A 60,948-nucleotide genomic window follows, 5' to 3' on the forward strand; every position below is an offset into this window, starting at 1 on the left:
GGGAGAAAGGAGAAAGGAGAGGGTTTACATTCCATTGAGACTGTAAACAAGGGGAGCGCAAAGGCTGCAACTCAGCAGCTGGATACCTTGTGGTGCTCTGGTGGGAAGGGTGAATCCCCAGGAGCAGAGTGGGGTCCGGGAGGTTCTCAGCCCACACGGGGAAAAGCGGTTCCACTGCTGTAAGGACATTTGGTAGAGACTGTTGAAGCCACATGGTCCCAGCAGACCCCAGAAAACGGCCACATTCGCTGGTGCTGGAACAAGGTCGTTAAGGGTGAAGCCCGGTGCCAGATGTGTGTTGTGATTTTCCATAATCCCTGAAAAGCTGCCGCTATACTATCTCGCAAACATCTTCCGGGGCGGGCTGGCACCTGGCCGCAGTCTCAGGGCACTGGCAGCAGCAGGGTCCGGCAAGCGGTCCTGGGTGCCGCCGACATTCAGCCATTGCTCATTCGGCCATTGCTCGGTGAGACCCTCCCGCAGAGGGGCGGAGCGGGCCAAAGCCACAGTCCTTCAGAAGTAAGGGGCCGGGGAAAATAGCCACATCTGAGACAAAGCTCGAGAGAGAGGTACTGCCTGGGACTTGGTCATGGACAGTGAAGAAGTGGGGAGTGAACAAAAGCTGAAGACAGAGGACAGGTGCGTGACTGCTGATCATTAAGAGTTCCCATACTAGAGATTGGGTATCTAGGTGACTCCATGGAAACCTCTCCCGCGCATGCGCATAGGCACCTACAGGCGCTGCAACAATCCAACCCAGTAGGCTAGCAGCGCCATCTAGTGGAGAACGGAGCCATTACACTGAGCCCTGCCCAAGTGGGCCAACCTTGCTCTTGAAGAACACAAGTCTCACCGCCTGCTTAGTTTATGGACTATAAAGCATTTCCTACTCGGACTTCTAGGGAAAAATGAAGTAATTTCAGCCATATTTCAATCAGTTAGCAGGTCCATCTATTCAATTTTCTTTTTTTATCTCTTTTTCACTTCTTTTCTTGAATACAGAAAAGGAAAAGTTTTAGTTTTATTTCAATTTTTATTAAAAAAATTTCCTTCAATTTTTTACTATATTTTTTACTTTTATGTATATTTTTTCAAATTCTATTTTACTTCCATCATTTTATTTTAGTCTACTACAGTGTATTCACTTTTTCAAAATTTCAAATGATTTTCCCTATTTTGTCTCTTTTTTGTTTCTTTTTTGTTTTTCTTTTTTTGTTTCTTTTCTTTTTCTTAAATACAGAAAGTGAAAAAATTCATTTTTATTTTTAATTTTTATTAAAAATATTTTTCTTTAATTTTTTTACTATATTCTTTACTTTTGTGTAATTTTCTTCAAATTCTATTTTACTTCCATCATTTCATTTTAGTCTACATCAGTGTATTCATTTTTTTCAAATTCTCAAACGATTTCCTTTTCTTTTTTTTCCCCTTTTTCCTCTAATCAATCAAACCACTTTCAACACCCAGAACCAAAACACACCTAGGATCCAGCATCATTTATTCAATTTTTTGTGTGTGTGTTTTTAATTTTTTAATTTTCAAATGTTTTTAATTTTAAGTTTTATAATTTTAATTTTTCTACCCCATTAATTCCTTTTCTCCCTTCAAAATGATGAAACGAAGGAATTCACCCCAAAAGAAAGAGCATGAAGAAACGACAGCCAGGGATTTAACCAACACAGATACAAGCAAGATGTCTGAACCAGAATTTAGAATCATGAGAATAAGAATACTAGCTGGAGTCAAAAATAGACTAGAATCCCTTTCTGCGGAGATAAAAGAAGTAAAAACTAGTCAGGATGAAATTAAAAGTGCTATAACTGAGCTGCAATCATGGATGGATGCCGCAGCAACAAGCATAGATGAGGCAGAACAGAAAATCAGCGATACAGAGGACAAACTTATGGAGAATAATGAAGCAGAAAAAAAGAGGGAGATTAAGGCAAAAGAGCATGATTTAGGAATTAGAGAAATCAGTGACTCATTAAAAAGGAACAACGTCAGAATCACAGGGGGTCCCAGAAGAGGAAGAGAGAGAAATAGGGAAGGGTTATGTGAGCAAATCATAGCAGAAAAATTTTCTAACCTGGGGAAAGACACGGACATCAAAATTCAGGAAGCATAGAGGACTCCCATTAGATTCAACAAAAACCGACCATGAACAAGGCATATCATAGTCAAACTCACAAAATACTCAGGCAAGGAGAGAATCATGAAAGCAGCAAGGGAAAAAAAAGTCCTTAACCTACAAGGGAAGACAGATCAGTTTTGCAGCAGACCTATCCACAGAAACTTGGCAGGCCAGAAAGGAGTGGCAGGATATATTCAATGTGCCAAATCAGAAAAATATGCAGCCAAGAATTCTCTACCCAGCAAGGCTGTCCTTCAAAATAGAAGGAGAGATAAAAAGTTTCCCAGACAAATGAAAATTAAAGGAGTTTGTGACCACTGAACCAGCCCTGCAAGAAATTTTAAGGGGGTCTCTCTGAGGGGAGAAAAGATGAAAATATACATACATACATACATACATACATACATAACAAAAGCAACCAAGATTAGAAAGGACCAGAGAACACAACCAGAAACTCCAACTCTACAGGCATCATAATGGCTATAAATTCATATTTTTCAGTACTCCCTCTAAATGTCAATGGACTCAATGCTCCAATTAAAAGACATGGGGCGGGGCGCCTGGGTGGCTCAGTCAGTTGAGCGGCTGACTTCACCTCAGGTCATGATCTTGCAGTCCGTGAGTTCGAGCCCCGCATTGGACTCTGTGCTGACAGCTCAGAGCCTGGAGCCTGTTTCAGATTCGGTGTCTCCCTCTCTCTGACCCTCCCTGTTCATGCTCTGTCTCTCCCTGTCTCAAAAATAAATAAAACGTCAAGAAAAAAAAATTTTTTTTAAAGACATGGGGTAACACAATGGATAAGAAAACAAGATCCATCTATATGCTGTTTACAAGAGACCCACTTTACACCTAAAGACACCTTCAGATTGAAAGTAAGGGGATGGAGAACCATCTATCATGCTAATGGTCAACAAAAGAAAGCTGGAGTAGCCATACTTATATCAGACAATCTAGACGTTAAAATAAAGACTGTATCAAGAGATGCAGAAGGGCATTATATCATAATCAAGGGGTCTATCCACCAAGAAGACCTAACAGTTGTAACCATTTATATGCCAAATGTGAAAGCACACAGATATATAAATCAATGAATCACAAACGTAAAGAAACTCATCAGTAGTAATACCATAATCGTAGGGGACTTCAACACCCCACTCACAGCAATGGAAAAATCATCTCATCAAAAAATCAACAAGGAAACAACGGCTTTGAATGACACACTGGGCCAGATGGACTTAACAGAGATATATTCAGAACATTTCCTCCTAAAGCAGCAGAATATACATTCTTCTCCAGTGCACATGGAACGTTCTCCAAAATAGACCCTATACTGGGACACAAATCAGCCCTAAGTAAGTACAAAAAGATCGAGATAATACCATGCATATTTTCAGACCACAACACTATGAAACTCAAAATCAACCACAAGAAAAAAATTGGAAAGGTAACAAATACTTGGAGACTGAAGAACATCCTACTAAAGAATGAATGGGCTAACCAAGAAGTTAAAGAGGAAATTAAAAAGTATATGGAAGCCAATGAAAATGATCACACCACAACCCAAAACCTCTGGGATACAACAAAGGAGGTCATAAGAGGAAAGTATATAGCAATCCAGGCCTTCCTACAGAAGGAAGAAAGATCTCAGATACACAACCTAACCTCATGCCTTAAAGAGCTGGAAAAAGAACAGCAAATAAAACCCAAAACGAGCAGAAGACAGGAAATAATAAAGATTAGAGCAGAAATTAATGCTATCGAAACCAAAAAACTGTAGAAGAGATCAATGAAACCAAAAGATGGTTCTTTGAAAGAATTAACAAAATTGATAAATCACTAGCCAATTTGATCAAAAAGAAAAAGGAAAGGACCCAGATACATAAAATCAAGAATGAAAGAGGAGAGATCACAACCAACACAGAAGAAATAAAAACAATAATAAGAGAATATTATGAGCAATTATATGCCAATAAAATGGGCAATCTGGAAGAAATGGACAAATTCCTAGAAACATAAACTATCAAAACTGAACAAGAAGAAATAGAAAATTTGAACAGGCCCATAACCAGTAAAGAAATAGAATTAGTAATCAAAAGTTTCCCAAAAAACAAGAGTCCAGAGCCAGATGGCTTTCCAGGGGAAATCTACCAAACATTTAAGGAAGAGTTAACACCTATTCTCTTGAAGCTGTTCCAAAAAATAGAAATGGAAGGAAATCTTCCAAAGCCTTTCTATGAAGCCGGCATTACCTTGATTACAAAACCAGACAGAGACCCCACTAAAAAGCAGAACTATAGACCAACTATAGACCATGTTTTCCCTGATAAACATGGATGCAAAAATCCTCAACAAGATATTAGCCAACCGGATCCAAAAATACATTAAATAAATTTATTCACCACAACCAAGCGGGATTTATACTTGGGATGCAGGGCTGGTTCAATATCCACAAAAACAATTAACGTGATTCATCACATCAATAAAAGAAAGGACAAGAACCATATGATCCTCTCAATAGATGCAGAGAAAGCATTTGACAAAATACAGCATCCTTTCTTGATAAAAACCCTCAAGAAAGTAGGGATAGAAGGAGCATACCTCAAGATCACAAACGCCATATATGAACGACCCAATGCTAATATCACCCTTAATGGGGAAAAACTGACAGCTTTCCCCCTAAGATCAGGAACAAGACAGGGATATCCATTCTCACCACTGTTATTCAACATAGTATTGGAAGTTTTAGCCTCTACAATAAGACAACACAAAGAAATAAAAGGTATCCAAATCAGCCAGGAGGAGGTCAAACTTTCACTCTTCGCAGTTGACATGATATTCTATATGGAAAAGCCAAAAGATTCCACCAAAAAAACTGCTAGAATTGATTCATGAATTCAGCAAAGTTGCAGGATATAAAATCAACACACAGAAATCGGTTTCATTCCTATACACCAACAATGAAGCAACAGAAAGAGAAATCAAGGAATTGACCCCATTTACAGTTGCACAAAAAACCATAAAATACCTAGGAATAAATCTAACCAAAGAGGTGAAAAATCTATACACTGAAAACTATAGAAAGCTTATGAAATAAATTGAAGAAGACACAATAAAATGGAAAAGGATTCCCCGCTCCTGTATAGGAAGAACAAATATTGTTAAAATGTCGATACTACCCAAGGCAATCTACATGGTCAATGCAATCCCTATCAAAGCAACACCAGCATTCTTCAAAGAGCTAGAACAAATAATCCTAAAATTTATATGGAAGGAGAAAAGGCCCCAAAGAGCCAAAGTAATCTTGAAAAAGAAAACCAAAGCATTAGGCATCACAATCCCAGACTTCAAGCTATCCTACAAAGCTGTAATCATCCAGATAGTATGGTAATGGCACAAGAACAGACACTCAGATCAATGGAACAGAATAGAGAAACCAGAAATGGACCCACAAACGTATGGCCAACTAATCTTTGACAAAGCAGGAAAGAATATCCAATGGAATAAAGACAGTCTCTTCAGCAAGTGGTGCTGGAAAAACTGGACAGCGACATGCAGAAGAATGAACCTGGACCACTTTCTTACACCATACACAAAAATAAACTCAAAATGGATGAAAGACCTCAATGTAAGATAGGAAGCCATCAAAATCCTCGAGGAGAAAGCAGGCAAAAACCTCTTTGATCTTAGCTGCAGCAACTTCTTAACACGTCTCCAGAGGCAAGGGAAACAAAAGCAAAAATAAACTGCTGGGACCCCATCAAAATAAAAAGCTTCTGCACAGTGAAGGAAACCATCTGCAAAACTAAAAGGCAACCGACAGAATGGGAGAAGATATTTGCAAATGATATATCAGATAAAGGGATAGTGTCCAAAATCTACAAAGAACTTATCAAACTCAACACCCAAAAAACAAATCATCCAGTGAAGAAATGGGCAAAAGACATGAATAGACACTTCTCCAAAGAAGACATCCAGATGGCCAACTGACACATGAAAAAATGCTCAACATCACTCATCATCAGGGAAATACAAATCAAAACTACAATGAGATACCACCTTTCACCCGTCAGAATGGCTAACATGAACAACTCAGGCAACAACAGATGTTGGCGAGGATGCGGAGAAAGAGGATCTCTTTTGCATTGTTGGTGGGGATGCAAGCTGGTGCAGCCACTCTGGAAAAGAGTAGAGAGTTTCCTCAGAAAACTAAAAATAGAACTACCCTACAACCCAGCAATTGCACTACTAGGTATTTATCCACGGGATACAGGTGTGCTGTTTCGAAGGGACACATGCACCCCAATGTTTATAGCAGGATTATCAACAATAGCCAAAGTATGGAAAGAGCCAAATGTCCATAGATGGATGAATGGATAAAGAAGAGGTGGTATATATATACAATGGAGTATTACTCGACAATCGAAAAGAATGAACTCTTGCCATTTGCAACTATGTGGATGGAATTGGAGGGTATTATGCTAAGTGAAATTAGTCAGTCAGAGAAAGACAAATATCACATGACTTCACTCATATGAGGACTTTAAGAGACAAAACAGATGAACATAAGGGAAGGGAAACAAAAATAATATAAAAACAAGGAGGGGGACAAAACAGAAGAGACTCATAAATATGGAGAACAAACTGAGGGTTACTGGAGGGGTTCTGGGAGGGGGGATGGGCTAAATGGGTAAGGGGCACTAAGGAATCTACTCCTGAAATCATTGTTGCACTATATGCTAACTAATTTGGATGTAAATTATATATATAAAAAAAGTTAAAATAATAGAAAAAATAAAAGAAAAAAAACTTAAAGCCTAATATAGAAACGGACATATAAACAAACAATGTGCTAACTATGGTAAATATTGTGGAACAGGAAGATAAGGAAGGACTAAATTTGCCTAGGAAATAGGAGTTTGCCAGCAGAGTATGGGGACAGAGCATTCCAGAAAGAGTATAGTGGAAAATTACAAAGGTAGGGACTAACATAGAAGGCTGGTAAATTTTGTATGTTTTGCTGGGGGTGTAGAGACAATGAATAGCTATTAAGTGATTGTAGGCAGGAGAGTAATTTGGATTTGAGAGAGACCACTCTGGCAGCAATTTGGGAGTGTGCAATGCAGAGGGAGAACGATGGGAAGTAGAAAAACTTATAAAGAAGATCTTGTAACTGTTTCGATTAGAGATGATGACTGCCTGAAGTAGGATAATGTAGGCAGAATAAAGAAGACTTTAAAAAATATTCAAGATGCAAAAACTGGAATTTAAGCGGTTCAAACACAGAGATGGTTGTTCACTGATGCATTCCAAACATCATACCTAGAAGAGTGCCTGCCACAATTAGATGTTCAATAAATATATGTTGGATTCTGGGAAGATGGCAGTGCCACGGTAGTTTTTGAGTCTTCCTGAATCTTCCTTACAAACAGGCATAGCAATTAAAATTGCAAAGCCAAAAACCCACAGGTGCCTAAGCCAAAACAAAAGCACTTACTTGCAACCCAAATGTACCCAAAACCTATGGATTGGGAAACACTGATAACTAAAATCATCAGATGGTGTTATTATCTAGGAAATAGGAGGAAGAAACTGGGTGCTAAAAATCAGAGGATCCAGATATCTCACATACTAGAAAGCTCAGTCAACTAATCTGAGACTTTAGCAACCAAAATGGGGAAGACCAACCGACAGAAACCAATCACTGAGTAAGCATAAGGAGCCCAAGGGAAGGTCTGATGAGGATGGGATGGCATGGGATCCATGATATCTGAAAATAATCAACAAACTCTCCTTGCCAGAACAAACACCTGTACAGAGAAGAAGGAGCTAGGAATAAAACGCATACTGAACAGGACAGCAGAGTTGGGACAAAGAAAAGTGGAGATACAGGGGGGAAAAAAGGGAAAATTAAGAACACATGATTAAACAAGTCCTGGAACAAAAGAATACCACGCAAAACTGGACAATTCAAAAATAATAATGATAGCAAAACATGATGTATCAGAATACTTGGTCCAAATGTTTTTTATCAGAAGAAATTGTACAGCATTCAATTCTTTGTTTTTGTTTTTAAGTTTATTTATTTTGAGAAAGGGGAGAGGCAGGAAGAGGGAGAGAGAGAATCCCAAGCAGGCTCCACGCTGTCAGTGCAGAGCCTGACACAGGGCTCGACTCCATCAACCAAACAGTGAGATCATGAGCTGAGCCAAAATCAACATGAGTTGCACACTTAACTGACTGAGTGATGCAGGTGCCCCATATAGCGTTCAATTCTTAAGACAAACATATAACTCGAAATCGTGGGACAAAGAAAAACTGAATTAAATAAATAGAAGGAAGAAATTAATGATTAAAGCAGAAATTTAAAAGTTGGAAAATAGAAAAATAGTAAAACTAACCAATCCAAAACCCAGTTCTCTGAAAATGGAAAAAAGTCGCTAATTAACAGGATTAAGAGATAAATGAAGAAAACAAACACTATTTCAGGCAAAATAATCTTCAAAAGTGGGAAAAAAATTAAGTATCATAAAGGTTTATTTTGTGTGCCTATTAAAATACTTTTAAAAATCTGAATGAAATGGATAGTTTTCTTTTAAAAAACTAATATTGTTAAGTCTAATAAATTGAAAAGGTAAAGAGATCAGTTCCCAGAGAAGCAACAAAGAATACAATTAGAGAGCTATTCCACAAACAAAACAAAACAAAGGCACTAAATCTGGACAACTTCACTGGAATTTTTTTCCAAACTGTTAACTATCCCCCCAAAATATTAGGCAAACTTTCACATCTGTTATGAGGAAATGTATGATTAATTCCCCAAACCTGACAAAACATACACAACTACAAACCATTCCTTTTTTATAAAAATGGACGTAACCATCAGAGTGAAATGTTAGCAAACAAAATACAGTAACGTATTAAAAGATAAAACATACTTATTTAGGTTGTTAGGATGTGGATACAATAAGCCATCTAAAGTGGCAAGGAGAAAACCTTGCACAAAGTAGATGTGCAACTCCTGTTAGTCAAGATTATTGGTAGTCACAGATTTGACAAGTGAGATTATTCAAGGATATGAGAAGAAATCTTGAGAAACATCAGTGCCTAAAGGAGCTGTTGGGGAACAAAGTTAGAGGGTTCATATTTCCCAATCTCAAAACTCACCGCAAAGCTACAGTAAACAGGACTGAGTGGTACTGGCACCGGGATAGACATAAATCTAGGGAGAGAACTGAGAGTCCAAAAATACACCCTTACATTTACGGTCAATTTACTTTCAAGAAGAGTGCACAGATAATTCAATGAGGAAAGAATAGGCTTTTCAACAGAGGCTGCTGGGATGAGTGGACTTCCACAAGCAGAAGAACGAATTTGGACTCCCAGGGTCATCATATACCAAAGCTAACTCAAGATGCACCAAACACCTATGTAAGAGCTAAAACTATGAACAAAACTATGAAGCTCTTGGTAGAAAATACAGGTGTAAATCTTTGTGACCTTGGATTAGGCAATGATTTCTTAGGTATGCTATCTAAAGCATAAGCAGCCTAAGAAAAATGTGCACAAGTTTAACCATACCAAAATTTAAACCTTTTGAGCCTCAAAGTGCACTACAAAGAAAGTGAAAAAACCGACATATTAGGTGAAAAAAAAGTATTTCTAAATCATGGTCTTATTAAGTCTAGTGTCCAGAATATAAGAACTCCTAAAACTCAACAATTAAAAACCAAATAACTCAGGGCGCCTGGGTGGCTCAGTTGGTTAAGCCTCCAACTCAGCTGAGGTCATGATTTTTTTTTTTTAATGTTTACTTAGTTTTGAGAGACACAGAGTGTGAGTGGGGAAGGATTCAGAGAGAGGGAGACACAGAATCCAAAGGAGGCTCCAGGCTCTGAGCTGTCAGCACAGAGCCCGACACAGGGCTCGAACTCATAAGAGATCATGACCAGAGCCACAGTCCAACGCTTAACTGACTGAGCCACCCAGGCATCCCATAGCTGAGGTCATTATTTCATGAGGTCATGATTTCACAGTTGGTGAGATCCAGCCCCCTTCGGCTCTGCGCTGACATGGCTCCTGCTTGGAATTTTCTCTCTCCTCTCTCTCTGCCCCTCCCCCACTGTGCTCGCTCTCAAAATAAATAAACATTCTAAAAAAAGCAAATAACTCCATTTACAAAGGGGCAAATAATTTGTGTGTTTTTCAACTTTTCAGTACCTAAATGCCTTTTATGGATAATGTTAACAATAACATTTTGCAGAATAAACGCAGGGATAGGAAAAATGTCCACAAAATGGTGAGAGAAAACAAAATACCAGGAGTCTCCCAACGAATCCCTCCCATGAGGAGAAAATGATCATTCCTGTATTACAGATAATGATACCCCGAGGTTCAGAAATGTTAACAGGCCTTCTGACTAGCCCCTGCCAAGTTCCTCCCCCTCGTGATGTAGTAATCATCCACATTTTCCTGCCTCAACAGTCAAAGATAAATTGTCGCACCTCACCAAAGCCCAGCGCAGCTCAGCATGGCTTCGCACACCATCACCACCGCCCCTGGGCCTCTGTGGGGCCTCATGGGGTCTCCAGTCCCCAGCGCCAGAGAGCTGCCTGGGTTCCTTTCCGGAGCTGTGAGAGGCCGACCCTGGGCGCCAGCGCCCAAAGAGAAGCGCAGGGGGGGAGAGGGCGCTGGGAGTGCAGGGATGGGGGGGGGGGGGGGCGGGAGGGGGGAGAAAGGTTGGGGGGACGTTGCAGATCCCCTGGATCCTCCACAGTGCTGCCGGGTGGCTCCTTCTCCAGCTCCGGAGCAGCACCTCCACTCACGCCTTCAAGACAGAGCCCAGCCTGAGGGCAGAGGCCAGTCTGAGGGCAGAGGCCAGCCGGCAGGCGGCCAATGGAGACCCCAAGGGCAGGCTGGTGCCATCCACCCACCCAAAGAGCAGATAATTTGAATAGGAATTTCTCAAAAGAAGATATACAAATGACTAACCAGCACTTGAAAAGATGTTCAACATAAGCAGTCATGAGGGAAATACAAATCAAAACCGCAGTGCGATGGCACTTCACGCCCACTGGAATGGCTTGAATCAGAGAAATGGACAATAGCAAGTGTTGTCAAGGATGTAGAGAAATTGCAACTTTCATACACTGCCAGTGGGAAAGAAAACTGGTGCAGCCACCTTGGAAAACAGTTTAGCAGCTTGCCACAGTTAAACCTAGAGTTCCATATGACCTAGAAATGAAACTCCTACGTTTAATACCAGAGAACTGGGAATATATATGGACACAAAAGCTTGTACAGATGATCATAAGTGTGATTCATATTAACCAAAAGTGGAAACAACTCAAATGTCCATGGTTTATGAAGGAATAAACAAAATGTGGCGAATCCATGCAATAGAATATTACTGAACCATTAACAAGTAACGGAATACTGATTTATGTTACCACATGGACAAACCTTGAAAACTGTATGCTAAGCGCCGGATACAAAATGCCACATATTGTACAATTCTGCTACATGGAATGCTCAGAATGGGTAAATCTTTAGAAACAGGAAATAGGTTAGTGTTGCCAGGGGCTGGGGGAAGGGGTTAATTGGGATTTACTGCTAATGATTACAGGATTTGGGGGGGGGGCGGTCATGAAAATATTTTGGAATTAGTTGGTTGTACAACCTTGTGAATACACTTCTAAAAAGTGAACTGTACACTTCTAAAAAGTGAATTTTATAGTATGTGGGTGAGCGCTCAACAAAAGAAATAAAACCCAGCAGACTACAAAAAGCCAGAATATGAATTAAAAGGGAGTCGCCAAACAGTAAATTTTTAAGAAGTGTAGAATCCAGGTGCTTGGTGAATGGTTGTGCCTTATAGGAGTCCTTTAACCTTTTCTTCATGTTTTAAAACTCTTACCAAAAAAAATGTTTGTGAAATAACTGAACAGAAACGATAAAAAGAGGATGAAAACAAACAAACGTGAAGGGCTCATCAGGGTCAGTGCAACAGAGACACGTCAAGGAATTGTAGAAATTCGGAAGATATGCAGAACAAAGTGAATGCACAGAACGTGTGCTGTGCAGGAGGATTAGGCAGGGGAGAATCTGGAGACACTTCCTGAGCATCTGCTGCTGGAAGAGGTCTAGAGTCTCGCTCCTGTGGCATTGATTCATCTTTAAGTGAGACCCTCATAAAACCCTGCCTGGTCTCCCTGCTGCCCCCTGTCCCCGTCTTACCTTGATCCCCTCCTTTCTCATTCTCTACGTATTCTCTCAGTTCCTTAAATTGGATGAACACTACAAATATCACATATTGTAATTATTTGTACATGTGTCTTTCACTCCTGAAAGACTGAGATCCTCAAGGAATGATGTCATTTCCTGTCGATCCATGGATCTGTCCCCCCAGGTCTCGTCTTGCTTCTGCATTTAGTTGGTACTGAAGAAAAAGAGCATCTGAGACTAAGCCTATCTAAGAGCAGCCATTCAACTTCATAACAACACTGAATCAAAATTAAAGTGCAAAACAGGGAAAATTATAAAATGTATGTATAAAAATGGCATTAATAACATGGCCAATAATGACATTAATATCATTTTTGGTGAAATAAAAACTGTCTAGAGACAAGTGGAAAAAATAATTTATTGCAGATTTTCTTACACAGGAACATGGAACATTTATACATGTATCATTGTGCTGATACGAAATACTAAATTTAAAGACAAACACTCTTAAATAAATGTAGTTTCACTGTATTTTATAAAGGTAGATATTAATAAATTATTTAAGAACAACAGGCCAATTATTCCAATAGGGATGCATTCTATGTCAAAATTAAAGTTAACTTTTCTGAACCTGATGGCCTGGATATAACCACATTCTTCCAAGCTAAGAAAAAGAAGCTCATTTCTGGAAATAAATGGCCAGAAATGGCTCTTACAGGAGTATCCCAGTAGTACTCCCAATTTTATTCTCAGATGTGGTTAGAGCCCTGACATTTATCTCAAGCTAAAGTAATAGCTCACTGTGAAACAGTGCAACTTTTTATAACATGTTGTTAAAGGGATTTAATACAAGGGATATAGTACAAACTACAGAATTTTAGAGGAATTATAATGCCACATGATTTGGGTGAGCAACCAAATATTTTAAGAACAGAAATGTGCATCCTATATTTTTGATGAAAAATTAGCACAGTTCAAAATACTCATTATTTTCTTAGCATGGTATATTAATTCTTATTTTGGGAATCTGAAAATAAATTGCATTTTTTCCCCTAAAAGTTAGAATTCACTCTTTTAGAAAATGGTTTCTATGATGATGTACACCAACACGATATAAACTTTGTTATATGTTATTATAGTCATTAAAATATACATATACATATACATGGAACACTAAACAGATTTGGCAAACCATGATATGATATGTACACATGACCAAATACTGTTCAGTGTCATTTAATTAAATTCAACAACTACTTATTGGGTGCCTACCACTTGCAAATTACCATGTTAAGTAATGCTTGTAGTAGATCTTAAGACACATGAAATTCACATTATCCACATCTAAAGCCAAACTTTAGGTAATATACTAAACCTTGAAAATTACCAAAAGCAGAGCAAAGGTTGAATAACGAATAATGAAAGCTATGCCTAAGAGAAAGGCTTGGGGTCATTGCAAAGGACAAAGCGAAATCTGTATCCACAGGGAATAATTGCTTGGTGTGTGACAGGGGACAACTGGAGCCCATTCTGCAGTCCCCGTCATCCCACAGTCTGAAATTCAGTTATCATCCTGTGCTGGTTCCTTTAAAGAGTGGAATAAATAAGGGTTCATTTTCAGTGATAATAAAGCTTGTAGTATCCCCCAAAGATTTTCTTTTCTTTTTTTTTTTTTTTTAATATATGCATGCACATCTGTTTTTCTAAGTCTTCCCATCATAATTCTGGGTGAAACAAGGACCACCCACCTAAAATGAGCAACACTTGAGGTAGGGCTTAATTTATCAGAAGAGCCTCAGTAAGCATGCCAAAACCACAAGTAAATTATCTAAAGTAAAAACAGCAGAAAGAAGATAAAGATAAATATTTTAAAACTTGGCATTCCATTCCTTTTAGGACTTATGCTCTACCAGCATTTTTAGGGGATGTATACGTTCGGAAAAGGAAATATAATCAAGTAGTCTCACCCTCTCTAAAGAACCTGTACATCAACAGGGAACAAAGTATCAACTTTACTTCTGTGTGTGGGAGTGTACGAGCCCAGCATGAATCAGAATTCCAGTTTGGAGGGCTAGTGTCTAAAGTCAACTCTAGCACATAGAAGTACAACCGGAGTATAACCACAGCACTAGCACGGACCTGAGGTTCCCCTATGCAATCATTTAGATTCTGGGAAAGTATAAATCGCTCTGCTTTCTGGGAAAAATGCCCGAGGGCCTAGGATGTCTAAAGATCCCCTAACATTCCACAGGGAGATAGATTGGCCCTTAGAAGGATCTGAAGCTTCGTGATTAAGAAACCTCCCATAACTTGCATTCCTGACTCTGGCCAGATGGTGATCTCAGAACCCCTTATGGAGCTAAGCAAAGAGGCCAGGGAGTCCCTCATTGTCCTCTCACCTCAGCCAGATTATGGAGGAAGAACCAAAAACTGGTCTTCCCCGTCTGGTACTTTTAAGTTTAATTTCATTAGAGGTAAAAAGCCGGCAACAATAAAGTATCCCCTAAGAAGTTTTTATTGTTCTGACTGGCTCATTAATGTTTCAGTACTTACAGTGCTTTACCTGAGAGTTCATTTCAGCAAGTAAGAATTCTTTTCAAAGGAGACATATTTTCAGTGATTATAATTTAGCTCCTTGTATTTATATTCTGTCTTTAAAAAACGTAACTGCATGCTGATTAGTCATACCTCTGTTCCTGTATTTTTTCTGGATAGAAACCAAACTTGCATTGGCTCTTTTTTACCCTTCATGGACACTGGGCCTCTGTGCTCCAAATGGAATTGTGGATCTGAGTTTTCTGGTGTCATAAGACATCTAAAAGATAGGGGACAGGGAATAGGAAAAGACGTCTTGACTATGGTTGTATGGAGAAAGGGACATGAACTGAAGTTTGAAATCAAGACAGTAATGACACATGTTAAAACTGTATTTAAAAGTAACACAGGATTTTAGTAATGGTGGTCATGCAAGGAATTCCTAAGGTGGTGTAGATTCATTGAAAGTGGGAGTGATGATCCGTTCTCAAATAAAAAATAAACAATCCTAAGAGCATAAGTGATGACTGTTTAAAAGTAACAAAATCATGCAGAGAGTTAAACCACATGCAAAGAGACATTTTTCTTGCAAATCAGTAAATACCAAGACCTGTTCTCTTACCTGTATGTGTATTCAGACACATTTATTTTTCCCTTTTCTCCAGTGGTTTCTGTTCTGCTTGTGAGGTTAACAGTATTTCCAAAAAGACAGTATCGAGGCATCCTCTGCCCTATGACACCAGTAACTACTTCTCCAGTGTGTATCCCTATGGTTATCTGCAGAAATCAAAGGTTTGTTTCAATAAGCTCGATCACCAAAACACTAATTTTTGATTACTTTACGTCATAGAATAACGTAAAGTCATCATAAAGAAATCATAAGAATTCTCTGGAAGAACTCCAAGTGTATTACAGACAAAATAAAAAACTCTCGGGGCGCCTGGGTGGCTCAGTCGGTTTAGCGACCGACTTCGGCTCAGGTCATGATCTCACAGTTTGTGAGTTCAAGCCCCACGTCGAGCTCTTTGCTGACAGCTCAGAGCCTGGAGTCTGCTTCAGATTCTATGTCTCATTCTCTCTCTGCCCCTCCCCCACCTGTGCTGTGTCTCTCTCTGTCTCTCAAAAATAAATAAATGAAAAAAAATTTTTTTAAAAAGAGATTAAAGGAAAGGTAAAAAAAAAAAAATCAAGCATTAATATTAAAAAAAAAACTCTCACAAAATCTGTCTTCCAAGAGAAATATTCTTTTTCTAAAGTCAGAAGATTCCAAAGATATGAATCTGGCAACTTATATGAGATGCAGGAAAGAGATTTTTAAAAAATAAACCAGAAAGGATAGGAAGTTTGGTCTCATCCTCTTGATTTCAGTACATGGAACAGACTAGGTAGTTTCAAAAAGGTGGACAGATTTCCCATCTCTGTGAAAAAATGTAATACAATGGGTTCAAAAATATTATAGTCTGTTGTCATGATGATGTCTTCCCTTATACGTAATGACTGCCTGCCAAAGAATGTGAGTCAGTTGACCACAAAGGTCTGCTACTGCTATTATAGTATCTATTTTATTTACTAACCTGAACAGATTCTCCATCTACTTGAACCTGGCCAGCAATTTCCATCATATCCAAGGCCAGGTGGCAAATGGATCGTGCATGGTGGATGCATGGCTCTGGTAAACCACTCACTGTCATATACTTATCACCAACTGTCTCCACCTAACACAGCACATATATTTATACGGTCATTGGTTACAATAAACATTACTGTTTCATTTGCTACCCTTCTATATAAACAACATTTCCCCAAGGCTACCAGTAACTTTAAACTTTCCTCCCATGAATTCGTTTAAAATTATAATACATTCAGTTCCAGCAAGATGAAACCTTGTAATTATTTGAAACTTGCACACAGCACTTGAGGTCTTTGATTACAGCCAGGCACGGACACAGCATTATTTCCCCCCTAGTAATTCCTGGTTTCTCATCTCAGATACGCTTATAATTCACTAGAACAATTTATTACTAGTATCTCCCTAAAATAATGATGGTTTATGACACAAGAGCCACTGCCCAACGTCCAATGGTTTATCATGTTCAATAACCATTTACATTTATGATGTGCTCACAAAATGTCACGCTGTACCTCAGAAAACCACTATAAAATAAATAGTCCTTGTGGCACTCCTATTACTCCAGATGCCTGGAGATGGTCCGGTTAACATTCTTGCTTTTATGAAGCAATAATCCCCTGACTTCATTTTTTCCAATATTATATTTGTTTTTAATTGAAACAAAGCACATAAATGCCTTATAAATGTTTATCTTCAGGTCGGTGTAATCTAAAAGCAAACCCGAGTCCCCAGTCCCCTTCTCATGCTCTAAGACTTCTTTACTATGCAAAGCATTTATGTATTTCAGTAAAAATGTCTCCGACAGAGCACTAAAACAAATGCTATGTTTACATGATGGGTGAGAAACAACCTGTGCAGATTCATTAATGTAAGTGCAAAAAGCTGCTGAACATTTCATTTGAACCAGGGAACTATCAGCTCTATTCATTTTGGTTACAGGGAAGAGAAAGGTTTACAACAAGAGGTAAATTATTTGAGAAAATGGTAAACAGTGGATACATGGAGGCCTACTGCACCAAGGCTGTAGGGCTATAGTCAGAGAATGGTGCCTCGGAACATAGGGTCTCAAAATTCAGACTCTGAAGGGCACTGCATTAGGATGTGGTCCGGACTTGCCTTATAAACAAATGGATTTTTCCGGGAGTCAGTCAGTGTGTCAAATCTGGTGTAGAGGTCATTGAGCAGGTTTACAATCTTCATGGCCCCTTCTCCAGATGCATGCTTGCTACAGAAGGCATTGAAGCCCACAATGCCACTGAAGAGGATGGTCACGTTGTCATATCTCTTGGCAGGCACTGGACGCTTGTGTCTCAGTTCATTGGCAACGGATGGAGGGAGGACAGAATACAACAGCCTATTCAGCGGGATGGGGAAAAAGCCGCAGGAAGAAATGCTGGGAATCACAGAGTTTTGATGTCGTTTGTACCGTAAAAACCTGGAGTCTTATAAGACACCCATTATTAGCCATCTATGTAAGTTTTCAAAAATACCATAATTTATTTGTTTTAATCACATGCAACACCTCCAAATCCAAACCAATTCAAACTAAATGGAAATAAGGCAACCAAATAGGCAAAGCAGGACCCTGGCAATAGAAGTCAGAGTTTTCATCCGTGGTACTGAATTTTGAACTGTTATTACAGCATTCACAGTAGGAAAGTTGTCATTACCAGCACTTAGAACACTGTCTGAGTAGTATAATACCAGGACCGTGTTTATCTCTCAGGAATAAGAAGTTTACCTGAATTTGTGTAAATACCATTAAACCAAGTAGATCTCCTCCCAGTCTCATCCATGCCTCTTTCTTCCGTCGAAGAAACGGAAAAAACAGGTGGAGCCTGGGCTCGGCAAGAAAAGACTGTACTTCTATAGGCAATCCTGTGATTTTTCGATGGCATCAGGTACCACGCAGAGGGACAAGTGTGGTAAGCACAACGGGAGGAGGGTGAGAGCCGAGGGACTGATAGGACAGAAGCAGAAACTGGGGTAACCGATGGCTCTTGGCATGAGGACCCAGAGGAAGAAATGATGCCTCTCTACCTTTTTCTTCCCTAAAGCCAGAGGACGTACTGTGCTAAGTTGAATCTCACAAGCCTCATACAATGTGTTATTTTCAAGGATGAAGTTGTACCACATACAATAAAACCTACAGTTTGAATTTTTTTTTTTAAGCAGTGGGAGGAATTTGAGCCGCCTGTCCCATATTCTTTTTGAAATCTGCAAAATATCTGGAGGGATTCAGGGATCTGTTGAGGGCCACAAGGAAAGTAAAGAGGCATCAAAGAAACCAGATATAGCTTTCAGCTTCTCTATACAAAGGTCAAGACAAGTGAATTAAGAAGCTATGTATAGACAGACATTAAATGTCATTCTCTATTTCATCCATGTTATTAATAAATAGTTAACTGGCGTGTTTATGTGCGGGCACAGCATTCATTTCAGGGCAACCACACACATATCAACGCAAAGAAAAGTACAGAAAGTGATGCTGTTATCAATATTCTGGGTGTTCAAGTAGAATGAAATAGTTCTTAGGAGAAGGCAGACAGATCACTTCAATTCTCCGACAAGCCATCAAAAATGAATACCCAAGACCCTGGGTAAAATCTCTCATCAATGTCCAGTGATTTAGTGCCTTTAACAAATACATACAAGCAAGGCCAAGTAGTATGCACAGTGCATATCTGAATGAATTATTTGAAAATGAAGGCCAATTCTAAGTACAGTGTTCACTGCAACCCCGAGAACCCAGCCAGCCCTTGGCACACAGAGGATGCTTCGAATATATCTCTCATATGAAGGAAGGAATAAATGGATACTTCACATTTAAATACACACTTGGATTATTGTATTGATTTTCAGGGAGGTATTATGGCATTTATTCTTTCAACTTAGTTTCTAAAACTAGAAGACACATTTCCACTACCATTAAGACTGATGTATTTCTGTATGCATAATTTCTTTCTAAGCGATATGGAAGATTCTTACCTACTACTCCAGAGTACAACAGGTTCCATGCCTTTCTAGTTTGGTTACCAAACTTAACCAAAGTAGGGTCACAATACACAACGCCCTTCCTTACCCACAAGGTTACATTCTTACGTGTCTGTCTTTTTCTTTTCATCTTCCAAGGCTCTTAACGTGAGCTGCAGCCTATCTGTGAGGATTTCCAGTTCTTGGGTCAGTTTGTATTCCTCTCTGAATTGTTCTCCCAAGAGAACGAGATCGCGCGTGGCATCATGCAGAGGGATGTCACTTAGGTACAGACCTCTCCTTGTCAGATCGTCCAGGTTCATCACACTGGTAGATAGGGAAATGAGGAGAAGTCAGTGCCAACTTGTGTACATGCTAACATCAAGCCTGACTACTGTCAAGGAGTAAAATCTGGTCATCTCCTACCATTCAATAGGTCAGGCTAAAGACAGAAAAAAAAAAAATGGAGAGTTGCATGAAGACTATAACTTCATTCTTTCATATATTTAAAAATCTATCAAGGAGCAGGGGCGCCTGGGTGGCTCAGTCGGTTGGGTGACCGACGTCGGCTCAGGTCATGATCTTGGGGTCGCGAGTTTGAGCCCCGCGTCAGGCTTTGTGCTGACCGCTCAGAGCCTGGAGCCTGTTTCGGATTGTGTCTCCCTCTCTCTGACCCTCCCCCCGTTCATGCTCTGTTTCTCTCTGCCTGAAAAATAAACATTAAAAAAAAATCTATCAAGGAGCAGTGAACTTGACATACATTTTTGCCAAATCTCACTTTTTGATTCCATCAGCCTAAACTGAAAAATAAAGGAGAAAACTATCCTGTGAAAATTAACCTGGTATTTAACACGTGGCCGTTATGGACTGCAATCACATTTTCCCCTCATTATAAAGAGATGGAGAAAACTTTCTTTTTGCCCTCTGTAACAGGGATGATAATGCTTCTTTTGAGAAACCAGTTCATTGTTGCCTTATGCATCCATTGACTGTTGTAACTGGTTGCTTTTCTCTTTTAGATGCAGTGATAAAAAGTTTACAATCAGATTTATGACCTATCTTTCACATGTATTTTATGTGCTTATAACTTTATGACATGTATTTTATGTGCTACTCTTACTTCTGATTCTAATTTCTTCTACTACTTTTGTTTGCTTTGAAAATTTTTCTCATTTTTGAAACATTATATAATCTTACTAAAGTGTATGCATATTTGTAACCTATGTTTTTTTTTTTTTTACCAAAGTTATTTTAGATTAGCATAATAGGGGCACCTGGGTGGCTCAATTGGTTGATCATCCAACTTCAGCGCAGGTCATGATCTCATGGTTCATGGGTTAGAGTACTGTGTCGGGCTCTGTGCTGACAGCTCAGAGCCTGAAGCCTGCTTCAAATTCTGTGTCTCCCTCTCTCTCTGCCCCTCCTCTGTCTCTCTCTCTCTCAAAAATAAACAAACATTAAAAAAAATAGCATAATTGTATTGATTCAGTGATGATCTGATAAGTGACTGCTTTTTAAACATTTATTTTTTGGTTAAAATATCTTAAGGTTATATTATTGGTTTGAATTCTTTAAATATAAAGTAATAACTTCTGGGCATTCACAATTAGAATTTCTCTAAAATGACATAAGGAGTTGTGGCTTTACTGAAGAATTTTGGATTAATAAAATGTCTCCTTGTTATACATTCTCAGCAGAAATGTCCACAAATCAAAGCCAACATAAGCATGTCAATATAGAAAAATAAAATGATCAAAGACTTTAGTAATGAACCATATGGTTTCTTTAGATTTTGTTAAAATGCATATGTATGTTAACCTTGAACAACTCGGCTCAATGGCAGAATAGACTCATCTGAAAAGAGGACAGTTCACCTGCTAGCTGATATACAAGAACTGCCCATGAACAGAAAAAAAAAAAAAAAAGATTATAAGCTTAAAATAAAAATGGCTAAAAATTCTTGTATGGAGTTTAAAAACAATCAAATTATATCTCACTTTTCTTTGTGTGTGTGTGTGTGTGTGTGTGTGTGTGTGTGTGTGTGTGAAAGAGTACCTGTGTGCACAAGAGGGAGTGGAGGAGGGGCAGAGGGAGACAATCTTAAGCAGGTTCCATACTCAGCAGAGCCCCACACAGGACTCAATCCCATGACCCTGGGATCATGACCTGAGCCGAAAAGAGAGTCAGATGCTTAACTGACTGAGTCACCAAAGTGCCTCTATGTCTCATTTTTCTAAAAATTTACTTATTATCTTAATGAACTAGTAACATTTTTCCCCTAAATTTAAACTAATCATCTCAGAATTATTTATAAGTAAAACTGCTTTTAGTGGATCTCATTTAACACAAGTACAAATCTTTCTAAATACACGGACAGGTACCATATAACAAATTGTGAATGTGTCAATATGTGACCAATTTCTTCATTTGTAATTAACAAAGAGCCTCCAAATCTTCTGCTTCTGTTTCCAAAGAGACCTTTATCTCCATGAATAGAAATTGTCCCTATTGAACAGCTGTCATTCTACTAAAGCTCAACATGAAAAGGGCAAAAGAAAAAAAAAACCACATTGATAGCAGATAAAAATATAGTTAGAACAATGAAAGTGACTAATAAAAAGATATAAAGGATTGATATTCTCTAAGTTTGTCTCTTTTATTTTCATGATGCATATTCTCAGGAAAAAATAATCATTAGTCTTATGTAGTCGTTAATAGTGTATTAATAATATTAAAGGAAGTTATAAAGTTCAATAGATTTTTCAGAAATTTTCAGGCAGTATCTTTAAATGAAGAGTGATCATGGTGGACTTTAAATTAAATTTTTAGCCAGTAGCTCAGCAAAACATGCTGTAGTGAATGTGTTACTAAATAATGTGCATAGGTTTCTGTCATACAAAGTTATAAATACACAAAATACCACCTAAAAAGTTCCAGTTATCTTTTTCTATTTTTCTAAGTAAATTTAGGTATGTTTTTCTTATTCTGAGTTGCCATGCATCTTTTGGTAAAATGTTTTTTCAAATTGGAAAAATATCATCCTACAGTTTTACTTCCTTCTGATGTTCATTACAAAAAACATAACTTACATAAATTTCAATGTAATAATATATTTTGAATAGTATATCCTGATTAGAGTAGCTAAATATTTTCAATATAGGGTAGTTATATTTTAAATCTAGAAATAACTGTAGAAAGTAATTTTTCGGTGCCAAATATACCCATGTATTTATGTCATCATATCAAATGCTTTATGGAATTTCTTTTCTACGTGGTGCCTCTTTGGAAGGTACAAAGCTAAGCATTAGCTACCTGCAGATTAGATTTTTCCATGATCTGATGGCATATACACTTGGCACATTGATTAAGACAGGACAAATTAAAAAAAAAAAAAAGAATACAGGATTTCTTCTGAGCTTGTTACAAATGTTAAATGAAATTATCCTTGTACTAGAGTGCTGTATGAACAGGGGTTGTAATACCTAATTATACTTGAAACATGTAGACATCATTAAATAAGATGCTTTTGAATTTCTCTGTTAGCTAAAAATGGGTATTTCTATCTACTATAATTGATCTAAAAATGATTACCTTGGTGAACACAGAAAAAGGATGCTATCGGCTTCAGGTAAGTAGATCATCTGCCCCTTGAGACGTAAGCAGCTGCTCTCAGTCCCAGTCAGCTCATCCTCACATTCTAATTTCTCTACATCCAACAGTCCTTCCTTGAAAAAGCAAGACACAGCTATTAAACTAGTACCTTTCTCCCTATGCAGCAAGTCAGCAAAAAGAAGGACATGTATACCTCATTTCCCACCAAAGTGTCCAAGGGGAATAAGGACACCAAGTAGATCAGGAAGGGCATTTCACAGAAATACTGCCAGGTAATAAGCAAAGTGATTACCTTGCGAACACTGCAGAAAAACGAACTGACTATCTCCTTTGGACCCAAAAAGATAATAGTCTTACTATGCTTGCATATTGTTTTAAAGCTATTGTGAATCTTATTTCTGATTTTCCAGTATGGCTCCAACATATAATACTAAGTTCTATGAAAAAAAAAGAAACCAAGTGTCTCTATTCCCCATACCTGCATTCACAGAGAGGCTGGGAGTAGTTCCAAATACATAAAGTATGTGTGGGTAAGACCCTTCCAAGGGCTTCAGGAAGGACAAAATATATATTCTAGGACACGTTTGCTGTATCACTCCCAAGAACAGAAACTATGAGATCTGGGTATTCCTTAAACATTCAACCAAAAGAATATTTTATCACTTTTAAATTTCCACAAAAATGGCACCAAGAATAATAGACAATTTAAGGAAGAATTAAATCAGTGGCTTTGGGTGAAGTTAAAAAAGTGTATTTTTTTTTTTATCAGTTCTTCTGATGTCTAAAATAGTACATGGTAGCTGTACAGGGAGTAAAAGATATTTGTTTTATTATGTGAAATTGCATTGTCCCAACAATACAGTCTCAAAATTTACTTTTGTTAATTTTGATCAGTTAGTAAGAGTTCCAGTGCTGCTCAGGCAAACCAAAAATCAATAATCTTGCCTTTGAAACAGGACTCCCTCTGAGGTTTGGTTTGAATTTTTCTATACCTTCTCCATATAATAGAATAGTATAGTAGGTAACTTTCCATCAGGGACACTTCTAAGATATAACATCCCTTACTCGCATTGAAAGAAATAATATTTTGATTACCTTGCTTCTCAATACAAAAACTGTATTGATGTGCGAAAGGATCCCATGGAAACTAATGTCAATATGAGGACGAACCAGAGAGAAGACAGACAACAGACTGCAGTTCCCAGGTTGGAGCTACAATGTGGATGAAAAGAAAGGATCATGTGATCAGTAGAAATAATTCTTATGATTTGAGATTAGATTAAGCCAGCTCAGTAAGACTTTAAAGTAGAAAATCATAATCATTTGGTAGGGGAGTTGCTTATGACTAGAAAGTTACCCATTTTCTCATTAAAACAATAGTATCCCCATGTAATTTTCCCATTGTCCCTGTGAGTGATTAAAACAGAAAAAGAATAAATAGCTGTCCTAGGGAAAGTGGCAGTATGCTCAAATACATTTAGCTCAGTTTAAAAAACTTATGTGATACACGATGTACTGCACATTACGTGATATATAATCAATGTATTAAGTGAATAAATGGCCACATATAACAACTCTAGAGCCTTTGCCTCAGACCTCAAGGAAGTGTGATGTCATTTTACCTGGGGAAGCACTCTGTATATGGCATTGCCACACTGAGTAACCACCAGGTCCCGGTCAAATATTATGTGGAAAGGAAAAGCTTTGCAGAAGGTATACGGGCTGATGCGTGATTCCTGGGTACCGTTTTCTTCAAATCTATCAAGATCTTCATAAAAATCTTCTTCTTTTGACTCTTTTTCCTCAATTAAAAATTGAGTATGATCACATTCTTCATTTCTTTGCTGAATAACCTGGATTTTTCAGAGGGGGAGATGAGTTAATTGCCTGCATTTCAGTTTACTTAAAATCCTAAATGCCTAAGAAACTGGTTATGAGAATTGCATTTAGAGAGTTCATTTTAAAAATATGCATAAATGCAAATACTATGCATGTCTTAAATAGGAAACTATTTCTGGACATTGACTTATGCAATTCGAAGACTGAAAAATTACTTACAATAAAATTGCAAATCTGGTATGAATCCTTCAGCAGCCCAGATGGCTTCTTTGATAGAATTGGGAGAAAATCACCCCCTTGTCCTGGTAGGCTCAGCCCGCTCAGCCAGGTACAATTGTACAGTGAATACCCCACAAACCATACAAAGTGGTTTTCTTTAATATGATAAAAAATGATATGTGCAAACAGAAGGAAATGAAATAATACAGCTACATATTTAAAAATACATGCAATGTCACTTTTTATCCGTCAAATAGCAATTATACAACATACCAAATTGGGTAAGATACAGAAAAAGAGTTATCTCGAATACCACAAGTGGGAGGGGATCTTGATTAAATTTTCTGAAGGGTAGATTGATAATATACAAGTAATCCCTAAAAAGTTGTGCATTCTTCAATCTAATTACAAGTCTAGGAACTCATTCTAGGGAAGCAATCATAATAGTGAGTAAAGCTCTATAATTTACAGAAATAGTGACATTTCTGAAATATCACGCATAGGCAAATACATTATTAAGGTATAGAAAAGATGTTTATTCTTTTGAGTTTAAGAAACCAGAAACAACACATCCTCTTCCAAAAGGAAAAACTGTATCTCAACTGTGGCCAGATCCAAATGGGAAGTAGTGGGCACAATAGTTCTTCAGTTATAAGCTCAATGAAGGCAGAATGTTGCTCTTCTTGGCTTTTTTTGCTCATGCATTCCCAGCAGCACACTCTGAGACTTAAGAACAAATCACAATTAACGTGACGCCCTTGTACATATTCTTTCAAATCGTTTCATGATGAAATTAGGATATTACTCCCGGGAGTCACACTCACCTACTACACTGGCTAAATATTAGTATTTTTATCGATGATTTAAACAGTCTGCTTCACTAAGGTTGTTTTCTCTAAAGTTTCATGAACAAAATAAGAGTCAGTCTTCAAATTCAAGCCCAGTTTTGATGGTCTGCTCTGGTTCCATTTTAGCTAAAGGAACTGAATTATGTGCAACCTAAATTTACTAATTAATTCCTCAATCTTGTTCCTTTGTTTTGATTAAATTGTCAAAATGAACTGCTTTCTTCAAAAAAAAAATGTTTTTAATGTTTATTTATTTTTGAGAGAGAGAGCGAGCAGAGGACGGGCAGAGAAAGACAGAGACACAGAATCCGAAGCAGGCTCCAGGCTCTGAGCTGTCAGCACGGAGTCCTACGTGGGGCTCGAACTCACGAACCACTAGATCGTGACCTGCGCCAAAGTCAGACACTTAACCAACTGAGCCACCCAGGTGCCCCTAAATGAACTGCTTTCTGATCATATTTTTAAGCTCTCGTTGGCATATCACTTCTTGACACAGTATAATATTCCTTAAGTAGTTAAATTATCTGGTAACCCTGGACTCGTTAAGCTTACGGATTCAACATAAGAATACTTCAGGAAATTAAAGGTGTCTTTGACAAAAATTAAATGTACCAAATATAACTAAAACTGAAAATATTCCAGAAGGTCTGTGTTGGAGCACTTAAATACATGAAGGTCACAAGGCAACAAAATATTGTATAAAGGAAACCGTGCAACTAAGTAAAATCTTGAATTTTATATAGAGTGTGCTCACGGCTGCCAATCTCCCATGCCAAGTACACTGATAACCATAGCAACTGCAATCTCCAAGTGCACCCTGATTTGTGTTTTTTTCTTGAAGTTTCTACGTACTTGTCTTTTGCTCAACCTGCCTAAATAAAAACCAAACACAAGAGTAGACACAGTATGCTAAAAGCCCCTGATAAAGGCTCACTAGGCATAAGTGTAGCATTAGTTTGGGGTCAGGATCAAAAATAAGAAATGAAAGGCATATAATATTTTGGCTAAATTCCAGCGAGATTCCTAGCCATGGATACATTTTGATTCTCTACCCACGGTTTTAATTTTTTAAATGTCTCTGGATTTGATAATGTCAAGTTACACAGTCCTACTTTCTAGTTGTAGAAAAACTAAGGATGCACCTGGGACTCACCCACAAGTGTCACACCAAGAATTGACATCAACTCTTGAAAGAAAGAAAACCACCGAATCTAACATGGCATTACTAGATTAAATATATGGGACACTTTTCCAATATAAACAATTTAAAGATGACAATTTTTATTTTGTATAATATTGTACTTAAAGTTTGGGCTTCCTGTATGTGCTAGAACATAACTCTGACATCTAAGAAATAGCCATAAAGAAAAAAAGTTGAAATAGGATATCTCTCTCCCTAATTCTCTCGAACTTCGAGCAACTAAAAAATGGCTCGTAAGGCTAAACATTCTGGGCACACACCGAGCAGGTGACTGGGAGAGACTGCAGGGTCAAAAAGAGAGAAAAACAATGGTTTTCTTTATTACACAGCTGATGTAGCACTACCCTGATATTTTCACTCAAAACTTAGAGCACGTATTATCAATAGCAACAAATTTTTTTAAATATTAAGACCTGACTTCTTTCACCAAGTAATCCAATTTTTTCTAAAAGAACAAAATTTTTAGATCACAAAAATGAAAGATCCCAACTATTATTTCAGGAACAGATAAAAAGAATCTACAGAGACAATGATCAGTAAAATAATGTCTAATATTATATATGTATATCTTATATATCTTAGAATTTGACTATCCACATTTTGGGTTTTCTGTATTGTGAAGGCTACAGCTTAACCAGTCACTTTTCCTTCTGCTACCCAGCTGATGCATACAGGAAATGCAAGCTAGGCTTCACATTGCCTTAAGCAATGTATAATTGGAGAGAGATTTCTGCTGCCATAGGGAAAAAATATCCTGTATAATGATTTCCAAGGCCAAATATAGAATATTGCTGGTGTAGCACTGTTATGGCTCATAAATATGCCTTTGGTGAGGTCCACTAGAAGTGACAGCTACAGGTAAATTCACAGTGTCATGTTTAATATTCTGTATGTCAGATGTGTTCAGAAGAGCCTCCATTACTGACCATTACCTTCATGTCTATTTCAGTGCCATGTATTTGTTGAGCTACTGTTTTGATGATTCCGATGACAATATCCTGAAGTCCTTCTCTCTCTGAGTAGTAGTGCAGAATGAGTCCTTTGCCCTTTTCTGCATCAGTGCACCTAAAGGAAGGCGCACGCATACCTGGGTAGATAGTAGCAAGGTGGTCATGCAGAGCATCAAGATTCTGTAATAAAGAGGAAATGAGGTGAATAAATGATGCTTCCACAATGGCAGCTGACTTTGAGAAAGCAAGATAAGGAAACAAGGCTCAAATCTGACGTTAGTTGGTGGATTGACTGAATAAACATTCACATAACACAGCCTTCCCTTGTGCATGGAGACAACTACAAGGCAAGAACCACACGTGGAGAGAACTTAAGGCTAAAGTAATAGAATTAATAAAAATATCTGAGCCTATTATCAGTTAATACATTTTTAAAAAGGATAAATAAACAAATGGGATGCAAAAAGAATGGGCTAAACCAAAGATATACGTATTTATAGGAGTTTGGGGAAGTTGCATATGCATGTTATGATAAACAATACGGATGCCAAAAGTGACCCCATGTTACCCTCTGTTTACATTACAAACCTAAAAATCATTCATTCAAAAAACTATATCAGAGTGATAAGCATATGAAAATATAAGCATACTACTTTGTTAAGTAATATTTTAGAATTAACATTTTCTAAATTAAAGTGGCAGAATTTCTTCATATTCATTAGTAGCTTCCAATCAAGATACAGCTTCATAGCTGACCTGTGAAATGATTATCTTTTGGACCTGAATCTTGGAAAACTAAAACAAATAAATTTACCAATAAGTATTTTCTGTTCTTGCAGCTTTGCCATTAATAGACCATGCCAAACTAGCATGCATGCATTACTCACTAATACACAAAACTTGTTTGCATAAACATCACCAGGAGAAATGGTGCAAACAATATGTTTTCCTTAGTCCAACATGGTTTTTCAAATAACAGTTGATAATGTGTTTGTGTGTGTGTGTGTGTGTGTGTGTGTGTGTGTTACACATATATGGTAGGATACCCACAACATAGCATGGTAAAAGAATTAAGAACAAGGTAGCTTTAGAAGTTAGACTTTGATTTAAAACATGACATTGCCCTCAGCCCCATAACAGCATGGAACTGAATTGTCAACACCTAAATGAGAAAGGAAACAATTATCCCCTAGAGACTACATAAAGGGACGTAGCCTTGCTGGCACCTTCATTAGAGTCTAGTGAAACTTTAATGGACCTTGACCTCTAAAAATATAGTATAATAAATTTGTGTTGTTTTAGACATTTATATCTGTGGTAATTTGTTATGATAGCAATAAAAACTAATACACCAAGCAAATACTAATCCATCAATAACTGATGATTATCACTAAAAACAAATGGGTAAAATAAAATAGTTTCAGAATGCCATGAGCATAAAAGAATGCATCAAAAAGGTGCTGGAGATAGGCCAAAATTGAACTATAGTTCCAGTTCCAAATGCCTCAAAGAAGTCAATTAGGGAAACAAAAGTATCTAGTAAGATATTAGGAGGTGAATACAAGGTAGCTCGACGGGTACCCAAATTTGAGAAATATTCCACCAAGGCACCAATGGCACTGTGGTTTAATTTTCTCTCCTCTCCTTTCAATGATTCATCCATTCTATAAAGTTATTTCATATGCATTATATATTATGAACCGTATGTGGTACAGGCTGGTGGCAGGGTAGAGGTTAAGATACAAATCTGCATGACATAAATCTTGACTTTAAGCAGCTCATGGCTCATATCATAAAAGAAATGTACAGAGTGGCTTTTGACGCATAAATATGAGAGCCAATAACTCAGACTTAAAGAGTGGGGTCCAAAGACTTCAAAGTGAAGAAAAGCCCTCAGCTAGGTCGTGAAAGATTGACATTCTGATTCAGATAAATGTTTCAACAGTCTTCTTGATTGGGTGAATCTGGTTTATTTTTTAATTGTCTTCATGCCAAGTGATTTTTGTTTTCTTTCTAAAAATTACACCGGTTATAATCGACTCAGGCCAGCTCTTGACAAAAATTTCAGTTCGTCCTGTTTGCCTCTAGAGGTTGCTATTGCCATATAAAAGGAAATGAATATGGCAAACCCTGAGTATTGAACAGTTCATGTAAACGACAAGCCGCTGAAGGCCTAAAACTGTTTTATTTGGTTGAGTAGTACGAGGTTCTTCCTATAGTTTTCCTCATGAAAATTCTTCCCGAAAAGGGAAGGCACAAAGACTGTCTGACATAAAGAGCCCTTCTACTACTACTTGTGTTGCAAAAAATGTGACAGAAAATCTGGTGAGAAGAAAAATCACCAGAAAAAGCTTGATACTTATTTCCATTTCTCTCAAAGTAAAAATTGAGCTATTTGTTGTGTTTATAGGAAACATCCTAACGTAATCAGCCCTAACGTACTGATTTGAAAGAAAAAAAGAAAAGTGGAGTCCAACAAGAACTTGAAAATATGTATCTTAATTTTTTTCAAACTGTCCTCTACAAAATGTTTAAATATATCATAAAGCAAGGCCAATATCATTTTCATACTCACCTATTTTCATCTTGTGTCATATTGTGCCATTAGCACATTTCTATATGCAGCTAAACAGATGACATGAGGCAGTAACAACTGGCACCATTACTGTGAAGCAGCACCATTGATGCTAACGAAGGTCAGAGATTGGCCAGGATAGCCCAAGCCTGCTTTCCCATGAGTCACACAAAGACAGGCACTGCGCCTTAAATGCGGGCCCATTTTCAGGTGCCTGGGTGGGTAGCACAGTCGTTTAAGCTTCTGACTTTGTCTCAGGTCATGATCTCGCGGTTCATGAATTCGAGCCCCCCACTGGGCTCTGTGCTGACAGCTCAGAGCCTGGAGCCTGCTTCAGATTCTGTGTCTCCCTCTCTCTCTGCCCCTCCCCTGCTCACACTCTGTCTCTCTCTATTTTTCTCTCTCAAAAATAAATAAATGTTAATTTTTTTTAATGTGGACCCATTCTAATTTAAATAAAAATACTTCTAATGCTAAGGTATTAGAATTGGTAATAAAATCGTGTTTAAATTTGTCACTCCAAAGCAAGAGGGACACTAAAACACATCAAGTCAGAATGTTCATCTTTGAAGTTTTTGTGGTAACCAGCTCTCCAGAGATTTGCTGTTTTATTGAATTTGTTATTAATTAAATGGACAAGTAAAGTGCTTTCCCGGAGCATAAAAAATTTAACACCACTTAATGTAATATTGATTTTCTTTAGATTGTATCTAACATAAAAAATACTCCTGAGATTTCTTTAGTTACAGCTTTCCTTACTTGGTTTTATTCTCTCAAAATTAAAGTGACGACCGCAGCCTGTTATATTAGAAATAGAATTCATGTTTAAAAATTAAATTGATTTCATTTGAGTATATTTATATTGCTAAAAATGTGCCTTATTTGTAGTTAGATTGTACTTATTTGCAGCAACCTCAAAGGCCACAAAAAACATTCTCAAAAAAGCCAAGGGAAAACCATGCCCACTTTGTCTAATATTATCTATATAAAGCTAATTATTCATCCACATGGCTGTAGCAATGTATTCTAGAGAACAAGAGTTTCATATTAAAACTGGTATCCTATTTTATTTCTAAATGTACCCATGGGAGTAGGATTACAAAAAAAGACCTGAATGACCAATTACAAAGAAGTATATACATAAAAGAGACATAAAAAATATACATAGATACACATATTTCAGCACAGTGGATTCCCAGGAAACAATAAAGCAAACTTCAAATATGCTTTGACTTCATTCTTCTTAGCTTTACAATGTTAGAAAACAAAAAAGGGATAGGGAGCAGGTCCATTCATCTATTTTCCCTCAAGAGGCCAAAAAGGTTGGTCAGGTTTTCTGAATTCACTTCCTAATGTTCTGATATCATTTTACTGCTTTTTCTACAAGCAAAATGAATATACTTTTTCTACTCAGGAATTCTGCTATCCATAAGTCCAATCCATCATGTCACCTAGCACTTATTATTTACAGAAGAAAAATTAGTGCTCTCATCCTGGAAAACTGTGCTGGAGTTCTGGATTCAGTACAATCCACAGATTTAGGAAACAAATGAGTATTTATTATTCCTTTGAGAAATACTTTGAAGTTCCATATTTTCAAAGATCTTGGAATGGTTCAAAATAAATGCAAGTTGTCTCTATAATATGCACAGTAAAAATAACTTCATACATAATTACAGAGACAAAGTTTCCAGGAATTAACTACCTCATTTCCCGCCTTCCTTGGCATCTAATGAAAAATCTCTAAATGATCCACATAAGTGGGTGGAGTAAGTCCTTTCCTTGAAAGTTTTAAGAGAGATTTTTCAGTCTCCAAGTAGCCTCTTCCTAGAGAAGGTGGAAAAGGGAGTTGCCTGTGTTATTTGAGAACATTACTGAAGTGTAGAATGGGAAGAAATCTTAAAAAGCAGTCATTTCAAACCTCTCTTTTTTTAAGGAAGGAAAATGAAATAAAGTATCTCCATTGATTTTGCTTCTTACACTTCTGAGAAACACGACCAACACCATTTGTTACAAACAGCCTGTAATTTGCAACAAATTTTGTCGAGTTTGATAAGGAATAAGTCATTTTAGAATTTGAACATAAAAAAATTCAAACAAGCAGGCTCTAAATAAAGTGGAAAACTCAACCCCGTATAATGGGAAGAACCAAGGTTGGGGTGTGAACAGCATGAGATCAGAACAAGTAAAAAGTTAACACTTTTAATGATATTCTTCCTGCCTCTTGGTGCTACTTCCTGCGATGTAGCCTTCCAACTGGAAAGACACAGAGAATCTTTTTAAAAAGAAATCATGTAAGGGTCTATTTAAAAAGAAATTAGGGGTGCCTGGGTGGCTCAGTCGGTTAAACGCCTGACTTCGGTTCAGGTCATGATCTCACAGTTTGTGGGTTCAAGCCCCGTGTCAGGCTCTCTGCTGTCAATGCAAAGCCTGCTTCAGGTCCTCGGTCTCCCTCACTCTACTCCTCCTCCAACCTCTCTCTGTCTCTCAAAAATAAACATTAAAAAAAATTTTTTAATTGTTATCAGAGTCACTAAAATTATTTCACTGGTAATATTTTTAAAACTACATATAATTATCACTACCATCCTCTCAAGAGAACTATTTCAATTTATGACAAATAGTCATAAAATTACCTGCCTAAATTGTTCACTTATTCTACTGTTTTTAAATTCATGTTTTAAAAAAAAATCCTGGTTATTTTGTGAAGAAATATACCAATTACTCAAAGAGAAAAAATATTTTACAATTCTAAAATACTCATCTTCCCTTACTTGTCAATTTTAAAATTATAGTTTAAAGAAATTGGCATTTTAGATGTTGAGAAAAAGTTCCTTTTGAAATTCAAAAGTTAAAAATAAAATGAATGGTGCATTTTTGTCTAAGAAATATTGTAAATAATTTAGGGAAGTATTAGAATTTCACAGCTGTTCAGGAAAATCCTCAGATTTCCCAAAATAGCATTTTGCACAAACATTGAAGAATTTTAGATCTGTCATCAATCCCAGATTGCTCCTGGTGGGCTGGCCAAAGCACAGCGTTGTGCTTTAAAAGCCAAAACCTTGAGCCAACATGAATTTGAGGAAAATCCCATCGCAGCCTGAACAGAGGTGCTTGTAGAGGAACATTCACATATATGAACCGAATGAATGAGTGAAACTGCCACCATACCAAAATTAGGGAAGGAACCGGTGTTTCCAGAAGACAATAACAGAATATGTGTTTGATATTCAACTGAGATTCTGATGCCTATTTAAGCAAGCTCACAATTTCAATCATGGCTAACCTCTAAGATGGCAAATTGCTCACTTATTAATTTATTAATTTTTCAATAATCAACCCTGGCAGCTTTCCATGCTCATTGCAATTTCATTTTACCTCTGTAAAATTATTAGGGAGGTAAAGAATATATAATGTATGTAATCATAATGTAACACCACTGAGAATGAATTGGTAGCTGTGCTATAGATTGACTTGGGTTTCATTCCCCAAGGCTATCTATGTATTATCCTTATCAAACATGGCCTATTCAAAGCTCTTGACTCATCCATTAATATGTATATAAGCGTACATATATGTAGTAACGAAAATAAAAAGTAATTTTTTTTATGTAGACATAAAAAATAAAGAGGCAAACAATATGCAGAGTGCTGTCCCAATTATGCATTCCTGCATGTCAAAGCACCCCAAACTGATTGGCTTGAAACAATAATATATCTCTCACGGTTCTGCCAATATTCTGGACTCAGGAAGTCCTTGGGTTGGAGTCAGATGAAGTTGGCGATGGTGTCATCATAATACTCTACCAGGCTGTTTTCCCAGGGTAGATCATTCAAAAGACTGACAGTGGTTGTTGGCCCTTTGCTGGGAGTTCAGCTCGCGCTGCTGACAACCTACACGTGACCTCTCCATGTAGCTTGGGCTTCTCATTTCATGCTGCTGGGGTCCTGGAGGGAGCATCCTAAGAGCAACTATTCCAAGACACTCAGGTGTAAACTTAAAGACTTCTTATGAACAAGCTTAGGAAGTATCAAAATACTGCCATGTTCTATTGGTCAAATAATCACTAAAGCCAACCCAGATTCAAGGTAAGGCAAATTCCACCTCTTGATGGGAGTGACAAAATCATATTGCACAGGAGCATGTGACATAGATATTAATGCAGTGATTTTTGGAAAAATACGATCTACAATAATGCAAACAGGACACTGGAAGTAAGATGAGCATAAATTAAGTGGAAATGCTGTCAAACTGGACGTTCCTTACTAGCTATTTTTTTTTCTTTTTTTTTTAAATGAAGCTTTCAAATCCTACATATCTCCTGTGGTATTTTAATCAATACAGTAGAGGCTTCAAATAGAAATTTACTACAGTAGCAGCATGAAACTACATGTTTTATTCTTAATTTAAGAATAAGAAAATGGCAGAATAGAAGAAAAACTTGCTGATATAAGGTCTTATTTTTAGGACAACATATTCAAATAACATGTATACAATTCAAAATTAAAAATGTCTTCCTGTTTTCGTTCATCTCTTTTTGATAAATCATGTTTCTTTCCATTTACTAAATCACCTAAAGGATAATAATACATTCCAAAGTTTATCTACTTTTATCACTAGTCCACAAATCGATGGTTTCACAGGAGATTTAAAGAAAAACAATTCCAAACTATGTAATGTTTAGAAGTGTAATGTTTCTAAAAAGTTTCTTCTGAAAATGTTTCCTCAGTTGGGGCATCTGGGTGGCTTAGTTGGTTAAGCTTCTAACTCTTGATTTTGGTTCAGGTCACGGTCTCACAGTTGTAGGACTGAACCCTGCTTCAAGCCTCCTGTGGGGCTCGGCACTGACAGCATGGTGCCTGCTTGGGATTCTCTCACTCCCTCTCTCCTCTGCTTCCCCCCCCCTCCACACCTTACACACTGGTGTTCTCTCTCCTCTCTCTCTCTCTCTCAAAAAAGAAATAATCATTTAAAAATAAATGAAAAACATAAATAAATAAATATTCCCTATACTTAGCCATTTAGTAGTTTTAGATGTTTTTTGTTAAGTCTTGAGGTAGATTAAAAATAAGCATGGTGTAAAAGTTTTAAAATTTAATTTGGAGGCACAAAAGATAAGCAGGGTCACAAATTTGATATTAGTAGCAAAGGCTTTTAAATAAGATCTGTTCGTTATTTAAACTGTTTAAATTGTTAAATTTAAATCATTAAATTGTTTCAATTGACTAATCAAAGGAAATGATAAAATTTACATGAGAAACATTTTTCTGGAACTAAAAGACAGATAATATCTATTCAGTGTGTTCTTAAATATAATATTTCTATAAAGAACAAGAATTATCCGAATAAAATAGCTTGAGCCAAATACACACACACACACACACACACACACACACACACACACACAATTCAGAATTAACTAATTCTAACATTCAAAGACTCTCTATTACTCTTAAATACAGAGAACAAACTGAGGGTTGATGGGGGTGGGGGAGAGGGGAAAATGGGTGATGGACATTGAGGAGGGCACTTGTTGGGATGAGCACTAAGTGTTGTATGTAAGCGATGAATCATGGGAATCTAATCCCGAAGCCAAGAGCACACTGTATACACTGTATGTTAGCCAGCTTGACAATAACCAAACAAAAACAAAAACAAAGACTATTGATTGCTTATTATATGCTGTTCCTGGTACTCAAAACTTTTGAAAATTATTTCAGGAAAAGCAAAAATAGAATATATGTTAAATTCTTAATAATGTGTACAATTGAGAGGCTGAGGACAGACAACTTCCAAGGACATCCTCTTTAGAACCATGATGAATGGTCAGGGCTGCCCAGCCTAAGGCATGGCCAAATGATTTCCCATGTTGTAATTCCAGTAGCTATTATACTGTTGCCTGGGAATTCCAAATGGAGATATTAGGACGATCATTTTATAAGTTTCCATAGATATAAATAATGTAACTTGTACGTTAATTAGTAAACACTAATTTGCCCTGTCCACATGTGATGGACATTTCAAACTATAATTCATCTCTAAATAAAATTATAGAGTCTCCTCAAAACGAGTTTTTTTATCTTTAATAAAAGAATTAATCTTGAGCTCTTACTGTATTTGCTTCCTATTTTTGTGGAAACAAGCAAACCTTCATTCTTCAATCTTCAAAAATGGTATTTATTCTTTCCCAGATACAAACTGTATCTGTGGAGATACCATCATTAAGAGATTATACATGGTCTCTGGCTCCATGAAGTTTACATTCCAGCCCAACAAACAGGAAATGATAATACAGTCTGAGAAACATGAAAACATGGGAAACAGCAATTGCCCTGAGGCCAGAGATTGGAGAGAGAGGTGGTGTCTTGCTGGACAAGTAGTTTGACCAGCAAGATAAACAGGATTTATTTAGATGAAAAGTATCAGTAACAGTGCTCCAGACAAAGGGAAGAGCAGGTGCAAAAACTCAGAGGATAGAGACAGAAAGATAAAAACAAAGATTCTAAAGGAAATTCTGTTTGGCTAGGCTGGGGGAGAGGAAGAGGAAGGATGGATAGGGGATGTAAGTTGTTTGAATTGCTTTAAGTACTTTCTACATTTTCCAGTGAGTAACTGAAAAGCATTGAAGGGTTAAGCAAGAAAATAATATTATGAGATATATTTGCATTTCAGAAAAACCAGTAGAATGGAAAAGAGATTGGAAGAGTCTTGAAGGGAGGCCAGGTAACCCATCCAATCTCTAGAGAATGATAGCTCCCACAGAAGGGTAGAGGAAATGAAAAAAAGTGGTAGAATTCTCAAAATACAGTATTTAAGAAACAGACTCTAAGGATTTGATTACTGATTAAAATCAGGGGGTGAAAAAGACAGAAGAGTTTTTAAACTCCATTTATTTTTTAATGTTTATTTATTATTTTGAGAGACAGAAAACATGCAAGCAAGAGAGAGAATCCCAAGCAGGCCCCTTGCCATCAGCCTGATATGGAGCTCGATCCCATGAACTGTGAAATCATGACCCAAGCCAAAAGCAAGATTCAGACACTCAACCAAATGAGCCACCCAGGTGCCCCTAAACTCTCTTTAAAATGAGACCCAGTTTATCTTTCTCTTTGGTGAAGGATTAAAGTCTACAAAAACTAATGTTTTGTTGATTTATGTAACAAAAAATGTAAATTTTTATATGTGAATGAAGATCTGAAGACAATTTATGAAAATCAGTGGCTTTATTTCATAGGATCTTAAAAAAATTTACTGAAATCAGTTGCTTTATTTTATAATCACTTACACAGAATAAAAATATTCATTTAATTTCTATAGAAATAGGCTAATCATAAGATAAATACCTACTTTTAAGAAAAGGAGTATTTTAGTACATTCAATTTGCTGTTAAGATATGCAATTTGAAAAAGAGGAAAAAAAGAATTAGATAAAAAATATATAATATTGGTGAAAACTTCACAATATTCTAACTTTCTAGTTTCTTCATTTTCACACACTGGGAGACAAAATCATGTGCAACTTAAAGACATGTTAACTAAAGCTGCCTACTGATTTGAGGAAAAGGGACCTAGGCTTCTTTGAAATAATACTGTTCAGTGGAAACAAAAGGCAATTATAGCCACTAAAGCAAGCCACAAATACTAGTCACATGTGTAATGTTCAATTTTATAGCCTTCATGTTTAAAAAAGAAAAAAGAAACAGGCAAAATTAATGTCCGTGATATATTTTATATAACTTTATATACGCAAAATATTATCATTCTAACATGTAATTTATATGAAATACTTATCAGCTATTTTGTGTTCTTTTAGTAATTCTTTTTGCCTTTGAAATCTCCTGTGTATTTTGCACATAGCACATCACATTTCAAATATAGTAGTAGGAGCGCCTGGATGGCCCAGTGGGTTAAGCGTCTGACTTTGACTCAGGTCATGACCTCATGGTTCATGGGTTGAGGTCATGGTATCACTGTTCATGGGTTTGAGCCCTGCCTTGGGGCTCTGCGCTGACAGCTCATAGCCTGGAGCCTGCTTCTGATTCTGTGTCTCCTTCTCTGCCTGCCTCTCCCCAGCTCACACCTGTGTGTGTGTCTCTCTCAAAAATGAATATTAAAAAAAAACTTCAAATGCATATTAGGCACATGTGGCTAGCGGCTATCCTATTGGATGGTGCAGTTCTAGAACCTGGAGAAACGCGCCAATAGGCTGCTTGCTCCCTTCCTGGGCCATTACAAATTTAGCAAAAGGTCAATGAATAAAGGTTAAAAAAAAATTGCTAAGATCCTTTGGATAGTTGTTTCCTTATGCAGATGTGGCCACTGAGAACAAAAGTTAAAAGTAAGACAGAGGAATCACAAATTGAAACTTTGCTAGTAAGGTGCCAAAAGGCAACAAAAGTATTAAAAAATGGAATTATGTATTCAAAAATCCAAAATCCCAATAAACTTTAAATATCAAACTTTAATCCATTTAAAATAACTCATTTACATACAGCCTTTTAAAGTTTAATTTAAAAATCTCCTGGCAGCGACTTCATTTGGAAGTGGCAGGTTTTTTTTTTTTTTTTTTTTTTTTGACACCAGTAGTTCTGTAAATCCATGGCAAGGGATTGCAAACCAGTTTCCATCTTGATTTAATGCTGTTTTAAGTTTGTAAGAAAAATGTCACTATGTAAACAGCAGACATTTTGATTAAACACGAAAGTTCTTATTTTGGCTGTTAAATCAATAATGCAGCTGGATTGAAAGTAGTTTACATTCCCTCAAAACTGGGCTTTGGTTCAGCTAGTATTGCACTGACATCATTTTCCAGCAAGATCTGGCTGCCTTCAGCAGCTGGTGTAGAAATATCCTTTACAAACAACCACATAATTTTCAGCCTTAACACATTTCAAGAAGAGGGTCTTACAAATTCCTGTGCTTAAAATAGGGCGGTCAATCCAAAAATAGTCTCTCATCTAATGTGTAATTTACTGGTAAAAAATTTTAAGGTAATTTAAACAAGAATAGAAGACAAAGGCCTCTGGGGACATTAGTTCTTTCATTTCACCTGAAACCAACTTTGGAAGAGCGTTCCTACTTTCCTTTCTACAGTAGGCTAATTAATATGTAACTGGGAGCAATGCTTCTCACACTTGTTTTGAAAGCTCCTGAAAGTCACGGTGCTTTCTCCTCAACGTTGAGCCCAGGTCGAACTTCACAGATACTGATGTACTATTTAATTATGCTATACAAACTAGGAATGCCTTAAAAGAGAAAATAAGACCACATTATATACATTTAAAACATAAAACCATAATTACCAGTACATACAAACCATTAAAACGGAGGCAGTGAAACAGATCACAACAGACCATGTTGAGATTTTCAGAGATCATTAATTTACAACTTGAATATTCAAGATCAGCAATCAAAAGTTAAAGAAAAAATATGAAACAAAAATGCTAAAATGTATTCAAGACTACCCAATAACCATAATTTTATATGAATTAGAAAAAGTCACTATGATTCCATTTTGGTAGGAAGACAACTCTCATCTAGTTGGCTGAGCAAAAGTATTCTAAAGCCTCTGCTTAAGAATCCCTAACTCAGAACTTTTAACTACAGGACCTCAAATCGCTTACCTGTAGAAATTCTCTGACATTAGATCCCAGGACACGCAAGATTGTATCATAACCAGATTCTTGACAAAAGACAAAAAACATCTTCCCAAACATTTGGAGGATTTCTCCAGCATTGAGATCTATTTTATTGGTTTGAGAGAACAACAATAAAATATATTATAGCTAGAATATTGTTAGTGGGAAGAATGAAAATAGGTGCGTAATGTAAAGTCAAAACATCCTCAATTTTTGTGCAAGTAGACATAGATTACAAGAGAAAATAATGGCCTGAACAATACAATGAAATCTTTGAAGACAACACATTGACATGTAAGCACTGTCAATGTGTACTTATATGTAAAATAATCAGTTTCTCAGCTTTCACGAAAAACTACTAAATTAATTTCTAGCTTTTTAAAACAGATATTTAATGTATTAACTTATTTTTTCTGCAAAGTACAGAAGGAAGATCATCAAGTATGCACATGACTTAATACTGTGGTGAAAAATGGTTTTCTTCAGGTAAATACACATATTTAATAAGTTGGTTGCATATAGTGTCCCCCAATATTCTCTTCTTTCTTAATGCTCAATTATTAATATTTCCTAAAATCTTCAATTTTTTTCTATAACATCAATTTTAATTGCTATCTCATTAACACAGGAACACAACAATTTATTTAATCAATCTACTCTTATGGAAAACGTAGACTTTTCCAATTTTGTTAATACAAGTAATCCTGAAGTGAAAACATACATAAATCTTAATGCAAATAAACATAATAATTATGAAAAATTCCCAAAGGGTTTGTAGATTTATTTAAGAGACTTTGACTAATGATGCAAAATTATTCTCTACAATGTGTTAATTTACCATCAGATGAAAAATGTGTGCAATTTCTCCTTTATCTCTACTTTTGGCTACACTAAACACTTAATTTTTTAAAACTTGCCAAGTTTGTATGAAAAACTTATTTCAGATTTTTTTCAGTTTTGATTACTAACGAGGCTGAATATTTTTATTATTAACAATTTACTGTACTTTCTTTGTAATTCTTGTATTCTGCAATAGACATTTGCTCTTCTACTCACAGTTGGCAAAGCTAAAAAGCATCTTTTTATTCTACCCAAACTGTAGCCTGGTTGTAAATTAAGCACTGTGTCAATAACTTTGAGAACAACTTTTTTTCTTCCGTGAAGCTCTTTTTAAATTTTGTCTACTTTGTATGAGCTTTCCCTGACATAGACCTCAGTTTCTTGTTTCCTTTACCAATAGTTAACAGAATCCATGATCGCAAGAGAGATTTGAGGATAGTTTCCGCATACTACCCTTTTGTAATTACTATGTTGTTGACACCAAAACTAAAGTTATTATTACATTAAGTATAATAATTTTTTTCCTCCCCCAACAGATGGCTTTCTGTGAGGGGGTGCAGAGAGCTTCTCCATTCTCCAAAGAGCTTGTAAAGGAAAACTAGGACTCAGTGTAGCCTGGGCCTTCCCTCCACCATTGTGCAGTGTACAACCTGCATAACTATACAATGGGATGTTGGTTCGTGTATTCCTTTGGGCTTCTACGTGTAACTTAGACAAAGAAGGAACGTCACATTCAACTTACTGAGGACTTTGCTTGCAGCAGCAACCAAATCGTAAGTTTTAGAATCATCATATATTATTCTGACAAGAAACTGTCCTTCTTCATCTAACTGTGCCTCTTTTCTGGAAAACAAAAACAAGAGACGGGAAAAATGTTGAAATAAAAGAGTAGCTACCACAGTTACAACGATTGCATAAACCATGGTTTTATACCTGAACTAGGATATTTTTGGCAAGTTTGTTGAAATCAATGTCATTTGCCTAAAAGTCTAGTGCTCAAGAAGGGATTATTTCACATTCCCCTCCTCAAATTAAAATGATACATTTAAGCATATTTTAGCAAGACTTACATGTATATAGTAATGCCCAATGCAACACCTGATAGTAAACAGAATCAAGAAATAAGTTTTGGTTTAACAAATGGTTGGCAAATATTTGTTGAGTCCCTATATGTACCAGGCATTGTTCCAGGGATTAGGGATAGAACCTTTAGCAAGTCAAACAAAAATACATGACCTCTTGCAACATATGCATTCTAGGAGGGGAGACAGACAGGAATAAAACTAATACGTAACATATAATGCCAAGTAGTGTGAAGAAAAATAAAGATAGGTCGGGGGGAGGGAGCTGGAGTACAAAAGCCAGGAAGCCTCACTGAGATACTGGCAATTGAGCAGAGTCTGAAGAAGCTTTGGGACTGAGCCACCGAGCAAGGTGGGGCAGGCTAGGCAGGACCAGCCTGGGTGTCTGAGGACCAGCAGAGCCCAGCGTGCCTGGAACAGAGGTGGGGGGCAGAGTAGCTGTAAGAGAATGAGTCAGAGTGGTAACAAGGAGGCCAGGTGGACATTTACTTGAAAGAGATGGATAATTCTGGCCCTTGTGATACGAGCAGTGAGACAAACTGATGTAGGTTAAAGAACTTAATCGTGCTGCTGCATTGAGACCAGACCAGAAGGGTCTAGGACAAAGTGAGGAGACCAGCTAGGAGGCAACTGTCAAAACCCAGGCGAGAAAGGCTGGTAACTTGATTCAGAGTGGAAGCAGTGAATAGAGGAAGTGGTCGAGATGAAATATATTCTGCAGGCAAATCCAACATGATCTACGGATGGATTGGATCCAGGGTGTGAGAGAAGGGCAGGGCACACAGATGACACCGAGGTTGTAGCCTGAGAAACTGGAAGGGTGTTGTCACCAACAGGAAACTGGGAAAGGCCAGGCCGTTGGAGGCGGACTGGAGGGGTGTGGGTGAGGGGAGGTAAGATCAAGAGTTACGTTTTAAACACGTTTGAGGTGCCAAGTGGACTGATAAAATCTGCTAACAGATCCTTAGCTTATTACATGCAGTAGCTCAAAATATATAGAGTATTCATTCATTTTTAATAGTTGTCATATATAATACATTTATTTTGATAGGATTTGGATTATTTTCTCAAACACATGTCCAAAGGAGAAATCTATTATTCACAACATTGCCAGCTGTAGAAGAGAGCTGACAAGTTTGCAGATATCTTTTCCAATGCTAAATTCACAAAAATACGTGGAGCTTGGGTATCAATCTGACTCCCAATCCAATTCCTCTAAATCCCTGTGTGCTGCCAGAAGAATGCAAGACCAACTAGCCACTGTCATCAGGGGAACGTGAAACACTGTAGCGCAAATAGCTCCTTTTGAAACGCTGCCAAGGCAGGCCACAGTGCCTTCTCTCTCTCTCTGGAAGCTGCTGTAATCTGTATCACAGCTGCTGTTCATGGTTGGAATACCAGTGTCTGCTCAGGGGAAAAGCTCCAAATGGTGGCATGTCTTAGGTCCAGGTGGGATGTAGCTATTCTTAAAAAGTACCCTGTGTTCTTCATAGTATACTACCTGTTTCCTTGCAGTTATGAATAACAGTGCATGTAAAAGACAAAACGAAACAAGAGAGCCTGATTTCGGTAGGTATGAAAATCTGACTTTCAGAGCCTGGAATTCACTAGCTGAATAAACGTGGACAAATCACACAAAGCACATGAGTATTAAACCCTCACTTTTTAAAAACAAGAGCAATAATATAACCCAACACCTACACTGTAAGAGAGACAGTATGCAGAAGTATGTTCTAAGTTGTTGAGGAGTCTGTGTGTATATATATACACACACATTATAATATTATATATATATATATATATATACACATACACACATATATATACACATTATTATATATACACACATACATATATACACACATTATTATACATACATATTATATATATATATATAATTAATGACAATAGGGCCTCTTATGTCTACATATTCAAAAAATTACACAGCTGTACATAAGATGTGGAAATCTTCCTTTTACTGAACATGCACAGCTATTAAATAAAAGAAACACATGTTCCAAACCGTAAGTGTTTTTAATACCAGAAGTCAGTGAAATATCCCCAAATTATGAAGATACAATGTACACTGACTTACCTTTTGATAAATGCTATTATGTGTCTTGCACATTATAATTTTTAATTGTGTAAAAATATAAAATAAGGAAAGGAAAAACTTTTTAAAAATCCTTCATTATTCCGAGAGAACTACTGCTAATATTATATTAGAGTTGTTCATGTTTCAATACACTTGTATGTATAACACAGACCAGATTAAACTGCTTTAAAATCTCCTTTTTAGACTTAGTATTTGATGGATATCTCTTCATGTCAAAAAATATATTTCTATACTTTGCATAAAATTGCATGTGTAGGCACACTGAAGTTTTAGTATGTATTTAGATTGCTTCTATTTTTTGCAAGTATAAACAATGTTTTGATGCGTACCTTTGTAGCTAATTGATTATATTTCTATATAAAAATAGAATACATTCCTAGAAATGGAATTGCTGATTTGAAAGATACGGATAGCCTAATTTTTCTCATTTTGCCACTGACATTTTATTACAAAATAGCATTGCTCAACAGATTAGAATTCTGAAGCCTCTGAGGTAACTGGGTGGCTCAGTTGGTTGAGCATCCTACCGGCTCAGGTCATGATCTCACGGTTCATGGGTTCCAGCCGCACGCTGGGCTCTGTGCTAACAGCTCAGAGCCTGGAGCCTGGAGCCTGCTTCCGATTCTGTGTGTGTCTCTCTCTCTGCCCCTTCCCCACTCCTGCTCTGTCTCTCTCTGTCTCTCAAAAAAAAATAGAAATGTAGAGGCGCCTGGGTGGCTCAGTCGGTTAAGCGTCCCACTTCGGCTCAGGTCATGATCTTGCAGTCCCTTGAGTTCGAGCCCCGCTTTGGTCTCTGTGCTGACAGCTCAGAGTCTGGAGCCTACTTCTGCTTTGGTTTCTGTGTCTCCCTCTCTCTCTCTGCCCCTCCCCAGTTTGCACTCTGTCTCTCTCTCAAAAATAAACATTAAAAAATCTAAAAAAAAAAAAAATGTTTAAAAAAAGAATTTTGAAGCCTCTAACTTAGGGCATTCTAATAAAATATAGATATGTTTTAATTAAATATAATATAATAAAATATAAATTAATTTGTTTTCACTGTGCCCTCTTCCAATGGGGTAAATCAAATGACATAAATTTCTGTAATAAACTCACTTTCTCGGAAACACTCACCAATCTATAACAAGAGTTAAATGAATGAAGTACAAGCAGTATACTCAATCTCTCTTCATAAAATAGAAGAATGGCCATTTCCCTAGAAATCCCCTAACCATGAGTCAATGCATTCCTTCTTTCCTTTCTCTTGTTTTAATAAAATAAGCTCCCTTATCTTTTAAGTTTTACTTCCTGAAGTGATCAGACCCACATGCTCCCTGGAGGGAGGCTGAACTATAAATTAAACAGTAGTACATGGAAGGAAGTCATCATCTTCTTTGAAAAATGTTACACTAAATTCTAATTAATTATTTAAAATACTTAGAATTCCTTATTTACATTTATTTTAGAAATCTTTTGGAATTTTGGGTGGCCCTTTAATTACTCTCCCCACCCCCAGCCCCAGGAGGAGGTATTTTGCCACAAATATTTGATCACCTATTACTCCCCAGGCATTTTCTTAGGTACTTTTGATACATCAATGAAGGAAATAAAGATCCCTGCCCTCACAGAGCTTACATTTTAACTGGCAGAAACAATGAGCAATAAACATTTCCTCAAATTTTATAATCTATCATGAGGTGATAAATGCTACAAAAGAAAGTAGATTTGGATAAAAGGGTAAGAGTAAGGATGTAGGAAGAAGAGGAAGGATGCACTGTTAAATATAGTGATTATGAGGAGTTTCCTTGGAGAAGTTAATTTCCAAGCAAAATTTTAGCAGGTAAAATTGATCTCCATGACCTAATCTTTCCGGACCCATTTTCCTTCCTTCTGGAGCTCATTCTTCATTTTTTTCCTTCTTTGGGGGAAAAGTGAATTGGGGATATCACAGACACTTTAGTGCAAAATGATTTAATACATTAGACTGAGCAGGAGAATTTACAGTGCAAAAGGAATAATATGCAAAGGAATTAATTTCAGGCAATAGGGTCACTGAAGCTACTAGAAATGCTTGCTCAGTGTGTCTCCATTCTCAATACTATTTTTCTTCTAACCTCTGGACAAATTTATATTTGTTCAGGCTTTATACTGTCAAATGATTTAGCCTCCAGAGGATGCAGAGATGTGACAATAATATATCTCAGAAACATCTTCAAGATATGTCTGCCACTATTTTTTTGAAGGAAGCTTCAATGGGCTTCCTTCTGACATTATCTCCTTGGTTTTGGAGATGTTTTTTCACTAGCTACCTACAACCACAGAGGGTAACCAGCAAACGTGAGAACAGCTGGGAAGTAAGAGGATATTCAGATTACATAAACGACTTATACAATTCAAGTAATATGACCTCACCTCATAAATCTCCGTAAGTTTCTAGCTTTTTTCATAACAGCAAAAGTAAAGGATGCATCAAGTATATAGATATGACATTTAACAATATTTAAGGCTTATTTTCTGGATAGAGTTTCTTTTGTGCCTACATTATCCAAATTCAACCAAGTACACTAACCAAATTTTCAAGACTCACTTATCTTTCAGAATATATTTTCTGAGCCTTAATTTTGTTTAAACTGCTGCATACACAAAGCAATTATGTAATTCTCTGTTATTTAAATTATATTTAGTTGAAAAATTATATTTAGTTTACATGCGAAAAAAACACAGTCTTTTCCGGGAAACATAATTTAAAATTTTCTCAAAAACTAAGTATTTTTTTCCCAATAACTTTTAGATCACAGCAACTATCATATAAAACCAGAAGTAAATTGAATTAAAATTTATTCGGTAATGCTCATCTATCAAATGGCAAACAACAGAACTATTATCATCATATATCCTAGTTTGTATTATTACATCCTCCTGCTTCCTATTATTTTAAATATTGCTTGGATGACCCCAAAAGAATATAGTCTTCCCCTATTTCCAAATAGTATACCTTGCAGGCATTCGTGTTATCTTTACCTGTATACGCAAGAACTGTGTTTGGATTAAGCATTAAATTTTTCTACTTAGTAGTGTATTACTCAATAAAAGAAGTCAGCTGATAGTAAGACATAGTTAGAGGCTCATTTTTTAAATGGCTTAAATGAAGTCTGATGAAGTTAAAAAAAAAAAAAAAGGTATTTTCTTTGGTTAACAAGTAAACCTAGGTAGAGAGAAGCCCATTTGGCTCCATCTGTATGGTAAGTCATGGCGTTTTCTCACATGGTGTGCAAAAGCACCAGCTAAGCTACTCCCACATGCAATTGCACTAACCTGGGCCAAGTTCACCTCTGGGGTTTTGGTTTCTTCATCTGGGAAACAGAGGAACGGCAGTACTTACATGGAGTTGTGTTGGTTGGCAAAGTTAACCTATGTACTGAGCTTAGAATAGTGTTTCCCACCGACTTAATGCACAATACACCCAGCTAACAGAGGTCTAGTTGTTGAAGATGATGAGGGAGGAGGGCTGAAGGAGGGAGACAAAATGGCAGGTGGAAGAAGAGAAGGAAAGAAATGACAACCAAATGTTGGGAATTTTGATTTAGCATCAAAAGAGTCAAACTAAAGGTACACTTAATTTGTTGTTGATTCCATGGTAAGTTTTCTTTCTTTTTTTATTTTTTGTAAAATTTTTAAATGTTTATTTATTTTTGAGAGAGAGGCAGACTTCAAGCAGGGCAGGAGCAGAGAGAGAAGTAGAGAAGGAATCTGAAGCAGGCTCCAGGCTCTGATCTGTCAGCACAGAGCCTGACGCGGGTCTTGAACCCACAAACCGTGAGATCATGACCTGAGCCGAAGTTGTGGGCTTAACCAACTGAGTCACCCAGGCACCCCTAGATGGTAAGTTTTCTTAATTCAAATAGCTGAAAACAAATAAGTCCTATCTCTTCTCACCTGGAGATGAAATGAGAAATCATCATATTCTATGTATCTGTAGCCACAATAATTATTTAAAAATTAAGTAGGTGTACATGAAAAATTTTCCCAGTAGTAATTTCCCACTTAATTTTAAAAATGGCTATTTGTTGGAATTTAAATTGATCATTTATTTACACTAATTGCCTTTCCCCAAAAGAATAGTAGGTATTTTTATTATGGTGTTTTGTGGTTTTGTGGTTTTGGTTTTCACCTTTTGCTTTTTTAATCACTGGGGCTTAACCCACGTGCCTGGAATAGAGCATTGTGCTCAATAAATTTGTACATGTTTTAAAAGAGGTGAGGGGCGCCTAGGTGGCTTGGTCGGTTGAGTGTCCGACTTCGGCTCAGGTCACGATCTCGCGGTCCGTGAGTTTGAGCCCCGCATCGGGCTCTGTGCTGACCGCTCAGAGCCTGGAGCCTGTTTCAGATTCTGTGTCTCCCTCTCTCTCTGCCCCTCCTCTGTTCATGCTCAGTCTCTCTCTGTCTCAAAAATAAATAAACGTTAAAAAAAATGTTTTTTTTTAAATAAATAAAATAAAAGAGGTGAATGGAGTAATTAAACACATTTCCCTCTCATGTTACTAAACTGCGTACTAAAAATCAAACATTACTGGCAAAAGTAACCAGTTTGTTTTCAAACTACTATTTAATTTTTAAAGAGTAGGCGCACAATTTGTCAGAAATATCCAGGCAGCATTTTTCATAGCTCCATACTTAAAGAGATATTCCTTTTTTTAAAAAAAAAAATGTTTATTTATTTTTGAGAGAGAGAGAGAGAGAGCATGTGCGAGCAGGGGAGGGGCAGAGAGAGAGGGAGACAGAGGATCCGAGCGGGCTCTGCTCTGACAGCAGAGTTGAGGAGATATTCCTGAACTGTAAAATGGGAACATACAAAACCTGAATCCATATTTGGTCACCGAATTCCTGCTGTTAGACACTTTTCAGATAAGTTTAGTATGCCAGAGGGACCTGGCTTTCAGGTAAAGAAGTTTCCCAGAGAGGTATGGAAACGGGTATTCTGTGATGGTAGACCCTGAATACGGGCATTTTGAAAATAAAGCCTCAAAATCGGGTCTGGTCTCAGAAGGAAAAGGCCAGCATACATGATACAAGCAAACTGACCAGTGGCAGTTTAAAGAGGTACTGAACCTTTAAAAACCATCATGACAGAACATGCTTAATTAAAAGACGGACCGTAGATGTTGTCTTGACAATGAACCCCAAGGTGGTCTATTTTAGTGCACTATAAGGACATCATAAATGCTGAATGGTGTCCAACCATTACTAAAATTGAAATCTCCCACTATAACACACAGATAACTATATATAATATCTAAACAGTTAAAAATTCACATTGTTTTTTTCTGAGTGGCTGTGAAGTATTAATGACATCTCAATTTCCAATAGTTGATTCCCACTAAGTCTGAATCTCCAGAGAAACTGGTTTGAGGCAGCTACCTCAGGGAGAGACAGACCCTTTAAATGCAGTGACAGCTCTCTGCTTGGAGTCTCTTGCAGTTAGTAAAGGTTCCTCCTGAAGTCAAGGTGTTTGCTCATCCGAGTACTGTAAACAGTAACAGTAAATGCAGTCAAGAGTGACACAGATGGCGGCAAAGTGACATCATTCTTAATATATAATTGCAATTTCTTTCCTTTGTACAAGTTGCCATGAGAGTCTAATGAGAGTCTCATTAGTAACTGCCTGAATTCTGAAGACACATCCACAAACGTCTCACATGAACCCTTTTCAGTAGCTTCATCAGACACAGGAATTCACTTAGATCCCCTCTGTGTGCCCTTCAACATTAACTCACCTTGTAAGCAGAGTCACAGCTCTTTTAAGATAAATAGGTTGCTCAAAATTTCTGAGGCTCTGACTTTCTGCAATAGATGTGCGAGTTGGTGAATAAAACCACCTTTAAGAAAGTCATAGCTTAAATCACCTGTGAAAGTGCTTGAAAAGTCCAGGAAAACAAAACAAAAAATGAGTAGTACTAATACACATGCATCTTGCCAATGACGATGCTAAACTGGCTTCCTTTGGAAAGAAGGTCATAGGTCCTTCTCTTTAGGGAAAAGCACGTAATGTGATTCTTGCAAGCCTACCTGCATTCACGTCCCTGCTCTGATGATTAACAGCTGAGGGATTTGAGACAGCATTTTAAAGTCTTGAAGACTCATTTATTTCCCTTGTTTATAAAATCAGGACAATGAACAAATCTATTGTCTACAGTGGCTGTAAGGATTAGGGGAAACAATGAGTATAAAGCACTTAGGACTGTGACTGAGGAACCAATGGTAAGTGTGCAATATATATGAGCTGTTACATTCACAACTGAACGACCTGATGAGCATTCTCATCTGGTTTTTACATTTAATTTTGGTATTACAAACATTTATCTACAGTTTATAGCACTGACTTTAAACAGCGCCACATCTACCCGACTTTTAGACACTTGCGAAAGGATTCAATCTTGTCCTGAATCCAATCCAGTAACTGTTTTCTGGTATATGAAACTGGTAACCCAACAGCAGTGTTTTTAATTCTTTCATTATATCCATGTACACAGGGAAATGGCTTAAAAGAACTCTGACTCTTCCAAAAGGAGATGCTATAATATACTGCTCTATCTTCTGCCTTTGCGGATATGTAAAAAAAAAAGTCCACTTCAGCAGAGCTTATATTGTGTTAAATGGTGACATAAAAAATAGTGACATAATAAATTCTGGTTACATAAATTCTGACATAATAAATACTGGTTACAGAAAAAAAGTCTGTGAATATGTATGTGTTCTACTCTTTAGAAATGAAAAATGTGAAGGATTATAAATATACATATATATACATACACGTATACACATACACAGAGGGAAAGAGAGAGAAGAAAAGGACAACAATCTACCAGGCTCTTCCCTAGGAAATTTTTACAAAAGCTAGAATCTACTAAGACAAAACGAACATTAACCAATAGTAGAAATACATGATCATAAACCCTGGTATCTACTATGAAGAAAAATCAGCTTTGGAGGTGAGAGAAGCTTTCCTTTAAGAAGTAACTCTTGTTCTGGGGTGCCTGGGTTGGTTGGGCGTCTGAGTTCAGCTCAGGTCATGATGTCGCAGTTCATGAGTTTGAGCCCTGTATCGGGCTCTGTGCTGACGGCTCAGAGCGTGGAGCCCACTGTGGGTTCTGTGTCTCCCTCTCTCTCCGCCCCTCCCCCACTCATCCTCTTGTCTCTCTCTCAAAAATAAACATTAAAAAAATTTAAAAAAGAAATAAAAAAGAGGTAACATTTGTTTTGCCATCTCAAGGCTGAAAGACGTTTCCTTTTATGGGTAGGGGACAGGGAGAGGGAAGATGAGAACTGCTAAGCACAGGTGTTATTCTCACACATAAAATTCAAAGTTTTCAGGAACTGAAAACTGGCCCATTGAGGCTGAGCGCTGAAAGCGGGAGCTGTGGACCGAAAGGTCCCTATGTTTGAGTGATTTGAAAACTGATCACAAAGAATTCCAAGAAGGCAACAATTTAATATTTCAGGATTCAACAATGAATGGCAAGTAGATCAGAACAGGCAATGGATCCATAGCCACAGCGATAAAGAGATACAAAAAATACTGCAGAATATTTGCCTGTGCCTGGAATAGAAAGATCTTGCAGGCGGACATAGATGTCGGCGTGTAAATCCCTTCACATACCTACCAGTGAGCTCTTTTCGTAGGGCTCTCCCAGAACCTGGATCGTGTCTGCTGAGCAGACCTCAGTATCTTTTGGCATAAAAAAGGTGCTCCGTTTTACTAGACACGAAAACACCATTTTCCCACCATTTCCTCTTTAATGAACAGGGAGGAAAAGAAGCAGATGGAGAAGCTGCAAGTACTCATGTCTTCTGAGTTGTCACCCTCTGAACTGGGCCAGTTGTACAGATTTCCTAAAGTGTGTTTTCCTGTTGATGTGCACACACTATCAGTTCATACCTACTGCTTTCCAACACACTGAAGAGAAGCATGTGTTCAAGTCCCTTATCCTGTGGACAGGAGAGAGAGCCAAAAGGACATCGCTCCTTGCGAACAGCAGCAAGGTCCAGCTAACATCTGCCACAACTAGGTCTGGGTGTGCTAAAAGGGAGAATACAGATTTTCTAATGCCGCCTCTGGCTCTGATTTTACCATGCGAAGCTCCTTCTCTGAGACACCCCATTAAATAATATGTCTCTATGCTTCGTTTTCATTCTCGAAAATTACAGAAAGTATTTGCATGCATCTCAAGTAAAACAAAAACCTGGCTTGATTTCAGGGGGATACTTCAAGTCAACAAAGAAAAACCCCAAGATAAGGCTAGGACCTGGCCTATCACCTGGCTGCTCAGCAGACATGGTCCAGGTTCTGGGAGAGGCCTATGGAAAGAGCTCACTGGCAGATATGCGAAGGGGTTCACACACGGACATCTACTGCCACCTGCAAGAATAACTTCAAATGCTAGTGAGCTTATCAGCTCATGCACTATGCCTACCTCTATCTTTCGGGGTGACTGGCAGGTCTTTCTACAGAAGAAGGTCTCAATCCTAACAATGATCAAATTTACCCATTTTTGTCTGCATATTAATTTATTTGTACTGAAGAAGTTTCTAGGCATGACAATATGGTTTCCTTTTTATACGCATATTATATTTGCCCCTATTTCTATCTTAAGAGAAATAGTAAACTGACACCAGAAGAGCAGGATTGGAGTCCTGACCTTTCAGCTTCCTACATATAATCCCCCAGGACAGTCATTTCACCTCTGGAAACTCAGCTCGATCATTAAAAACAAGCCTCAAACAACATTGAGCTCACTTATATGTGGGGTCTACAAAGGGCAAACTCAGAGAAACAGAGCAGAGTGGTGGTTTCCAGGATGTGAGGGTGGGGGAAATGGGGAGCTATTGTGCAAAGGGTAAAACAGTCAGTTGTAAGATTAACAAGTTGATTATAACTAATAACACTGGGTCATATACTTGAAGATCTAAGAGAGTAGATCTTAAATGTTCTTACCAGAACAAAGAAAGGGTAACTGTGTGATAGGACAGAAGTAGTAGCTAATGCTATGGTGGCAATCATTTCACACTTGATCAATGTGTCTAATCAACACACTGGCACACCTTAAACTTACACAGTGTTATGTATCAATTATATCTCAATAAAGCAGGAAAAAAATGAGCCGGAAAGGGCTTTTCCTATCTCAGCACTCAACTGAAAGTGCATAGAGGAAAGGACTTTGGAAGTTTTAAACAATTTTTATAATATAGAGTACCATTAATTGATAAAAACCTACTTGAACAAGGGTCAGAATGATATAGAAATTTAGTTATATGGCCTCGATGAATATGAAAATCTATTAAAACATGGCAAAACATGGTGCATTCTTCTGTTTGTTCTCATTTATTTTCATAAAATAGATAAGGAGAAACTGCTGCTACTCTTTCAAACAATGCATAGGGATGAGGGGAGAGGGAACCAGAAAAGTATAATGTACGTTTGATTCCAAAGTGGGACATGAGCAGAAAACCAGCATAATGAAAGTAACAGTCTTCCCTTGATCTGCAAAATAGAGAGACTGGGACAAGCCTGACACACAGAACCCAACCAGGGTGCTGTTCGAGCGGCACAAAAGAAAGTTCTAAGAACCAGAATGCAAGAAGAAGAGAGTCTAAGAGGCACTTCAAATTTAAAGAACTGGTCTCAGTTGCACAGAATGGACAAAAGAGAAAAACAAGTGACAGTGACAGTGAAGTGACTCATCTACACCAATGAGGGAACATTTAGTCTATGTAGACTTCAATGACCTACTATTACTCAAAAGAGAACTTCATTATCTTTCAGGTGAGTTGGGGAAGAGAAGAGTCAAAAAACTCTGGCTCTAGAGTAAAATTAATAATAGCTACCATTTATTATTAAGCAGTTACTTTTCAAAATCTGTGTTAAACATTTTCAGACAGTTTTCAACATATTATAACAACAACTGTATACAGTAGGTATAATGTTTTCTTATGCAGGGAGGCTTGGATAGTTGAGACAACGTGGGAAAAGCCACATAAGTAGCTTATGGCAAAGAACTTGCTAATATGAACAATAATGACTGATTTGTGACTAGCAAATTCAACTAGATACATTAATTTCAAAACTGGAAGGTCCAAATGTTTCTATGTTTGAGTTACAGGCAGAAAATATCCTGATAACTCTGATAAGAGTTAGTAGTATGATAAGACTTTATTTGAAGCAAAGGAGCACATCTTACTTTTTCTACCCTCAGTGCCTGACGGACTACACTATGTTCATTAAAAATAAGCTTAACTTAACTAGAGAATGAAAAAAGGAATAAATCAATGAATGAAAAAGTATGCTGCCCTGCTGTAGGTACATCAAATAAAACCATACTAAACATACACAAATTCTTTATGCAAGATGATCAACAGCCTTCTAGAGGAATTTGCTCCAACATGTTATCAACTAACAACGCGATTACATTATTTTCAAATCTCATACCAAAATTTTGATCCAAATATTTATCTCATACCTTTTAGTGAAACAGAGAAGGGATAAGACATGTACCATATAGCACTTGCTAATTTCAAATCTATTTTTAATTCGTTCCTTGGACCACTCAACTCTAGGCAAAATAGTTAGTTGTTAGGTATTTTGGTTTGTTTTTTTATAAACTTTCAACCATCTTAGATTTTCCAGTGTTTTGAATCCATCCTTAGGCTTCAGTGAAGTTCAGCCAATCTAAATTTGCACCCATTAATTTGATGCAATTATCTGTTTTGCCAGGGATGATGGAAGGATAACAGAGATAATTAAATCCAGTGCTTAGGTGCTCTTCTATTATGTATATCCTGACTTTGTTTTCTCTGAAATCATGATTATTTTTTTTGTCATCACTTTGGAACCATGGCTTCTAGAAAAGACCATCTGAAAATTGAAAAACCAACAAAACAAGATTTGAGGTAGATTCAGAGGTCTCTTTTGCTTTTTCATATATATTTATGGTCTAGATCAGAGGTTAGTAAATGGGTTAAATCCAGCCCACTGCCCCTTGGATTGTCTGGTCTGAGAGCAAGGAATAATTTTTACATTTTAGATGGTTACATTTTAACAGTTATATAGGCACCTACATAATATCCTCATTATTCACTCTTGGCCTACAGCACCTGAATTATTTACTATCTGGCCCTTTAAGAGAACATTTGCTGATCCTTAGTCTAGATGATTTTTTTTTTCTTAAAAAGAGGAACTTAAAGCTTGTGTGAAATGGTTATATGATTGGTAAGAGTGTAAGTGTATATGGAGTATACAGTGAAGCATTTTTGGCTCCTACCGCTTAAAATTTTCTGTCTGGAATCTGTTACTTAGAGTTTTATTTGTCATTAAATGTTTGGTATTCCTTCTCATGGAGGATATATGGCCATTTCCTACTAAACAAAAAAAAAAGTGTGATATATAACTTCTATAAACATCAATTTATGTAGTTTCTCAAAAAGACCAAAGAGGAAGATAGGGATGTTTGGTACTTAGTGAGACACACACACACAACAAATCACAGATTTAGTTTTTCATAAAAAGTTAAAACAGAACGTGTCTTGTACCATTGGTTGCAGTGATCCTCCCTGGACTAGAGGATGAAGTTGAGAGGAGGCATCAGAATCTCCCAAGGAACATTTTAAAGTTAAGCTCCTCCAAATTTTCCTCTCCAGCCCCCAGGAAGTGAGATCTCTTTGCTGTGCTAAGCAAATACTCTTCCAGGGAGAGCATAGTAACCCCTCAGAGGTGCTGACTGGGTTGGAAACCAATGAGCTGCTTTAATCCCTCTCAACACAGAAAACTGAACAATGTTCTCTATTCCAGATACTAAATGGTACCCAAGACAATATGGTCTCCAACAAAAGGGATGCTCAGACAAAAAAAAGAATCAAAGTTAACACCTGCACTACAACACTAGTTTAATAGTATTCCTCTTGCAGAGGTACATAATTCTTGATGTAAACATATATACACACACACACACACACACACACACACACACACACACACCCCCATATGGTTTGTTTCATGTTACCAGGAAAAAAACATTTTGAATGATTTAAGTTATTAACACTTGAATGGGTTAAGAATACTGTTCAGAAATAAAGCTAAATTAGTGAGTCAAAGGATACTGATGTGTAATTAAAAATGCATTGTTTTGTAAAGTAGAATGTAACAATATTCTTAGCCTACTTTGACAAAGTTCTCACACCAGTGGAGTTTGAATATTTTTAGATAGTTTGACCTTCTCTGGGGAAAATATGGCCAATCCAAACAAATCACTTGATAATTTAATTTTTGAAAACTGCTGATACATTCCTCTTAAAGTGTAATTTTTCATCTTTGTATTTAGCAGTGATTTAAATTGATAATGGCTAGGACATACACTCTAAATCTGGTTAAAACACATAATGCCTATTTAGCCATGATAGATTTTACTGTGCTCTCAAAATTTTAAACATAATGTCATAGGATTTTCATCCAGAAATTTGGGGATTTCTATATTATGGATGGGAAAACCTGTGGGGACATGCATGATGCTTTCATAAATTCACAAAGAAAGAGGCTTAAAAATAACCCTATACTAAGTTACACTGTTTTTTTTTGTTTTGTTTTTTCAACGTTTATTTATTTTTGGGACAGAGAGAGACAGAGCATGAACGGGGGAGAGCCAGAGAGAGAGGGAGACACAGAATCGGAAACAGGCTCCAGGCTCTGAGCCATCACCCCAGAGCCTGACGCGGGGTTCGAACTCACAGACCGTGAGATCGTGACCTGGCTGAAGTCGGACGCTTAACCGACTGCGCCACCCAGGCGCCCCTAAGTTACACTGTTTAAAATCTTACTTTTGATGACTGCCTTCTCTGTAACTCTACCAGGCAAAATAAAAATTACGAAGGTATTAATAAGGCAGACAGATTCAAATCCCAAAGTAAGCTTTAGTGCCTAAATACTCATTTGATTTAAGCCATAATTTCCAAATCTCCACTTCTCTTAATATGTAAATGAGCCCTGTGAGTAACAGAAATGGCTCATGGAACATGAAACCATGCTCAACCATACAAACCCAAGGAAGGGAAAAGTTGCATTCTACTGCTTAATATTTAACCCTGACCATTTCCATGGAAAGAGGTATTTAAAAGAAATCATTATCATGTGACTGCATAAGACCTGTCAGCATTGATTGCTAATGATTGGAATATATTTGGGGGGGGGGGGGGGAAGCATGAAAGCATCACCCACTTGATATAACAAAATGAAATCAGTGAGGTTAGGAAATGAAAGTAGAGAATAACTATGTGTTTGTTCTCTTCTGCCCACCCAGGTAATCACTCCCTGTATCTCCATTTCGATGTGACAGATTGGTGTTCCAGTATGAAAACCCATATACAGTATATGGATTTGCTTTATCTAGTTGGTTGTGCCCATCCATACAAGTTAAATGCAAATTTCACCAGAATAAGAGAGAAGAAAAAGAGAGAGAATTTTGTTAGATCAAAATGCTCAACATGCCTGCAGAGATGACCCATCGTTCCAACAGGTTTAAAGTCTCAGGTGGCTGTGGTATTTCGGTCCACAGCCAAAGTACTGGGCTCCCCGCGCTAGGATGCTCTCCTGCGAGGCAGCCTTCGCCATAGTAGACACCAAAATTTTGAGAAAATGAAAGAAAAAAAAAAAACATTCCAATTTTACTACATTTCAAATGAATAAATGCACTTGATTCAATTGCTCAAGAAATTGTCTCAAGAGAAGTTGAGTTTTTGCACACTAAAAAGGCTCAGCTGTTTTATGGGTCTGCGAGGTGTGTCAATCATAAAGGACTCCAGGTTTGCCGTCAGTTCCTAAGGCCTCCGGCTCTTTGAACGTCGCGGAAGCCTTAGTGGTCCCCCGGGCCCCACTCCGCGTGGGAGTCGCCCAGCCTGCAGAGCTCCGGAACCGCCCCGGCGCTGGCAGAGCATTCCCACGCTCAGGCCGGGTCGGGAGGCCGCGGTGACCCCAGGGGCTCCTCCGCCTGGCTTTCGCCCTCGCAGCCCCGCCCCGGCCGCCCCTCCTCTCCGGGTCCCAGCTCCGGAGCGTGGGAGCGCAGCTGCAGCCGGGAGCGGCGGCCGGAGGCATCTCCGAGGATGCGCGCCCACGACCCAGGCAGGAAGCGGAGGACGCAGCCAGGCGCGCGGTGCAGCGCCGGGGCCGCCCCGGGACCCCCGCCGCCCCTGCTCCCACCCCCCCGCCCCCGCCGCCCCACACACGCGAGCGAGCGCGCGCGCAGAGCCCGTGCTAGGGGAGCCAGTCACTTACTTGATGTCTTCCCACACCTCCGGGCCGTAATTGCGGATCACCAGCAGCTCCAGCGCGTGATTCACAAATCCGTACTGCGGGGACAGGGGAAACCTGAGCGTCAGGGACCCGCAGTAGGTGGGCAGGGGCTTGCGGGCGAGGCTGCAGCCTCAGCTGCCACGGCTCTGGTTTAACCTTGTGCCCTACCCCGTGGCTCCGCTCGGTTCGGAGTACTCGGTGTTAAAGAGGGGCATCCGAGGCGCGCCACCTCCGCCCCAATAAAGGGCAGATCCTCTCCGTCCCCGGCCGCCCCACCGCCTGGACACCTTCTTACCCCTCCACTCACCTGTCACCAGTCCGAGGCAAGTCGGGCATCCGGGAAAATGTGGCGAGGGGGACGCGAACCCGGCACCTCCCCGCCACTGGCCCTCAGCCACTCACACTGATGGGGTCAGCCTGAACCGAGAAGCCCTCGCGCCTCAGCCGCACGTCCCCTTCCCGAGTCTGGGGAGTCGCTGCGCGATGCAGAGTCGCGGACCCTCCCCTAAGAAGCAAAGGCACTCACCGCCCCTGTCGCGACCCCCAGCGTTCCCACTACCCCCCCACCCCCACCCCCCGCCCTGAACAGAGGCAAAAAGGCGAGACGGCTCCAGCGACCCACGGTGCGCTTCCCCGGCCCCCGCCCGAGCTCCGGTGGCGCGGCCGGCTCCCTCGGGCAACCAGGCCCGGCGCAGCGCGGTGTAATGTTCCAGCCCGACCCGGCTGGAAGCACTCACCATGGTGTCTGCGACCGGAGCCGAAGAGGCAGCCCCCACGCAGAGGCACGGCCGAAGGGACCCGGGTGGCGGCTGCAGCAGCGACAGCGCAACAGGACCGCGGCGGCAGCATAGAGCTGGAAGCAGCGCAGCCGCCTGGGCCGGCCCTGATTGCCACCTCCTCGCAGCCAATGAGGAGTCGAGCCGCTGGAGGCTGGTCATTGCCTCCCAGTTTTCAACCAATCAGCGACAGAGGAGGGAATTCGGTTGCTCGCGGGGCTGCTGCGCTCCAGTGCCTTCCAACCCCCGCCCTGGTGACAAGGTTTTTTTATTTGAGGCCATTACAATGACGACGGAGAAGCTCCAGTCTTGCTTCTTGCATGAATTCTGGGTGAGGAAGATTGCAGCTGTTGGGGTCGTACCAAATGTATTCTTACGCAAAGACTTGCCTTCAGGGGTAACAAAAACTAAGGGTGTGTGTGTGTGTGTGTGTGTGTGTGTGTGTGTGTGTGTGTTGCAATGGCCAAGCCCTAAAAAGGAATATGCGCCCATAGTCAGCATCCTCGTGTTCATCCTTGTTTTGCAGATAAGAATTTCCTTTGTGGCTTGATCCCTCAACAGCTTTTGGCAAGCTGAAAGCTAATAGTACTGAGCTTAACACATATTATTTGTAGTTAATGAGACTAGTTGAGTGAGCCAGCTAAAATAATGAGTTCGGTGAGCATAATAATACAGTTTGGTGAACATTGTGTCAAACCCAACTCTGCCCATTACTAAACATCCCTACAAGATTCAGTGTTCTGTGTTTGATCCTGATGGGACACCTGACCCCACCCCATAGACGGTATCCATGACTCCAGGGAGTTTTTAACTTCAATTCAATCCAGAATTGAATTTTCCTCCTCTTTCTGAAAGGTAACAGATGAACTGGAAAAAGCCCAGTACAAAATGAGCAATGTTTGAATTAATCTATCTCCCAGTCTACATTCTACCAGGCACTCAGGTTAGTTAATGCTCTAAGCCCCACTGCAGAGAAAAGATGAGAGGAACAGGAACTGTCTGTTGATTAAAACTCTGTGCCTGATGTGCATGGATATGGTTAACTAGTGTTAGGTCAAAAGTGAGGAAGGAAAAGCAAGCATTGCTTCTAGGTCACCAGTCTCAAGTGGACCTGAGAAGCCAGGATACTATTCTATAATGTGAACAGTTTACTGTGAGAACAATCTCAATACCATTAGAGAAAATGCCAAAGCAATAAAACTGTACTGGGATTGGTACCCAGAGACCTATGTTGAAGTGTAATTGATAAAGAAATACTTATATAGAAAACTAACAAAACAACAACAAATAACTTATAAAAACACTGATTTTATCAATGATGAAAGGATAAAATAATTAGAGTCTTTTATACAATGGAACACTTTATACCATAATTAAAATACAAAGCCATTATTTAGTATTAACTATTGATTTTTAACCATTGAAATAGCCTATTACTCTCTACAACTCTGGAAA

The 60,948-nt window shown here is 38.1% G+C and overlaps 1 protein-coding gene across 3 annotated transcripts; it reads right to left on the bottom strand.

Annotated features, from left to right (window-relative positions):
• Positions 1-12,751: 12,751 nt before the first annotated feature.
• On the bottom strand, positions 12,752-59,613 carry GUCY1B1 (guanylate cyclase 1 soluble subunit beta 1). Of its 3 annotated transcripts, none has more exons than XM_027067875.2 (14): positions 59,455-59,613; positions 58,700-58,773; positions 41,954-42,054; positions 40,357-40,475; positions 28,142-28,339; positions 24,725-24,955; positions 24,198-24,314; positions 23,082-23,215; positions 19,620-19,817; positions 17,634-17,871; positions 16,462-16,602; positions 15,510-15,664; positions 15,041-15,167; positions 12,752-13,937 (listed from the first exon to the last, which is right to left on the bottom strand). In XM_027067875.2, exons 1-14 carry the CDS (start codon positions 59,455-59,457, stop codon positions 13,914-13,916), a joined length of 1,860 nt encoding a protein of 619 aa, XP_026923676.1. In that variant the 5' UTR covers positions 59,458-59,613; the 3' UTR covers positions 12,752-13,913. The 3 variants fall into 3 exon arrangements, with proteins under 3 accessions (XP_026923676.1, XP_026923673.1, XP_053072784.1); XM_027067872.2 differs by lacking the exon at positions 12,752-13,937 and adding an exon at positions 13,958-14,180; XM_053216809.1 differs by lacking the exons at positions 12,752-13,937; positions 59,455-59,613 and adding exons at positions 13,958-14,180; positions 59,025-59,198.
• Positions 59,614-60,948: the final 1,335 nt, after the last annotated feature.

The sequence above is a fragment of the Acinonyx jubatus genome, chromosome B1, assembly GCF_027475565.1.
Source record: "Acinonyx jubatus isolate Ajub_Pintada_27869175 chromosome B1, VMU_Ajub_asm_v1.0, whole genome shotgun sequence".
NCBI classification, from domain to species: Eukaryota; Metazoa; Chordata; class Mammalia; order Carnivora; family Felidae; genus Acinonyx; species Acinonyx jubatus.

What these genes read in the sequence shown, in the direction of transcription:
- GUCY1B1 (XM_027067872.2), bottom strand. An exon ending in GAGGTGTGGGAAGACATCAA is followed by an intron (nt 42,055 to 58,699) that starts GTAAGTGACTGG and finishes TTTGTTTTCCAG; the next exon opens with AAAAGAGGCACAGTTAGATG. An exon ending in GAAAAGAAAAAGACAGACAC is followed by an intron (nt 17,872 to 19,619) that starts GTAAGAATGTAA and finishes CCCGCTGAATAG; the next exon opens with GCTGTTGTATTCTGTCCTCC.